Consider the following 72,089-nt stretch of genomic DNA (forward strand, 5'->3'; position numbering starts at 1 on the left):
CTGATCCCATTCTCATTCTTTCTCTGAGCGTGCTGTCCTACTGTGTGCTCTTGGTGCCACTGCTGCCTGTGACCAATACTGGTCACCCACCATGCATGGGGTGGGATGGCTCAATGCACTGAATGCTATGGATCTAGGAGTCTGTTGCCTGGCATTCTTCAGTCCCAGGGGGAGCCTTCTCTCTGCAACTCCTAGCTTGCAGTCTCTCTGGATCCACACAAGCAGCCTCAGATGGCATTCGTGTGTTATTTATGTGTGCACATGTCTGGTAAACCACAACTCTGGCCAAATCTAGCCTCTTCCAAACCAGGGCAACCTGTGGGGAATGTGGCAATAGTTCATCTCCTTCCTCCTGACCAAGCTGTTCCTGGCTGGGGTTGCCCAAAGGTGCTACACGTGTAGAAAAAAACACAAGCTTTTCCACTTACCACCCAGATGCTTCTAGATATTGTTGTGTTTGTGGATCGAAATCATCTAGATGTTGATTGACCCTGCAGAAACTTCTTGCCCAGATGCTTGTTGTCATATAAATTACTGACAGTCATCTTTCTTTTCACCTCCAATCTGCCAGGTCTTTCCCTCCACTGCCATTCCAGAAGGCGCATTCCAGGTGCGATTGTCATTCCGGAGCAAGGGTGGCCGACTCATCCCAGCAGTGTTCTGAGAGGATCTTCCCAGAGGATGGGCGGCAGGACTTGGCCCCCTGCCAGCCAGCAGAACCCTTGGTGCCAGCCAGAGGCTCCCTCACGTCCCCTCACACCCGGGCTTCCCTAGAAGTTCCCACATACTGATGCCTCTCACTGCCGCTCCCAGGGGGGCCAGAGCCTTTTTGGTAGAGAAAAGCTACTATAAATACAAAACAAAACACTGTTAGGATATGACCCTCTTATTCACTAACCAATGCACTTTTCCTGTGCCATCTGTGATTTGCAAGTCCTTTCATGATAAGGAACTTGTTACAAGTTCCTTAAGTTCAAATTTATCATATCAAGGGGCGCCTGGGTGGCTCAGTTAAGTGACCGACTTCAGCTCAGGTCATGATCTCACAGTTGGTAGGTTTGAGCTCCGCGTTGGGCTCTGTGCTGACAGCTCAGAGCCTGGAGCCTGATTCAGATCCTGTGTTTCCCTCTGTCTCTGCCCCTGCCCCACTCATGCTCTGTCTCTGTCTCTCAATAATAAAAATGTTTTTAAAAATTTACAAATTTATCACATCAAAATAACTCTCAAAATGGACTGCATTGATCAGTATCAAATTTGTCTTTCTGTTTATCAATTTATCAATAGACTGACTCCATAAATATTTACTTTGCCTTTACTGTAGGACGGGCTTTGAAGCATATGATAAGAACACCAAGAGAAAGAGACTTGAACTGGTCCTCAAATTGCCTACATTCTGTATTAGTCCACGACGGCTGCCATAACAAAATACCACAGAGTGGAAGGCTTAAACAACAGAAATTTATTTTCTCATAGTTCTGCAGGCTGGAAGTCCAAGATCAAGGTGTCAGCAAGTTTGACTTCTTCAGAAGCCTCTCTCCTTGGCTGGCAGATAGCACTCTTCTCCCTGTGTCCCCACTTGGTCTTTCCTCTGTGGGCACTCCTCCCTGTGTCTCCTCCTCTTTTCACAAGGACACGAGTCAAATTGGGAGCACCTGGGTGGCTCAGTTGGTTAAGCATCTATCTGACTCTTGATTTCGGCTCAGGTCGTGATCGTCTAGATCGTGGTTCTAGAGTTCGAGCCCCACATCCGGCTCTGTGCTGACAGTGTAGAACCTGCTTGGGATTCCCTCTCTCTTCACCTCTCTGCCCCTCTTCCCTGCTTTCTTTCTCTCAATCTCTCTCTCTCTCTCTCTCTCTCTCTCTCTCTCTCTCTCTCAAAGTCACTAAGGAAACTTAAAAAAAAACAAAAACAAAAAAAACAAAAACAAGGGCACAAGTCAATTTGGATTAGGGCCCCACCCTAACTGCTTCGCTTTTATTCAATCACTGCTTTGAAGAGCTTATCTCCAAATATGGTTACATTCTGAAGTACTGGGGTTTGGTTGGGCCTTGAACAGATGAATTTGGCGGGGAGGAGGATAGTGGGACACAATTCAGCCCCTAAAACCATTCAGTTGGAGAAGTGGAGAAATTAAAAGGTGATTACAATTAAGGATACTAAGGACTATGTTAGAGGAGATACAAAATGATTCTGAAGCATCAAGTAGGATACCTCACCCAGCGTGGGGGAGGATGGGGAGCAGTCAAGGAAGGCTTCCAGGAGGAGGAGACGCTGCCACACTGAACCAAAAGTGGCACACACAAAGACCCAGAAAGAGAGTGCAGCTTATATAAGTAATTCCATTTGACCAAATCATAAAGCACAAGAGTAGAAGCAAGAAGGGAGACAGGAGAGGATGGTAGGGCCAGGAGAGAGCCACCTAAAGGAGACTGGGCTCACTCCTATAGCAATGGTGTGTCAAAGAAGCACATTCTGGGGATGGGTGGGAGTGCTCACATAACCAGATGTGGGCTTTATAATAGATCACGGCATTAACTGGGGATAGATCAGGGCTCCTGCCAGACTAGGGGCTGGGCAAGCAGGTGGGAGGCTGACAAAATTATCCACTTGAAAGATGATAAAGACCTACGGTGACCCATTAGTGGGGTGGACAGAGAGGATGGGGTTCAGAGAGGATTAGCACTGAAACTGAAGCCACGAGGAAAAAGCAGTTTCCTCCAGGAGAATATGCAGAGTGAGTAGACTGGAGACCAAGGAGGAAACTGTGGGGTCATTAGCATTTAAGGAAAGCCTAACAGACAGGGATACCACCCAGGCTGGCAGCAACATGAACTGTGAACACAAAAGGAGAACGTGTCCAACTGTAGCACACACGTCCATCTAAATGGGGCGGCCACAGCCCAGCTCCAGCAGAGGCTACCAAAGGTGCATGTCGCCCAGGCGTGCCCATCTTTGGATTCTTCAAGAAAAGTGATACTGGTGAACCCAAGGGTGAAATCATCCCGCTTTTAAAGAGTAGAAAGCAGTTAGAAAACCCTAAGCAGGTCAAGCAACATGAACACGTGGGCTGTATCTAATATGCAAATCTGAATTTAGGGGATTAAGCACCACCAACGTGACAGGGAAGGGGGACAGCAGAGAGAAGGCAGTTTTGTAGTGGAGTGGATTGTCGCCCTGCCCTCCCTGGGAAGGAGCCCACATCACACCTCATTGACATCAGGCTGGGCCATGTCGCATGCTTTGGGCAATGGAACGTGAGCACAAGGGACCTGTGTCACTTCCTGGTGGAAGCTTTAAGAGCCAGTATGTGCTTCTCTGTGATCTCTTTTTTTTCCCTCTGCCTGAAGAGGGAACACATGCCACAGAGTTGTCTTCATCAGCCCAGGTCCCAGAATGAGGAGGACGCAGAGCAGACCTGTGGCCAACCTACAACGAACATGGAGCACGAGTGAGACATGAATCTCTGCCTCTGTGAGTACTGAGACTTGGGGATAATCACTGGGTTACTGCAGCGTAATCTGGCCTATCCTGACTGATGCAGTCACAGAAGCCCCAGGGGAAAGGGTTCTCGATGCATGTTGTCCAATGCTGCAGAGCCGGCTCAGAGAAAATCTGCAATCCCAGGCAGGATGGGAGACAGACAGTGGAACAGGATCCCTGAGGCAGCAAGAGGGACAGATGAGTCTCGAGGGAGGGGACTGGTCTAAGACATGAGGAGGGGCACTTCTATTTCCTCCATGAGACTTAAGGAAAGAAAGACAGCATGGGTGTGATGCAGGTACAATTTTAGGAGGCAGGTTGGTAGCAAGTTGGGTGGCTTGGAATACTATAAAATCAACAAAAAATTAAGAACCCTATGCTATAATAATGAGGCGCCTGGGTGACTCAGTCGGTTGAGCGTCCAACTTCAGCTCAGGTCATGATCCCGTGGGTTCGTCGGTCTGAGCCCTGCATCGGGCTCTGTGCTGACAGCTCAGAGCCTGGAACCTGCTTCAGATTCTGGGTCTCCCTCTCTCTGCCCCTCCCCCACTCATGCATGCACGCTCTCGCTCTCTCTCTCTCTCTCTCTCTCTCTCTCATAGAAATAAATAAGTAAATAACCATTGAAAAGAAAAACTCTGTACTATAATAATCACAAGGAAGGCGGTGTCACTTTCGCCTGGGGCAATAAAGGTAGATGTGAAAGAAAAGAATTTGAACCGGATCTGAGGACAGATACTGTATTAAGGTGCCCTGGCTACCCTAAGACATAAGTCCCAAATGTGGTAGCTTGGCCCAGTAGTAATTTTTTCAAACACATGAAAAGTTCAAAACCACGGGGGACAGACTGTGCTACTCCCTCTTTCAGGGACAACACAGATAAGGCTCTGCCGTCTTCCATATTTGACGTGCATAAGAGCTGTTCTGATATTTACATACAGTTTGCAGGCAGACAAAGACAGGAGGGGAGAAGTAAATTGGCAGGTTTGTATAAGCAAGGCCTGGAAGTGGTGCAAATCAATTACACCCACTCCTAACTGCAAGAGAGGCTGGGAAATGTAGTTTGGCTGTTAAATGAACAGACAGCCAGGGTCTGCCCAGTTGGAGGATTCTGCTTGTCAGAAACAGACCAAAGGAAAGCTCAAAGCAGAAAAAAACGGCATAAGCAGGGGCAGAAATTTTCAATATGTATTCAGAGACTAGAATTAATTTAAAATTGCCTACAATACAGAATTCATGCAGGGGCCTATTGGGGGAGAAAGCTACAAGGGAGGCTGGATGAAAATTGAACAAAGCTTTACATACCTAATGAGAGTATTAAGTTTATCGTAGCCATCAAGGACCTAACAAAGACTCTAAGATGACATTTCACTAAGCGAGATTTTTCAAGTAGGTAGAGGTGAAGCTATCCATTAATGGGGAGCAAAGAGATACATGGAGCAAATATGGTTAAATCTTGGTAATCCCTGAATCTGGATAAGGAATGTCTGTACCTTAGTAGGTTTTTTTTGAAAGTCCTAATGATAAAAATGTTTTTAAAAGATAGTAAGGGCCCTTCAAAAAATCTTTCATTATGTATGCCACAAGATAATAAAACCAGTAAGGAGGGAATAGGTTTTCCATCTGTTTGTTCACTAGCTTGTACTGTGAAAGCTACTAGTTGATGTGTACCCACTTTGGAAACTCTAGGACCATGAAACTGTTAGTCAAAGGTATTATTTGGGGGGAATCTACCTACTATTATCAGTACAGGAATGGTTCATCCCTGTGCTGAAAATCACAGGTACTTGATTCACTGGTTCTTCCCTGAATGTGTCAGAATTAACTTTGCAAGCAAAGCCAGCCTTCCATCAGCATTGTAAATCTGTTCCGTAGATAGGCTGTGATCAGAAATGAATTCTTTGAAAGAGTCACAAACTCTTCTGTAGCATCATGATTTGTTGTTTTTCATCACTTCTTCTTAGGCTGAGTCCTTCTGGAATCACCAACACTGTATTTGTTCATAAATCTCTTTTGTTTCAAGGCCACAGATGGCATCACCCTCACATCTTTTTGCTAAGAAACACTCAAGGAGGACACATTTCAGGTTATTTCCAATGCAGGCAGATGCATGGCTTTACCCCCAAACATTTAGGATACTTTAGATTTGTCAAGAATTTTTAACAACTGCTTTTTTCATAAAAGGATGGAATTTTTCTGGGCTTATACTTTCAAGTTCTGGAGAGATAACCATGTTATTCTTTGCAAGCTAGCAAGACGGTTTTTTTTTGCTTTTATGGAGACAGATGATGTCATGGAAAATACACACACACACACACACACACACACACGCACAGTGATCAGACTAATGTGAGCACCAACAGCATTTAGCAGCTGTTGACCTTGGGAAAGTTACATAACTTCTATGATCCTATGACATGAGAATAATAATACCTATTACTATAATCATTATGTGAGTGAAATAAGACAGCACGTATCAAGTACCTAACAGTGCCTAGCACACAGCGTTGTGTTATGGGGTTAATACACGTGTGTTTCCTCACATATAGGCCACTTCCCCCACACACATTATGTTCAGATCCTGGCCTTGCCTCTGATGAGCAGAGCACCGTAATCCAAATGTGAAAGCCTACCTTACGTCAGGTGGTGTGGCACGGCTGTGCTGCGTGTGTGTGCCCTCACGTACAGATACAGCACTTCCTGTGTTTTCTATTCTCTGCACCTTCTTTCTAGCACAGTCCCGTTGATGATGATTGGCCCCTTGAAACTTCACCTATGCTGGCTGCTATGCCTTGGTGGAGACACACAATTGCCTTCATGGGCTATTAAGCACCAAGCACAACGAAGAGATATGATGCTTCCAGGGGCCTCTGTAGAGGGACAGCTGAAGAAACTGCTTGTTTGACCTTACCCGGCTGCCTTCAATCTTGACTTTTCCGAAGATGGCAGAGTCCTTCCAGTCAGCGATTTTTCTGGCTCTTCCTATTCTGAGGTCAGCTGCAAAGTTTTTCTCCCATGTTTTCTTCTAGGTGTTTACAGTTTTAGGCTTTACATTTAGATCTGTGATCTATTTTAAGTTAATTTTATATACTGTTAACTAGGTTTTCAAGGATGCCTTTTATCAGAGGAAGTTCCATTCTACTCCTGGTCTACAGAGAGCTTTTTTCAACTATAGATGTAGGATTGTATCCAATGTTTTTTTTCCTGCATCTATTGAGATGATACTATGTTTTTTTCCTTTTTCGTTTGTTAATATGGTAAATTAAATTGATTGATTTTTGAATGTTAAGGCAGCATTCGTGGGATAAATTCCACTTGGCCATGATACATTATCTTTTTTTACACGTTGTCAGATTAGACTTGCTAAAATTTGCTTTAAATTTTTTGCATCTATATTTATGAGTGATATGGGTCTGTAGCCCTCTTTTCTTATAACGTCTTTACTGGTTCGGTATTTGGGTAGCACTGGTCCCTGACACTGTTGGTAGGCATTTCTTTCACTTCCATATTCTAGAAGAGTTTGTATTGTTGGTATCATTGCTTTTTTTAATGTCTGGAATAATTCCCCAACAAAATGATCTAAATCTGGAGTTTCCTTTATGGAAAGATTTTAAAACTACAAATTCAGTATTTTAATAAACATATGGCTATTCAGGCTATCTATTTATTTTTAAGTGAGTTTTGGTAGATTCTGCCTTCCAAAAAGTTTTCCCATTTCAATTAAGTTGTGAAACTGGTTGGCATAATGTTGTTCATAGCATTCCCTTCTCCCTTTTATTATCTATAGAATCTTGGGTGCCTGGGTGGCTCAGTTGTTAAGCATCTGACTTCGGCTCAGGTCATGATCTCGTGGTTTGTGAGTTCAAGTCTCACATCTGTGAGCTCGATCCCCACTTCAGGTGAACACAAGCCCTGCTTCAGATGAACCCCACTTCTCTCTCTCTTTCTCCATCTCTCTCTCTCTCTCTGTCCCTCCTGAGATTCTCTCTCTCTCTCTCTCTGCCCCTCACTCACTTGCACCCTGTCTCTCTTTCAAATTTATATATATATATATATATATATATATATATATATACACATATATATGTATATATACACACACACATATATACACACACATATATACACACACACACACACACATATATATATATATACATATATATATATACATATATAATCTCTAGTGATACCACCTTTCTCATTCCTGATATTGGTAATTTGAGTCTTCTTTTTTTCCTGATCAGTCTGACTATACTATATGTTTGTCCATTTTATTGGTTGTCTCAAAGAACCAGCTTTAGGTTTCATTGTTTTTCTTTTTCTTTTTTTCTACTTCATTGATTTCCAGTCTGATCCATATTATTTTCCCTCTTTTGCTATGTTGAGTTTAGTTTGCTGTCATGCATTTTAATTTTATATATGTAATAAACACACATTGTTATCATTTTTGTTTAAATAGCAAATATCCTTTAAAGAGACTTTAATAAGAAAACATCTCACTCATGAATTTCTGGTACGGGAAAATTCATTTTTATGTACAGTCAGACTTCTGACATTATTTTCCTCTCCTTGAAGAATTTATTTTAAAATTATTTATAATGTGAATACGCTGGTAATGAGTTGCTTCAACTCCTGAATGTCTGCAAAGTTCTTTATTTGCCTTCATTTCTTAAAAGATATTTCTGTGGAGTATAGATGCTAAATTGATGGATTTTTTTTTCTTTCAGTAAAGATACTGTTTCGCTAACTCCATCCCTGAATAATTCCAAGGAGAAATCTGTTATTGTTATTATCTTTCCCCTTCTTTATGCAATATGCCCCTTTTTCCTGGCCACTTTTAAGATTTACTCTTTATCATTGATGTTTTACTCTTTATCATTGATTTTGAGCAATTTGATTAGGATGCGATGATGTAGTTTTTATGCAGTTTTCTTGCTCTTGGGGTTCACTGAACTTTCTGAATCTGTGAATTGACAGTTTTCATGAGATCTTAAAAACTTCGAGCCATTGCTTCTTCAAAAATCTTTCTACTCCCCTCTACTTTGGAGGATTCTGAATATAGTCCAAATATACTGCTTGAACTTACTCCACAGTTCACTGGTGCTTTTTCTCCCCAGTTTATTTTCTTTAAAAAAAAAATCTGTTTAATGTTTATTTATTTCTGAGACAGAGCATGAGTGGGGGAGGGGCAGAGAGAGAGGGAGACACAGAATCAGAAGCAGGCTCCAGGCTCTGAGCTGTCAGCACAGAGCCTGACCCGGGGCTCAAACTCACAGACTGTGAGATCATGACCTGAGCCGAAGTCGGTCGCTCAACCGACTGAGCCACCCGGGCGCACCCCAGCCCCCGGCCAGTTTATTTTCTGTGTTTCACATTGGATAGTTGCTGTTTAATGCCTTCAAATTTAAACTCTTTACTTTTGCAATGTGTAATCTACCTTTATTCTATCCAGTGTATTTTTCATCTCAGACATTGTAGTTTTCATCCCTAGAACTCTGATTTGGGCATTTTATATTTATCATGTCTCTAGTTACCTTTTCTAACATATAGAATATAATTATAATAAGTGTTTTTAATGTCCTTGTCCAACAGTTTTAGCATTTTTCAGTTGTGGAGTAAGTGTGTCAGTTTCAACTGATCGGTTTTTATCTTCATTTTGTTTGTATTTTACTTCTTCTTTGCATGCTTGGTAATTTTTTATTGGATACCAGACATTATGAATTTTACCATGTTTCTGAATATTTTTATATTCCTAAATTCTTATATTTTGTTCTGTACATAGTTATATTAATTGGAAAAATTGTTGTTTGGGGGTCTTGCTTTTAAGATTTTTTTAGACAGGACCAGAGCAATACACAATATACAGCTAGTTAGTCCACTACTGAGGACTTTTCTGAGGACTCTACTTTATGTCCCACGTGTTATGAGTTTTTCTAGCCTGGTTGGTGTGGACAGACACTATTCCTGGCTCTGTGTGAACAATGGGCATTGCTTCTTCTAGTCTCTTTGGATAGTTCCTTCCCTCACTGCAAGTGGTTTCCTCATTTGTATATACTGACCAGTACTCATTTGAATGCTCAAGGGGACCCCCTGCAGATCTTTGGAGTTTCCTTTCTGTGCAGCAATCTCCTCCCTTGTGCTCTGCCCTCTGAACCTGGAGACCTTTCAGCTCTGACTTTTCAACTCAGGGAGACCAGCAGTCCCCTCCTAGGTTCTTCCTTTCTACACCACAGCCTAAAAACTCTCTTAAGACATAACTTGTAGAAATCATAGGCAGAGCCACTTTACAAGCTCAAAATTTTTTAACAGAAGGGACCCCTCTCACACTGTTTATGATACGATATCCAACAAGGAGTAGATTCTCAACTAATACTTGTTGAACTGAAAGGAAATTGTATGCACTCTCCAAAGTGAGATAAAGTAAGACCCCATGAGATGCATGACCTTCTCTAACTCATATTCCAAATCCCTTCTTCATCCCTTTACTCTACTTGCTTATCAGGAAAATTCCAGAAGCTAGTCAGGTCAACATGCATTTTATTTTGTTGTATTTTGAATTAAAAGTCAAATATGTGTTATTTTTTTTCCCCTCTCTTCTCTTTGACAGTTAGAAACAGATGTTCTAACATTCTGAGGAAGCCCTAATATGATAAGACCTTAAAAAGTGAACATTATAGTATCACTGAGAACAGATAAATGTAAAAACAAAATGTTTCAGCTCCCAAAAGGCCAAATTTGAGGAGATGGAAGTAACAAGAGGAACAGGAAATCGCATTACTATCACTCTTAGCCATTTCCCAGGATGTTTCAGAGGATGAGATGACTCTAATGACCAGCAGCGATTAATTACTAGCCAGCACTGCCCCTCAAAAGTTCTGAGTTTGGGGAAAAAATGCACCTTACTTCAGCAAGTCTCCTGTAAATGTGACAGTCATCACACTCAAGCAAGCAATCTGATAGAAGGAAAGGATGCTTTGGCTTGCTCTTATTTATTATTTATTTATTTATTTATTGGAGTTATCTCTACACCCTACATGGGGCTTGAACTCACAAGCCTGAGATTAAGAGTTGAATGTTCTTCCAACTGAGCCAGCCACGTGCCCTGTTGGGTGCCCAGAAATATTTCCTCCTGAGAGCAGCAGTGGGTCCATTGACATGGTGCTCTCCTTAGCTGCCTCACAGCACTATCAGGCTCTCCTGGAAAGATGAAAAACCAGGTGTGTTGGCGAGGCTATAAAATTTAAAGTCAGATGATGGATGTTCACATCCTGCTCAGCCCTGTAATATATATTTGATATTAAAAAAAAAAAAAACCTCAATTCTTATATTAGTCGGCTAGGGATGTCACAACAAAATACCACAGACTGGGCATCTTCTATGACAGAAATTTATTTTCTCACAATTCTGGAGGCTAGAGTTTAAGACCAAGGTGTCAGCAGGTTTGATCACACCTGAGGCTTCTCTCCTTGGCTTATACGTGGCCATCTTCTCACTGGGCCCTGACATGGGCCTCTCTCAGGCTATTTGTTTCTCTATGTGTCCTAATATCCTCTTCTTCTGAGCACACCAATCAGATTGGATTGTTTATGGCCTCATTTTAGCTGAATTGCCTTTTCAAAGCCCCTCTCTGCCAACAGTCGCATCCTGAGGTACTAGAGGTTAGGACTTCGACATAAGAATTTTGAGGCGGGGTTGGGGGGAAACACAATTCAGCCCACAACAGTTTTCAGAGTCACATTTTCCCCAGTCAAAAGAAGGAGGTAGCAAGAGTTGCCTTGAAAGTTTGTGGTGAGTTTTTGTCAATTTTCTTGAAGTACTCACACAGGAAAAATTACAGACCATAAATATACAGCTCAATGAGTTTTCATAAAGTGAAGAGCTTTATCACCAACCAAACCTAGAAACAAACCCAGAGACCCTTTTGCCCCTTCCACAAGGTAATCACTAGCTCAATTCCTAATAGGATAAACTAATTATGCTTGTGTTTCTATGTATTCTTTGTGTCGGGCTTTTCTCATTCCATATTGTTTGTGAGAGTCATCATGATGTTGGGTACCATTGCAATTCCTTCATTTTTTCTTGCTATATTGTATTCCCTTGCATGAATACTGCAGTCAATTTATGCATCTATTATTAAGGAATATTTGAGTTGTCTCCAGTCAGGGCCATAACTAGAAGTACAACTATGAATACTTTTGTACCTGTCTTTTGCTGAACACCGTACACATTCTTCTGGATACATACCTGGGAGAGTAACTGCTGAGTCATAGGGTATGCCCATATTCAACATTAGTAGATATTATCTGACATTTTCCAAAGTAGTGGTATGAATTTTTACCCTCACTAGAAGTATATGAGAGTTCCAGGTACTCCACATAAGGATACAGTTATTTTTAATACAGAAAACTTGGAAACAAGCTATCAAACAATAGGGAATTAGTTAAATAAATCATGTTTCCATGCAGTGTACTAGAAAATAGTCATTAAAAATGTTACTCTCAATAATGTATTGAGTGAAAAGATCAGGTCACAAAACTCTGGTACAGTTTGTGGCCAACGCTGTTAAAAAAAAAAATTAAGTGCATAATTTTATCTGTGTTAAAAGAAACCAAATGTTGACCCTGGTTTTCTCCGAGAGGCTGGATTACAGATGATTTTTTTTCTATTCATAGTTTTCCATATTTGTTTTCTAAAATATTTTTAAATGACTGTTTATTGCATTTATAATTAATTGGGAAAAAGACAATAAGGATTACAAATTATATCATTCTCTCTTACCCACTTCTCAGGTTATTTATGAGACACAATGAGAAAATGCTCATGGAAATTCTTTGAAAAAAGGCCAAGCACTATTTGAATGTTTATTATTATTATTATTATTATTATTATTATTATCATCATCATCATAATTGCTTCTGCCTATTTTCTAACACTGAACAGAAAGTTAGAGATGCACAGAATGAGCTGGAAATGACACAGTCACAGGGGTGCAGCAAGTGATGGTACAGGGTCAAGGCTCCACTTGAGTGCTTCTCAATTCTAATTGCACGTTAGAATCACCCAGAATCACCTGGGGAGTTTTAAGACTATAGAGCAAGTAAATAAGGATCTCCAGGTACAAAGTCAGGCATCAACATTTCCCAAAAGTTTCTCTGTAATTCTGCTGTACAGCCGGGTCCAGAACTCCTAAATGCAGGCAAGCCCCTGCTTGCCACCATTTTATTGTTCATTGGGAGTGAGAGACAGAGATGAGGGGGCTGGGATATAGTCAAGCCTGAGAGAAATCCCTGGAGGGTCTGAATGTCCTAGGGTGCAATCGTTTGTCCAGTCATATGTGTTCTAATATCAACTTGACATTTTCCACTGGGTGGGGTTGGGAAAACTAGATTCTGAGGGCCCCCAGAAACTGGTCTACTTCCCTTACTGGAAAATTTCCTAGTCTATGTGGCACAGACAAATGATGACAATAAGCATTCCTACACCAGATTAAGGCTATCAATGCAGTTTCCTGGGCATTATCTCACTGGGGACTTGTGATCTCCCCACTTTTGTCACATTGGTGGATACTTATTCCAATATTTCCCCATTTAATAACTTTAGTAAGATAATCGATATACAATAAACTGCATATTTTTAACCATATGTATGTTCTGTGGAACCATCACCACATTCAAGGTGGTGAATGTACCCACAACCCCCACAAACCTTCCTCATGCCCCTTCATGATCACTCCACATCGACCCCGCCCCCAACTCCAGGCAAACCCCAATCTGCTTTCTGATTAGTTTATATTTTCTAAAATTTTATTTGGATGAACTTGCACAATATTTGTCTGTCTCTTTTTATTCACCCATAATTATTTTGAAATTCAGCCAGGCTGTTGCTCACTAGTATTCCATTTTATAGACATACCACAATTTATTTATCCATTCTCTTACGAATTGGACATTTGAGTTGTTTCCGGTTTGGGGCAATCACAAATAGAACAGCTGTAGATACTCATGTGTAAGTCTTACAGGGATATATGCTTTCAGTTCTGTTGGGTAAATACCTATACAGCTAGTTTAAGTGTATGTTTAACTTTTTGAGGCAACTATCAAGCTGTTTACCACAGTGGTTGTGGCATTTTCATTCCCAACAGGATTGTATAAGGTTTCAACTCTTCCAAATCATCTTTAACATTTGGTATGGTCAGTCTTTCATTTTATCTAGTCTTATGGTTATGTAGTGATAGCAAATGGTGGTTATTTTACTAATGATTAATGATGACCTTCAACCCTGACCTCACATGGTACATGTACACACACACACACACACACACGTGCACACACCCATGCACGCAAGATGAATGATAGACCTGAGTATAAAAACAAAAATTATAAAACTTCTAGGAAAAAAACACAGTTGCAATACACAATTGGGTGGGCAAAGATTTCTTAAATAGGACACAAAAGGAAAAATAATATTTATAAGATAACGTATTAAACTTTTTCAAAACTAAAATCTTTTGCTCTAACGATCCTATTAAGAGAATGAAGAGGGAAGCACAGTCTGGGAGAGATTTTTGCAAAGCCTTTATCTGGTAAAAGACTTCTATCTAGAATATGTAAAGAATTCTAAAAACTCAATAAAAGAAGGCAATCCAGTTGTTTTTTTTTTTTAAATGGGTGAAAGATTTGAAAGGTTCCTTCCCCAGAGAAAGTATATGGCTAGCAAATAAAAATCCAAAAACATGCCCGGCATCAGTTCTAGTAATCACTTTTAAGGTAAGCAGAGTAGGTACCATTATTGTTGTCATTATTCCCATTTTGCAGATGAAGAAACACAATGAATGAGGTCACATGACCTAAGTTTACACAACTAGTAAGTAGAAAGCCTGGATTAAAGTCTGACTCCAGCCCAGGGTTCTTCCGTGACACAGCCAGTAATCTGGAGAGCCAGCAGAGAATCTAAGGCAGCATCTTGTGAAAACAATTAGGGGTGAAAGGGATCGGTCTGTGGGGTCATCACACAGAGACAGTGACACATAAAGGAGATGAGGTGAGAAGGCAGGGACCAGAAAGTGTCTGGGCAAACCAGGGCCAGGAGCACACCGAACCCAAGGAGCACGGATGCCAACAGACAGGGGCATAGCCGAGTGTGGAGGCAGGTCAGCAGTCAGAAGTCAGAAAGGGACATGTGTGCAAAGGCCAGTGCAAGCTGAGAGCCAACCCCCAGGCAGGCAACCCACATTGCAGATTGGACTTCATGCTGTCTGTGGTGGACAGTTCCAACCCAGAAAGGAGCCTGGAAGCCATACTGCAGCAATGAATAGATCACCGTGACCGGAACAAAACCTGAGCCACGCACAAGCCCAGGTACGTCAGAGGTGGCAGAGATAACACGGAAGACGTCCTGCTTGACCACTGAACACATGTAGGGGCAGGAATTGGAGGGTGTGGCATCAGTGTAAGCAGGCCGCCCCGGAGACGTGACATGCAGTTGATCTTGGAGCCTGACGCATAAAAAGTCACTGGTAGGAGTTGAGGGTCAAACGTGATTTATTTTGGCTTCTTTAATTTCAGTTCCCAACTTCTGTTTTCATTGTACCTTGATTAAATGGGCTTAAAATGAATAACTGAATGTTTTAAGATATTACTCATCTATATGCCTTCAATCATATCACTGATCTCACTAATCAGCAGTCTTGCCCTGTGCCTGATGATGTTGTCTTACAGATGCTGTTCTAACTCCAGAGCCAACAGAGACGCTCCAAAACCCGAAAAGATAAACGAACATTGGTACTGCTTACTGAGAAGGAAATGCGAGGGAGGGGTGAGACAAGGCAGAGAGGGTTTTAAAATGCAATGTCCCAGTTAAATATACCAGCTATGGTGCTTATTCTAAACTGCACTGGCTCTCATTTCCTAAAAGTCAGGGCGTGTGATACAACAGAGTTAAGGCCAAACATCACAGTAAAACGCAAGAGCCCCATAATAGACAGTTTCTGTGCATTGGGTTTCAGAGTGCGCCATTACAATCACTCATTTCTTCTGCTAGGCGGCCTCCCAAGTCCAGCCACACCAGTCCACACACGAAGCTACCTTTCGCCGTCCTGCCCCAGAGGCGCCGTGCTAAGCTGAGTCACAGGCTGGAGAGAGTTACAAAGGTTTCCAGTGATGTTCCCGTAGGATCAGAGTCCAGGCCAGGGCACCCAGGACAATCACTCACACAAGTCAAAGACAGTCTTCTGTAAGCACATCCAGCTAAGAGCCTCGGGCTAGTGGACTTTGGACCCAGAGCTAGGCTGTGAGCAAGGCCAGGCACAGCCCCGAGCAAGCACCTCTTCCCCATCAGTGCCCAGCTATGACCTTATATCCTTTCCAATCATTTCAGATTTACTAAAGGAACCATTTTCCTCAGGCAGTGCATTTCTAATAGGTTAATAGCCCCAAGTCTTTAGCCTCTAGCAAGGGGGTATCACAGAATACTTCCCTGGCTTCCCCCACCTCCCAGAAAAATACAAGTGTAATTGCAGAACAAGAGGGATGTTTAATAAAAAGTCTCCATTATGTCAGTAAATGTATCATAACTCAAAAATAGCATTTACCATTATCACAGGCTTGAAGCTTTCGTATGATCTTTGGCCTCATTCTCCAAACTCCAGCCAACTAAACTTCCTGGAGGTCATCTGCCACTGCATTTTCCACAACGCCATAAAAGTTGCAGCTGTTTAGAGCTGGCTGGAACCACACAGATCATCTACGAGATGATCTACACAGGTGAACAAGGACAATAAACTTTTAGTGACCATGTACTACATCCCAGGAACCATGTCATGCATTTATGTACTACCTCTTTGGGGGCGCCTGGGTGGCTCAGCCAGTTAAATGTCCCACTTCAGCTCAGGTCATGATCTCATAGTTCATGAGTTCGAGCCCCATGTCGGACTCTGTGCTGACAGCTCAGAGCCTGGAGCCTGCATCTGATTCTATGTCTCCCTTTCTCTCTCTCTGCCTCTCCCCCACTCACACTCCATCTCTCAAAATGAATAAACGTTAAAAAAATAAATAAAACACATAATAAATAAATAGTGCCTCTTTTAATCTCCCATCAGCCGCTCAGAGTTGGTACTTTTATCATCCACACTTGACACAGGAGATTTTAAGGAGGAAGTTCAATGTCACACACTGAGGAAGAGACGGCATTTGTCTGTATGTCCACCGTGGTCCAGTGAGCTCCAAACCACTGCCATATATTGGCTGTTTCTCCAACCAATGAGGCTACGTGAACTTGCAGACTCCAGAATCTTAGTGAGACCCTCTTCGGACTGGAGCCGGCCATTCCCATACACAGTAGGCCACGTACAACCGCAGAAAACGTTGCATCCACCTGCACTACAAGCCCAACACAATACTCACTTCTTAATGTTTGTGTTACGTCATAAGATGTAAGAACTGCAGAGGGGCTTTAAAGGCCATTCAGTCAAAATCAGTTTAGAAATGAGAGTGCAAATCCTGGAGAAGTGAAGAGGCTTTCCTAGAATCCCACAACTACCTCTAAGGCAGAGCAAGAATAATGTTTTAGGAGTTAAAAATAGCACGCTGACAACGGATATTCCCAACACAGTAACATAGGTTGTTCCTGACTTTGCTCCTCACACAAGAACTATCAACTATTCAAGAATAAGACACCACTGACATAATCTTAGAACATGGAGATGAGGCTGAAGCCCCACCCTGCACCTCACAGACCAGGCCAGATTGCAGTAGAGGATAAGACAAGCAGCTACACATTGACCACACCGCCCCTCCCCCAGAATAGCACAACACTATGTGGAGAGGTCTTCCGTGAGCCTCCGATTCCTTCAGTGGGAAAAGAAAATCCAGGGGGGAATGTCAGCTCCCGCAGCATTCTGGGTCAGTCTGTGGGAGCCCCTACTCTGATCTCACACCACAGGGATTACAGGGGAATCATTGGGACCCATGACAGAGAAGGGGGAAAGGGCTTGCAATAACCAGCACTCAGTGATCTTGGCAGACTGAGTTTCTATCTGCAGTGCCCAAGTAGTAACCCCAAACAGCGACTTTGCTCATCTACAGAACCAAGTTGAAGGCACACTCTGACCAGGAAACTCAGTGTGATACAGATCTGCCTGATTTGGATACTCAAATGAGGAATTTTGCTTGCCCTAGAGCCTAGTTTGCCCCCATCCAGGCAAGGTGCCGAGTCACAGCCCCACCCACCACGAAAGTGCCTTCCAGCTCCATAAAACCAGAAGGGCTGGTGAAAACACCTGAAAGTTGTGTGGCCCAGTGGCACTCGAGCTGAGAGAATGGCAGACAGACCCAGTAGTTTGTACAGCAAAGTCAATGGCCCTGTTCATCCAGGAAACTTCAGATGTGGGTCAGCTTGCGTTAAGACAACAAAGAACTTTACCAGTTTTAGAGCTGCTTCCCCTGTTGCACCTGAGCAGGGAATCTACTTTGTAGCCCAGGTCATGACTGAATATAGCCTTCAGCCTATCTGACCAGGGTATCTAACGAGAGAACACAGCCCATGGCTTCCCCTGGCTGCAGAGCAAAACTAATGACCTCACCTGACCAAAGAATTCAAGGCAAGAATTTCACACCCAGCAAAGCTGTCCTTCAGAAATGAAAGAGGGATACAGACTCCCCTTCTCTCTGCAAAAAAGCTGAGGGAGCTCATTGCCACCAGAACTCCCTTACAAAAAATGCTAAGTGAGTTCTTTGAGTAGAAGTAAAAGAACACCAATTAACATCATAAAAACACAAAAAGGTAGCAAAATCTCAGTGGTAATGGTAAATATATAGTCATAGTTAGATTCTGCAATGTGGTAATAGTGGTACATAACTCACAACTCTAATTTAAAAGTTAAAAAAATTAGTGTAGCAAAAATAACCATAAATACAACAATCTATTATTAGTTACACAATATAAAATATACGTAAGTTGTAACAGCAATAACCTAAAATGTGAAGGGGAGAAGTAAAAGTGTGAAGTGGAACTTCTATTGAAGTTATATAGTTACCAGTTTAAAATAGGGTGTTATAAGTTTAAGATTTTATATAAGCTTCATGGCAAACACAAGGGAAAAACCTGTAGCAATTACACAAATAACGTGATAAAGAAGTCAAAGCATAAAGATACCAAAAAACATTAAAATACACAAATAGATAGCAGGATAAGAAACAAGGAAAAATGGGGCGCCTGGATGGCTCAGTAGGTTAAGCATCCAACTCTTGGTTTCAGATCAGGTCATGAGATCTGACCTGATCTTGGTTTCAGATCATGGTCATGAGATCAAGCCCTGTGTCAGGCTCCATGCTTTGCATGGAGCCTGCTTGGGATCCTCCCCCTCTCTCTGCCCTTTACCCACTCCCTGTCTAAAAATAAATAAACTTGAAAAGAAAAGAAAAGAAAAGAAAAGAAAAGAAAAGAAAAGAAAAGAAGAAAGGAAAACAAGGAACAAAGGATCTATAAAACAACCAGAAAACAATTAACAAAATGGAAATAGTAAGTCCTTACCTATCAATAATCACTTTAAATGTAGATGGATTAAATTATCCAAAAGACATAGAACAACTGAATGGATTAAAAACAAAAAACAAAAGAAAACCAAGATCTTGCAATATGCTGCCTAGAAGAGATTCACGTTAGCCTTAAAGACACACATAGGCTAAGAATGAAGGGATGGAAAAAGGCATTTCAAGCAAATACTCATCAAAACAAAAACAAAAACAGAAAACAGCAAAAGCAGGGGTAGCTTTACTTACATCAGGTCTCAAACTAAAAATGGTAAGAAAAAAAAGAAAGTCATTACATAATGATAAAGGAGTCAATACATCAAAAAGATAACAATTGTAAATTTTCATACACCCTATATTGGAGCAGCTAAATATATAAAGCAAAAACTAATAGAGCTAAAAAGAGGAATGAACAATAATATAATGATAATTGGGGACTTTAATACCGTACTCTCAACAATTGATAAACCAGCCAGAGAACCAATAGGGAAACAGCAGATTTGAACAACACTATGGACCAAATGGACCTAACAGACATATACAGAACAGTCTACCCAACAATAGCGGAATACACATTCTTCTAAAGCACAAGTAAAACATTTTCTAGAATAGATCATATGTTAGGCCACAAAACAAGTCTTAGAAGGGATGCTTGGGTAGCTCAATCGGTTAAGCGTCCGACTTTGGCTCAGGTCACGATCTCACAGTTTGTGGGTTTGAACCCCGCATCAGGCTCTGTGCTGACAGCTCGGAGCCTGGAGCCTGCTTCAGATTCTGTGTCTCCCTCGCTCTCTGCCCCTCCCCTGTTTGTACTCGGTCTGTCTTTCAAAAATAAATAAAACATTAAAAAAAAATTTAAAAAATAAACAAGTCTTAGAAAACTCAAGAAGGTTGAAATCACACCGAGTATCTTTTCTTACCATAATAGCATGAAACTAGAAATCAAGAAGAAGAAAACTGAAAAATGTATGAACTCATGGAAATTAAACAACACTCTTTTGAAGAACCAAGGGATCAAAGAAGAAATTAAAGGGAAATAAAAAAGTTTCTTGACACAAATAAAAAATGGAAACACATATACCAGAACTTACAGAATGCAGCAAAAGCAGTTCTGAGAGTGAAGTGCATAGCAATAAATACCTACATTAATAAGAAAGGCCCCAAGGCACCTGGGTGGCTCAGTCGGTTAAGCACATGACTCTTGATCTTCACTCAAGTCATGATCTCACAATTCATGGGCTTAAGCCCCATGTCCAGCTCTGCGCTGATGGTGTGGAGCCTGCTTGGGCTTCTCTCTCTCCCTCTTTCTCTGTCTCTCTGTGCCCCTTCTCCACACTTGTTTTCTCTCTCAAAATAAATAAATAAACTTTAAAAAAATAAAAAAAAAGAAGAAGAAAGGTCCCAAATAAACATCTTAACTCTGTTCCTTAAAGAACTAGAAAAAGAACAAACTGAACTCAAAGTTATCAGAAGAAAGGAAATAATAAATATTAGAGCCGAAATAAATGAAATAGAAAACAGAAAAATGAAAAAGATGAACCAAACTGCTATTTCTTTGAAAAGATAAGCAAAATGGACAAAACCTTAGCTAGACTAACCAAGGCAAAAAGAGAAAGAATCCAAATCAGCAAAGTTATTAATGAAAAAATAGACATATAATTGATCCCACAGAAATTCAAAGGATCATCAGAGGCTACTATATGACAATAAACTGGACAACCTAGAAAAAAATGGAATAATTCTTAGAGACATACAACCTAATGAAGACTGAATCAAGAAGAAATAAAAAAATGTGAATAGACCAATTACTAGTAAGGAAATTGAACCAGTAATCAAAGATCTTTCAATAAAGGAAAGTCCAGGCCCACATGGCTTGTGGCAAATTTTACCAAATATTTTTTAAGAAATGAACACCAATCCTTCTTTAAACTCCCATATTTCAAAGAGGAGAGAACATTCACAAACCCATTTTGTAAGGCCAGAATTATCCTGATACCAAAACCAGAAAAGGAGACTACTAGAAAAGAAAACTTCAGGTCAATATCTCTGATGAATATAGATGCAAAAATTCTCAACAAAATACCAGCAAAGTGAACTCAGCAACACATTAAAAAATCATTCACCATGATCATGTGGGATTTATCCCTGGAATGCAAGGATGGTTCAACATATGCAAATCAATGTGATATAGCACATTAATAGAATGAAAGAAAAGGATCATATGCATTCAACAAAATTCAACATCCACGCATGATAAAAACTTTTAACAGATTAGGCATAGGTAGAACATATCTCAACATAATAAATGCCAATAGGACAAGCCCACAGCTAACATCTTGCTCAATGGCAAAAGAATGAAAGCTTTCCCTCAAAAATCAGGAGAAAAAGAGAAGAGTGCCCACTCTCATCATTTCTATTCAATATAGTACTGAAAATCCTGACTAGAGCAATCAGGCAAGAACAATAAAAGGCAACAGAACTGGAAAGGAAGAAGTAAAATAGTTCTTATTTACAGATGACATGATTTTATATACAGAAAATCCTAAATACTCAACCTAAAAAAGGCTAGATCTAACCAATGAACTTAGCAAAGTTTCAAGATACACAGTTAATAGACAAAATCTGTAAAATTTATATACACCAACAATGAAATTTCTGAAAAAGAAATAAATTGATCCCATTTACAAGAGCATCAAAAACAATAAAATGCTTAGGAATAAACAGAAGGAAGTAGAAGATCTCTACACTGAAAACTACAAGACATTGATTAAAGAAATTGAATAAAACACACAAGTAAAGGGAAATATTACTGTGTTTGCTGATAGAAAATTAATATTGTTAAAATGTCTAAACTACCAAAAGTAATCTATAGAATCCTACAGTAATCTAAGTGATCCTTATTGATATTTCAAAGGCATTTTTTTTTCCACAGAAGCAGGAAAACACACCTAAAATTTATATGGAACCACCAAAGAAATCCTGAATAAAAACAAAACAGGAAGCATCACATTTCCTGATTTCAAGCTACAATATAAAGCTATGGTCATCAAACAGCATGGTGTTGGCATTAAAAAAAGACAAACAAGCAATGAATAGAAGTGACAGCCCCAAAACAGACCCAAGCATATAAAGTCACCTAATATCTGACAAGGAAAGCAAGAGTACTCAATGATGAAAAGACAGTCTTCTCAATAAATGGTGCTGGGATAACTGGATATTCACATGTAAAAGAATGAAACTCGACCCATATCTTACATCATTCACAAACATTGACTTGAAATGGATTAAAGACTTAAAATATAAGACCTGAAACCATGAGACTCCTAGAAAAAAATATAGCAATAAAGCTCCTTGACATGGGTAATGATGTTATGGATAGGACACTTAAAGCACAAGCAACAAAAAATTAACAGATGGGACTACATCAAACTAAAATGCTTCTGCATAGCAAAAGAAACCATCAATAAAGTGAAAAGATAGCCTACAGAATGGGAAAAAAAAATATTTGCAACTCATATATCTGATAAGGGGTTATTATCCTACAACTCAGTAGCAAAAAAACCAAGTAGTCCAATTTAAAAATGGGCAAAGGATCTGAACACTTTTCTCCAAAAAATATATACAAAAAGCCAACAGGTATGTTTTTAAAAAATGCTCAACACCACTAGTCTTTAGGGAAACGCAAGTTAAAACCACAATGAGATATTACCTCACATCTGTTAGAATGGCACCATAAAAAAGACAAGAGGTAACAATGCTGGCGAGGACGAAGAGAATAGGAACCCATGTGGACTGTTGGTGAGGTTGTACACTGGGACAGCTGCTATAGAAAACAGTATGGAGGATCCTCCAAAAGTTAAAAATAAAACTGTATGATCCAGATATTCTACTTCTTGGTATTTATCCAAAGATAACAAAAACACTATCTTGAAGAGATATCTGCACCTCCATGTTCATAACATTATTTCCAACAGCGAAGCTGTGAAAACAACCTAAGTATTCCCCAGGGATGAAGTTGTGGCAGATACATACAATGGAATATTATTCAGCCATTATAAAAGATAAGAAAAAAAAATTAAAAACAATAAATAAATAAAAGATAAGGAAATCCTACCATTTGTGCCAACATGGATAGACTTAGAGGGCATTCTGCTAAGTGAAATAAGTCAGAGAAGGACAAATACTGTATGATTTCACTTATATGTGGAATCTTTAAAAAAGAACAGAAAAACTCATAAAAAGATCAGACTTGTGACTACCAGAGGCAGAGGGTTGGAGGAGAAGGAATTGGAGAAGGCGGTCAAAAGGCACAAACTTCCAGTTATAAGATAAACAAGTACTACGAAGGGAATGTACATGATGACTATAGCTATCACCGCTGTGTAACATATAGGAGAGTTAAGAGAGTAAATCGTAAGAGTTCTCACCACAAGGAGAAATTTTTTCTTCTTTCTTTTCTTTTTATTGTATCTATACGAGAAATGGGTGTTAGCTGAACCTATCGTGGTGCTCATTTCACAATACATGTAATCAAACCATCATGCCATACGTCTTAAATGTATACAGTGAAGGATGTCAATTATTTCCCAATAAGACTAGAAAAAAAGAGAAAATAGTATACTGTTTTATTTCCTCCATCTTTTCCTCCCCTAAAAAGGCAGTTGAACCTACTAACCTAGTGTTAGAAACTTATGAGAAAGGTCATCATCCCCTCCTGGAAAAAAAAAAAATAATTCCCTCTCCAGTTGAGATTATTAACCTTTTTATTCCAGAATTTATGGAACATGCAGCTCAAGGGTATAGTGTGACTTAACTTGAAAAAGGTCAGTTCCTTCTTCGGGGCTTTCTAGCAATTTTACAATAATGTTGTACATTCATATAGCGCATTTTCTGCTAGGGAAATGGGAGCATCAAAATTTAGTATCTGTCAGTTATTTTTTGAAGTGATCGGTTAGTTTACCGGTAGATGGTCAAGGTCCCAGCACTGGGGGATAGGTGGGAAGGAGGATGCAGACAGAGGGAGCAGAAGACTCAGACTCTGTAAGCCGTTTAGGACCCTTGCGAATTCCCCGCCCCCTTCCCTGCCATAAAAACAGACAGCAACCAAAAAACTGACAGCTATCTGCATTCTTGGAGAAAATTAATTATAGCTACAGAAAAGAAAATGAGAAGGGAGGAAATAGGAAAACAACGAGAAGAAACGAGAGGAAACAGGGAAGAAGAAGATAAAAGACCATCAAAAAGATGAAAAAAAACGGGGCACTTGGGTGACTCAGTAGGTTAAGGATCCGACTCTTGGTTTCGGCTCAGGTCACGATCTCACAGTTCATGAGATCGAGCCCAACATTGGGCTGTGCACTGACAGCACGGAGCCTGTTTAGGATTCTCTCATTCCTCCTCTCTCCCCCTATCCCTCTCAAAGTAAATAAATAAACTTAAAAAAAAAGACAAAAAAACGAGGCAACAGCACCACATCCTAGCACAGCTCAGGTGTGGACAGGTGTGGAAGGTATGGGGAAGACCCCCGAGTTGGCAGGCAGAACCCTCAATCCAGACTTAATGGCAAGGAGCTAAGCCCCAGTCTTTCAGGCAGGCAGTGACAGTTTGTTATCTGAGATAACAAACACTTGAGGGATTGGACATCTTCCCAGCAGGCCCTTAAGGGCTAAGTCCTCATCCTTGGGACAAGAGAGGGGCAGATGAGAACAAGATGAGCCCTCTGCCAGCGACCAATACAAGCACTCAAGCCAAGAAACCAGGCCTCTGTCCTGGTTACCAGAACTGGGGCCACAGGGAGCTGCACTTTGGAGCGAGGCCCAAGCACATTGATGAGAATCAGGTCACTAGGTCAGGGCTGACAACGCTTACACGAGGTTAAGCTGCAGAACGTTGGCTCAGACTCTCTAAATCCCTCTCGTCTGTGATCGCAACTGGTCCTAGAGACCCCGCCAAGGCTGAGTGGGCAGGGAAAATATAGAAGTCAAAGGCCTTGAGGTGGGAGGGGGTCCGGTACAGGAGGATAGAACTGTGGGGCTCCTGGGGGCCAAGGGCTACAACACCCAAACTGACCTTGTCAAATGGAAGTCCGTGCAGAACGAGAGAATCCCAAAGGTAGTAAGGATAACCTCCAGGCCAAGCAGAATGGTTAAAGAAAGGTCTACCCTAGGGAAGCAGTAGATGAATTCAGATATTTCAATTCCATGTGAAAGAAAGTCTAGATGCATTCTGCACACAAAACTGAGCCCACAGGGTGCAATTCCCAGGGAGCAGTTTTTAACCTCAGCCTAAGGACAGCATTCCTACAGCCTGCCTCTCCTGGCTCCAGAAACTCATTCCCTCTGTATTCATTCAGCAAGCACTTACTGATTAGGGTAACTACTCATCCTGGTTTGCCCAGCACGGTGGCATCTTATGCTGTAGTATCCTTTCCCATCAGGTCAGCCCCCCCATTCACTCTTTTTTTTTTTTCCAATGTTTATTTATTTTTGAGAGAGACTGAGACAGAGTGTGAGCGGGGGTGGGGCAGAGAGAGAGGGAGACACAGAATCTGAAGCGGTTCTCCAGGCTCTGAGGTACCAGCACAGAGCTGGATGCAGGGCTTGAACTCCCAAACTGTGAGATCGTGACCTGAGCCGAAGTCGGACATTTAACCGATTGAGCCACCCAGGTGTCCCATCCCCCTTCACTCTTAAAGAGTCTTGCTTTGATAATAAATGATACGGCCCCCTACTCAAGTGAGCACTTGCTACATGCCGGGACTGGACTGAGAGAGTTGAAGACACGACGAAAATACAACCCCTCACTTTGGTGAGCTCATAGTCCAGGTAGAAAAGGAGACATTGAAAGAACAAATTAGGGGTGCCTATGTGGCTCAGTCACTTGAGCATCCAACTTTGATTTCAGCTCAGTTCATGATCCCAGGGTCATGGAATGGAGTGCTGCATTGATCTCTGCACTGAGTGTGGGAAGCCTGCTTGAGATTCTCTCTCTCTTTCCCTCTGCCCCTCTCCCCCACTCACGCTCTCTCTCTAAAATAAAATAGATGTAGATAGATAGATACATAGATAGATAGGGAAATAAAGAAAGGAGAAAAGAAAAGAAAAAAGAAAAGAACAAATTAGAGTATAATGTGGTGGGGTGCCCGGGTGGCTCAGCCAGTTAAGTGTCCAACTCTTGATCTCAGTTCAGGTCATGATCTCATAGTTCATGGGTTCAAGACCACATCAGGCTCCAAACTGATAATGAGAAGCCTGCTGGTCTCTCTCTCTCTCCCTCTCTCTGCCCTTCCCCCACTTTGGCATGCTCTTTCTCAAATAAATAAATGAACATTAAAAAATAGAATATAGTGTGGTAAGGGGTGTATAAATAAAAGTGCTAGAGATTGAGACATTAATTTTAATATCAGAGATGAAAAACAGTTCACAGCTCATTCAACACACTTGCTCATTTAATAAATACACACTATGTAGGTACCACTGATAAAATACTAAAGAAAACAGAACTCCTTCTTTCTCTCCTAAAAAGGTTATGGCAAATGAGCCAAACGTATACAAATTTTCTCTCATTTTTGAAAAACCTACTTCGTGGATAGCCTTTTTTACATATATTTGACCTAATCATGCATTCAGAAACTTCCAATTATTGGTTCTAAACCTGATTGCTGATGTCCAATAAAATCAAACCCCTTTTCTACTTGGAAATTTTTTAAATTTTATTTTAGAGCGAGAGTGTGGGTGAAGGGGAGGGGCAGAGGGAGAGAGACAAAAGCAGGCTCCGCGCTCAGTGTGGGTTCGCTTCAACACAGGGTTCGACTGCATGATTCTGGGATCATGACCGGAACCGAAATCAAGAGTCAGATGCTCAACCAACTGAGCTACCCAGGCGCCCCTGGAAATTTTTTACATACATAAAGACATCGAATCCATTTTCCTCAAGTGTTCTATTTTCCAGGCTAAATATTCCCAGTTCTTCCATTCAGTTTTCCTATGATCTGGACATTGGACTTTTTACAGTTCTGGCCACTGTCATTCTCAATTGTCCTTATCCCTCTGAAAAAGCAAAGCCCAGAACAATCTCCAAGTTCGGGTGTGCCCTGGCTCATGCCCAAAGAGTGCTGCCTCTGTGTTTCTCCACTCTCCACCCTTCCCTCTGGGCCAGTCCCCCTCTCACGGCGTGGGGCAAGCTGACTTGCTGCTAAGCCAGTATTTGTGTTGATTTCTTTCTAATCTGTGTTCCCATAACACTGTTAGTACCAGCAATATAGCACCTGTTCCTACTTTACTTCATCTTATTAGTTTAGGAACCCGTGGAGTTATAGAATGTTAGTGTTCAGGGATACGGCAGATCTTCCAGTCAAGTCCCACAGTCCACAGGTGCAGTTACCGAGGTACAAAGAGCTCATAGGAGAGTCTTAAATCACAGCTCATTGCATTCCAGCCTGTCAGGACACAGATTCCATCCCTCTACATAGAAACATCGGTGCCCTATGTAACTATTTCCTTTCCCTTACTCCTTGAATGCTACAACAAGGACCTGCCCTCTAGGAAATATCCCTACTTCCAGGATCTCCCGATTTTCAACCCATTCTCCATACTTACCAATTACGCTACGTTTTTGAAAAAAAGTTAAAATGATGTAAAAGTTCCCCATCATATAGCCGCTCCTACCATGCCTTAGAAGACCGTATGCCTTCCTAGCCTGTTATTTATTCTTCCCTGATGCTTTTTTTTTTATGTTTTTATTTATTTTTGAGAGAGAAAGAGAGCACGAGTGGGGGAGGGGGGGAGAAAGAGAGAGACAGACAGACAGAATCTGAAGCCGGCTCCAGGCTCTGAGCTGTCGGCACAGCGCCCGGCATGGGGCTCGAACCCATGAACTGCAAGATCATGACCTGAGCTGAAGTCGGATGCTCAACCACCACAGCCACCACGTGCCCCTCTTCCCTGATGCTTCTGTTGTCAATTTGAAGAAGGGCCATTTCCAAATATGCCACATCTGTTCAGCACCCTCTGAACTTCTGCCTGCAGCTCTCTCTTCTTGGACCGCATTCCACACTCGGCCCGCTCTGAGTCCCCACTTCGAGGCTTGCCCTCGTGAGAAAGACTTCCCCCAGTTCTCCCCAGGTATACCATGCCCCACCACCCCACCCCCCAAGCCCCGAGCAGCAAGGTCACTGCTCCCTTCACTGCGCTTCACGTAACACTCCGCATAGGTGCCATTTGTGCCCATAACACGTGGTGGTGTTTTCACTGCCTCCTCTAAAGAATAACCCCCTTGAGGACAGGTATCATCTCTGCCATCTAATGAATATTCTACACCTATTTCATTTCATTTGTTCTACAGATATTAACTGAACCTATTTGATGCTGGGCTCTGGCACATGGGGTGAACAAGATCCATGAGGGCCTCTCCCTTATGCCCCTTAGAGCAGGACAGACGTTCACCAAACACAAATAAGAAAGATGGAGTCTAACGAGCATATTAACCGGGGACGTACTGTGGGCTATGGGTCCATGCAGGAAGGGGCCTAATCTAAAATAGGATTCATGGAAGCTCTCTCTAGAAAAGTCACATTTAAGCCAAGCCCCAAGAAATTATCCAAGCGAAAGGCTTGAGATTGGGTCCAATTTATCAAGCTTATCTCCTCTCCAAATAGCATTTTCTGCCATTTCTTTAAAGTCATTGGCTAGGAAGAGGGACAAGGATAGAGGTCTGTGGAAACCGGCTGGAGATTTTCCATCAACCAGTATTATGGAGGATATGCCTATGACCAGGGGTGATATTCCAAATATTTAACAACAGGTACAACACAGACATCAACCAGACAGAATGGATACTGACCACAGGCAACCAGGCTGCCTACCCCCACGCACGTAGGCTAAACGCCAGCCCCGGGCAGAAAAATACAGCCTTCGGTGGATCTCTCTACCTGGAGGAAGGCACCGACAGCAGCTCTGGTCCACCCCCTTCAGTAGAAGGCTTTAATTCTGCCTATCGAGGACACCAGGCACATAAGTGGGACTTCGTACAGCTTGTCTGGAAAATCTCTCCTAAATACACACACGGCAAACCTGGCTGTGTACCCACCGTCTCCTACGAGGACTATCTCTTGAGTCAGCTAAAATCTCTGGCTGCTGTCTTCACATACTCTTTCCTGTTTAATGCTCCTTTAATACCCAGAGTTAAGTTCAAAAGTGCCCAGTGTCTGCCTTTCTTGCTTGGGGCTTTCTTTGCCCGCCTCGCAGTTGACTGAGGAATTCTAAACATGTGTCTGTGGCTCAGTGAGGCCACTGGTACATCAGGCCCCAGGGTTGATTGGGGTCTATATCCTGAGAGGGATACCAGAGGGAAACTCCACCTCAGATGTCTGCCAAGAAAAAAATGGGAAGGAAGAAGGTATTTGTACCACGGGTATTACTCCAGCCCCTTTCTTTGTTGGCTTTATAGCAACAAACCTACCTCGGACAGGCAAAACGTACCCAGCAAGAAGCGATAAGAAAATCACCTCAAGTTTTCTGCAACTTTATAGAAGCAAATGTTTTTGGTTCATAGTAAAGCTCCCTTCTGAGGGGTAGAGGCTTCTGCATTTATCCCAGCCTGGAAAGAATGCCTTACGTAACTTTGTTTTTGTTCCTTTTCCATATATTCATGCAGGGAGTGTTTTTGGAGTGCCTTCTGCATACAGTACACTCTCTTCGTTTCAGAGAGCAAAATTGTCATCCCTAAACTTTGCAGGATCACGAACCAACCTATATTCCGGGAAAACAAGGAGCTATTTCCATCACCCTTTATAAATTTGGGGAATTCAACTATTTATCGCTTCATATTCCCAATGGCATTGCTCGGTGTTTATGACCCTGGTTTTGTTGCTAGAGGGGTTTTCATTTAGCTCTTGCAGCAGGTGTGGCCGACCTGAGATTACACGGAGTCCTTCCTAGCCGTCTCCTCCCGGACTGATCCCACAGCACCATAGTGCTTGGGGGCTGAGGCAGGTGAAACTGTTGCAGATTTGTGCCATCACCCTCCAAAGACCAGAAGGCCAACTCCCGCCCTTCCCTCCTTCTCAGAGCCCCTGGCCAGGCCAGCCTCCAGGCCAGGCTCTTGGTTTCCACGGTACCAGAGGAGGTTCTGGTTGCTTCCAGGCCTAGGCTATTTGGAGTGTACTTAGGGTCATCTCCAGGAGGTGGCTTTTTTGTGTTTTTTTACCTTTTGTTTTTTTCTTTTTAAAATATAATCTATTGTCAAGTTAGCTAACATACAATGCATATACACTGTGCTCTTGGCTGCGGGAATAAATTCCCATGATTCACTGCTTACATACAACACCCAGTGCTCATCCCAACAAGTGCCCTCATCAATGCCCATCACCCGTTTTCCCTCTCTTCCCCACACCCCCCATCCACCCTCAGTTTGTTCTCTGTATTTAAGAGTCTCTTATGGTTTGTCTCCCTCTCTGTTTGAAACTATTTTTCCCCTTCCCTTCCCCCGCGGTTCTTATTAAGTTTCTTAAATTCCACCCGTGAGGGAGAACATATGATATCCGTCTTTCTCTGACTGACTTATTTCACCTAACATAATACCTTCCAGTTCCATTCACGTTTTGCAAATGGCAAGATTTCATTCTTTCTCATTGCCAAGTAATATTGCAGTGTACATACAAACTACATCTTCTTTATCCATTCATCAGTTGATGGACATTTGGGCTCCAGGAGGTGACTTCTGAACACACACCTTAATGTCTCCCCAGCACTGCCCTTTGGCTCTATGATCTCAGGTGAGATCCTTGAATTTTTTGAGCCTCAGTTTCCTCCTGTAAACATTGTGAAGAATAAAGGTTAGCCCAGGGGGCTGTTGTGAGGATTAGATGGGTTTGCCCCATGTGGACTCTACCCTCCGTCCACACTCCACCCCTAGAAGACGGGAGAGTGATGGGACGTCAGCGAAGGTATGGAGTGACAAATGTACTATCTGCCCAGTTCTCTGTACCAGGACATCTGGTCACATTATCCAGCAAACTCATCCCAAACACTATCATTCACTGCCCCAGCCAAACTGGACATACTGAGCACTTCGTCTCTGCCCAACTTGGCTTTGCCAAATAGGTGACTAATGCCACCAAAGTAGCTCGTGAGTTCTGCCAACTGGCTAATTGTCCCAACATCTCATGTAGAGCTTCAACATATACAGCAGGTAGGAGTAAATTGTTCTGATTTAAGGAGATATTGCTGGTGATACCATGCACCCCCCCCCATCTCCCCTCACCCCCCTCCACCTTCAGCACTTTCTGTGAAACTCTGAAAGCCATTTGAAAAGCCCCACCCCAGAGCACTGCACTGCGTGCCCTGCGGTGAGCTGTGACTTTCACTGCTCATAACACCCAGAATCTAAGCTCCCGAAGGCAGCCGAGAGATAATATATTCGACACTTTCCCAAACCTTCAGCAACAAGAACATTCAAGAGACATAGCTCACACCAGTTCCTTCTGTAGAACACACAACTTCTTTTTTATTTTTTCCTGCTTCCTATCTGGATGAATATAGGGGGCTCCAGCTGTTGCTGTCAGTCAAATCGCCAGTATTTCCTTTCTGGGAATACATTTTTTCCTGAAGCAGCGTTTTAGCACCAGATTAGCACCCGATGCATTAGGGCTTTTTATCACCTAGCAATGTTTGCCATCCAACGGGCTGAGCAACGCAGTTACCATCAGTTACCATCGCTCAGGTTATATTTGTTTGCTGCTCTCCGTCCATTGTCTCACCGTAACCTGCACTTGACTCACACGCAAAAAATGGCCCCTAAGCAAGAAAGTGAAGCAGCATTAACGGTCAGAAATCCTTAGTCACCGAGCTCGTCTATTTCTCTTCACTAGCATCCGTCCCCTTCTGCACCCCTTTTCTCACCACAGACCCAGTTCTTCAAAGAATTTCAGTTCCTGGGCACGTAGCAAGAGTTCAGTAAATATTTGATAATCTGCTTGAAAACCCTGGACATAAAAGGTGTGCAGAGGTTCTCATCACAGAATTGTAGACCCAGCAGGGAACTTGGGACTGACACAGAAGGAGCTCTTCATTTTGTAGGTGGGGAAACCGAGGTAAAGAAAGGTGAAGGGATTCACCCATGTTCCTACCCAGCTGTTACTATTATTGAGACCTCCTACTTTCAATCCAAATGGCATCGTGAGTATGAAAATGCTTCTTCTCTCATTCTGTTCAAGGTCCTCGTGTTCCAAGTTTCCAACGGACATACGATGCTGTTTTGCTATCACCTTGACTCTAGAAGTTTGGTTAAGGTTACCTTTTCATTTCAAAGACGGGAGATTTAAAAAGCTGGAAAATTAAAAACTAGAATTCCTTTGTTTGCCCAAGACAGTTCATTCGAGATTTCGCAAACCTGGCTATGTGTCAGAACTGTCACCTGGCTGGGTTTCAGAATCATCATTTCTCTACGAAATCAATCTCTGGGCTTGGCAAGACTTGGGACTCTGCCTGTTCGTTGCTCATTTGGGGTTTGTTTGTTTCTGTTTGTTCGTTCTCCCAGAGCTTCTGCTACACATCAGGTTTGGAGACTGTAGATCTAATCAGCGTCCACTCCTTAATCACACGCACACGCGGATGGCGGAGAGTGCGTACTTTATGATATCTGAGGAGGAGGATGCTACGGGTGTCCTCCGAGAATCACAGCTAACGTCACCCATCAAAACACGAGTCAAAAATAGCCCATGGTAATAACAACGTCGACTATAAATCCCACTCGCTAGATCACTGAAGGTAAGTATGTTCGCTGTGGTCCCGGGTGCCCTGTCCCCTGGCGAGCACCCCCAGATGCTGCCCTTCCTGGCACACAAACAGCCGGGGCTGCTGGTGCTGGAGTCTTGGATGGCGGCAGCAGCAGCCGCGGAATCACGAGGCAAGTGTAATTTAAAACCTGCGTATTTAATTAGACAAATTCTTGTCAACATATAGTTCCAGCACTTTATCTCTCTTTTGGCTCCGATTCCCTCTTACCGCCCCCTTTCCAAGTAATTCCATGAGTTCTGGGAATGTCCAGAACTGCACATGCCCAGGACTAGCACCAATTTATCCTGAGTAATCTGTCAAGCGGCAGCTCATGCTTTTCCACTGGTGTAGGTTACCAAGCAACCTCCCTGTCACCCAGGATAATGACCTGACTCTAATTCCAGGGGACACAACACAACGTGGGATCCTGGGTGCAGGAACACCACCGGTGTGGGACCCATGCCAACCTGTGGGTGAAGCCCAGCTGTGCAGTTGCCCGGGTCAACTTTTAGCCTTTGTCTGTAAAATGGGGACGGGGGAACAGCTCCCCAGATGGCTAGGATTTGAGATAAGGTACCTAAAGCACGAGGCAGCTTTTGTTTAGCATCAGCCTGAGAACAGGAATGAAATGGCAGCAGGGAGTGAGGTGTGGGAGGGTCATTGTCAAAGGGAACAGAGAGCAGATGATTCTGCAGCCCTCCAGGCCCCCTGCTCTCCCAAGTCCCTCTGGAGAAGTGCAGAGATGGCTGGCCCTATGCTTTTGTTGCCACAGTGGGACTGGGGAATTTGATGGGTCATTTCTGCAAAGCCTTGAGCATCCAGGAAGCTTAAAGCTGGCCATGGGAACTGGCCGCAACAAGACCTGGTGTCAGCCCCAGGCTCGGCATCAACAGCTCTCTAAGGCCATGGCCTTCACAGTTGCCTCGGCACTTAGTTTACAAGCTCTGTCCATGACTCGGGGCCAATGCAGCTGGTCCTTTCTCGGCTCCAATGTGGCCACTTAACATGGGGTATTGCTCCCCCCACTGAAAAGCACTGGTCGGGAGGGTGCAGAGGGAGAATCCAGCCAATTGCATAAATTTGCTCTCAAATATTTCTGCCCGGGAAAGCCAAAAAGTCAAAAAGAGGTTCTGGCTCCTTGAGCACTCAAAGCTTTTGTATTTGAACAGGAGGAGAGGCTGATTTAGAGGATTTACGAATAAACTGGAAACCAGAGCAGGAACTCCTAAGACAGGATTTACTGACAGTTTTCTGTGATCAGAGGCCTACCAACCTCCATTAATGTCTTCAGGATCCTCTTGGAGAAGAAGGGGCAGGGGGGGTGGTGGGGGGTGGCGGGCAGGGTCTCTCTGTGAGCCTGGTGATCATGAGATCTGGCCCGGCAGTTTAGGAAACTAGCCAGAGGGGGCAGTTTAGGAAACTGGCTACCAAAAGGCAGGGGCCCCTCATCCAGGAGGTGGAGACAATTTCTCGCAGCCATAGGAACCAGGAAGGACACGGGCAGACAGGAGGGCACCCCCACGGCCCGGAATAAAACGCCTGGTGAGGCTCCTTGAGGACTTTGTGCTCTTTTGCAAAAAGCTCTCCCCGGAAAGGATGCCTGGTTCACCTTTGTGAAAATGTGTGCTGTTAGAGCCACAAGGACTCAGATTCCAGGACCTGGACGTTTGCAAGCGTTCTTTACTCTTAGTCCGTAGAGCAGTCAGGAGGAGGGAGGCTCGGCAGAGCAGAAGCGGCACCAGAATGGCAGCGCTGATGGAGGTGTCCCGGTCATGCACGCTGGCTGACGGCACAGTCCCCTCACAGAGTCGGAGCCTGCGAGGACACACGGGCTGCTCAGACCAGACCCGTAAGCCCAGCAGCCAGGGGCTTGGTTGGGCTTTCATTCGGGACTGTGTGGATGGTGTCCGAATAAGGCAGGAAGATCCCGGGCTCAGAGTCCAGAAGCCGTCCTGGGGTTTGGCTCCAGCTCCACTGACCGATTTGCACCCAATCCTAAGAAAGTCCCAGACCTCCCTCTATAGTCTCTGCCTCTGTTAACTCTTGATTCATTTTGGAGATACCACGAGAAGCTTTCTGAGCTCCCAGTGACCTAGTCCAAACCGTGACCTGGACCACTCATATCAGAGCCATTAAACATTCAGATTCCTGGGCCCGGGCAAGACCAACTGAAACAGAATTTCTGAGGAACTAAGAAGTCTGCATTTTAACAAAATCTGAGGTGATCCTTACGCATGATCGGGACTGAGAGTCACTGATTTGGATGATGAGTCCAAACTGCTGAATATGGTTCCCGGGCCTTTACGCTCTGCCTTTTGAGTACCATTCCCAGCATCCTCTCTGCTTCTCTACACCACTGGCTGACATTCAGGTCCCCATACCAAGGCCAGGTAGTGGGCTAATTAAATGCATCCACTGAATCCCCACAGCACCTCTGCAAGCAAGTTCTATTATCATCCCCAGTTTACAGAGGGGGAGACTGAGGCTTACAGAGGCTCAGTAATGTGACCAAGATCCCACAGCAAGTATGATGCTGAGGTCAGAGTCATATTTCTATCTGTGGGACTGTAGAGTTCTCGCTTTTAACCACCACCAGTTTACTACATTCTGCGTTCCCTCGACGTGCCCAAGTGCCCGTGCCTGTGTGCTCCAGCTCAGGTTGGCCCTGGCCTCACATGCCTCCCAAGACTCTTCTCCTCTGCAAATACATAGAACTTGAATGGTTTCCCAAATCCCCCCAAGTTTCTGTGCGTTAGCTTCTCCCTCCTTCGTGCCCTGCCATTCTTTTTTCATACCTCTACTTCACTGTCAGGACTGTACTATGATTATTTATGTTCCAGCCTCCTCTGAGACACGGGATTTTTCAGGCACTTGCACTGTTCTGAATGATACTGTAACGGGGGACACGTGTCATAGTACATTTGTCAAAACCCACAGCATGTACAACACCAAGAGTGAGCCCGAATGTAGACTGTGGACTTGGGTGATTAGGACGTGTCCATCTAGGTTCATCAATTATAACAAATGCGCTACTCTGAGGAGGGGTATGGATGGAGGGGAAGCTGTGATAAGTGAGGTCAGGCGTACACGGAAGCTGTACTTTCCACTCAGTTTTGCTGTGAACCTAAAACTGCTCTAAAAATAAAAGTCTACCTATATTATTTTAAATTTCTAGGATGCCGTTATCCATCCCTGTAACCATACCGCCCAGCGTAAAGAAGAGGTTAAACAAATGTACGCTGAATGAAAGCCTGAATGGCAGGACAGCCCTTTCCCACGGGACTGAGAAAAACAAATCTGAGGAACTGCCTCCGCCGTGACAAGAGGCCAGGAAGGGACTACGAGAAGGTATCAAGCAATGGAAATTTCGGAGGAAGTAGCGAAAGAAAGGAAGAGAGATCGGGTGCTGTGTCGCTGGTCCAGAGGAGAAGCTGAAGAATGGGGGCTGTGAGGGGGCAGAAGGCCACGGTGCTGAAAGGAAGAGCCAGAATGAAGAAAACAAGAAGGCAGGGCAATGGGATAGAGGCAGACCAAAATGTCCCAAGGTGCTTTGCATGCAAATACTTTTGAGCCCCAACCACTCCAGAAGGCAAGCAGGGCCATTAGAAGGTTAAAAGAAGACCCACGCAGTCAGTCTCTGAGGGCAAGAAGGCAGATCCTAACAGCATCAGGGGACCATTCATCGTCCAAACGCAATGCAAGGGAAAATATCAGCAAGTGGAATTATGCTGCAAGAACCTCGACTATAATGTCACGGGGAATGAGTCCAAGAGACGTTTTAATGACAACTCCAATGCCAGGGATCAAAGAGCATGACATAAGCTTTAAGAGCAGGGCAATTAACGATGTGTTTTGGAAGGAAAATCTGGAAGAAAAAAACGCGTACTACCAGCTGCGGTAATGCCATCGAGTAGACCAAGGAGGAAAATAAACACATACAGTTAGAAACAAAATGGCTGCAAAAGAGACCTCGCACTTATAAATGTTGGCTAAACGAGAGGTTAGAAAGATCACTCTATCGTTCTACCAAAGCATGCCCGCAACTGAGACCAGATTTGGCATTCGACACCCTTGGGTTGAAAACCCAGCTCTTTTACTTACCACCTCTGTGAACGTGGGTGACTTTCTCAAGCCATTGAGAGACTGTTTGAGACTCTGCTTCTTTATCTGTGAAAAGAACATAGTAGTACCTACTTTATGAGGGTTGTTGCTACGATTAAAGGGCCTAAAGTATACCTAGTGCTTCAGAACAGTGGCTTTACAAAGATTCTATAAATGATGGCGGTGGTAGTGGGGTCACAGTTAGTACCATTCAGTGTCACGAAGATACCCTTTTCAGGTACCCATGCCCTGTTCCCCCAGGTAGGTTTTACCCTCCAAAGGAGCCGTGCAAGTCTGTCAGATTAGCCCGACCGAAACAACGCCAGAATCTGGTCTCTTATTCTGAGCTGTCTGTGTGCAAGACAGCGTGAAGAGCCCGATTAAGGTGCTCAAGCCAGGATTCCCATTCCATGGTCCCTTCCATTCTAGTGCCAGAAATGAAGTGGCGGACCTCCTGTGGCCCAAGGCAGACTTGCAGGAGCGCCATGGGAGCATCACAACCAGTGGGCCCGGGGTTAGCGGAGGGCACAGTCATTCACGGCTAGCACCGTGGAAGAAGAGGCCATTTACCAGACAGTCCTGACAAAATGACTGAATGGATCCCAGAGACACTGAGCCCGGGTACATCCCTCATAAATCACAGTTGAAGGACAAGTGCAGATGACCATGGTTTGTACAAGTATCTCTGGTCTGGGACAAGGGGTCCAGAGGAAACAACCCGCTGCCCAGCCAGGGGAGAAGAGAAGGGCCGAGGCAATCAGATGTCGTACAGGCAGATAGGAGTCAGGGTCTGTGGCAAGACTGAGCCAGAGGCATGAAGACAGACTCTGAAAGGCAGGCCGGATGCAGTGTTGGGCCAAGGCTGACTTTTGTTAGGAGAGCGCCAAACCTGGAAACGAAGCCAGGAGAGAAGTAAACATGTGAAGAGAACAACTGCATTCTTTCAGAGTGAGAGAGAAGGATTGAGAAAGAAGGACAGACAGGAAGACAAATGGAAGGAGAGACTGACCAACAGAAAGAGAGGGACTAACGGGCAGACTGGTCGACAGAGACGGAGACTGACAGAGACAGAACAGACTAGCCTGGCTGACTTTCCCTTCCTGGCTCCCACGCGTGGTGGACGCATGGCTGCGGCGTTGGGGAACGGCTCCCCGAGAAGGTGGGGCAGGGGCTGGGCATGCCGCAGCGGGGAGACCAGATGTCAGGAGAGGGGGGCCACGAGAGTCAGAGCTTTCCTTCAAACTTCCCAACAGTTTCTTTAACATAATTATAGAAGCAACGCAGACTCCAGCCCAGCATCTTTGTTTTCCTTGTGCCATGCTGTTCTCAGGGCATCTGCGTCCTCAGCAAGGAACTGTCACATTCATTTCATTCTATAAGAAGACAGAAAGCTTTGATGGCATTCTGCTAAGAAAGCTGGAATCAGGATACAGATCTCTCAAATAGGATGAGTATTTTTTTAGGGTAGTTGTTCAGCAGAGGCAGGACCGTGGCTGATGTCACCACCCCAGTGTGAACAGCGCATAAGCAGCCCTGCTCTCTGCTCCTGCCTTGGCCACAAACTAGCTCTGTGATCTTGGACAGCTGACTTGACCTATCTGGAGATCTGTCTGTAAATTCACAAAACGAGGAGATCGAACTGGCTGTCTTTCAGGCTTGCTTGCGGTGCTGCTGCCATTCTAGATTCTGTGGTTCCACAAACCCCTAGTTATTTATACATCAGGCTTTTTCGCAACACCTGAATAGTATTGCCAACTATGTCAATAATATTTTATTTATTATATTACTATGAAGTGAATAGGTTATTTATCTTCTCCCAGGACAACTTGTACTTGAATACAATTTCAACATGCATAGTAAATCTCTCCTCCTGTGAACTCCAAAAGCATTTAAATCTAGACACCTCTCGGTACTCACCACATTCTGCTTCAGGCTATGCTTATTCAGGAACATGCCTTATTGTCCATTACTAGATGTTAAGCTCCCCAAACGCTACCTGGAAACCCAGCTGCAAAGAGAAAGAACGGAGCTACCAAGGCCGCTTTCACCTTTGCAGGTCCAAGAGCATACGTGGCGCGTTCAGTGCGTGTTTGTGGAGCAAACATCTATTTGGAAAGGATGCAAAACTTAAAAGGAATTCATCAAATGAACCTAATGAAATCCCATCCTTGGCTGCCCCCACCGCAACACAGCTAACCTAACACCTTTGCCTAGAACTAATAAACATTGACCAACTTGAACGCACGTGGCCTCTAGCCTCAATGCTGCCGAAAAGTTTGGGAAGCCCACAGAATACGGACAAGAGATGACGCTGCGGTGGGTCAGTGGGGAAAGAGGCGGTGGGACGCTTTGAATTCCCAGTCATTGAACGTGTTTGCAAGATGCCTGAAGTTACACAAAAGCTAACGTTATAGGGACCTGACGGAACCAGATAGTGTCAGGTTGGCTGCCGAAGCATGTTTTCAGCCGAGAAGGTGAAAATGAGAGGAAAAACATAGGGGGAAGGGACAGAGAACAAAACTGTCTAGGGTCTTCTTAAGGCAAAGGTCCCTCCAACCATAGTTTCTAACCATCCTGCAAGAAAGTTTAGACAGGGACCCAGTGGTTCTATTTCAACAAGATCTCCACCGTCCTTTTAACATCCAGCAGGCTTCCTGACCCCGTGTCCTCTGCCTCTTGCCTAATTCCCAAGGAAAGCGCAGCCCTCCCCCGACTCGCCAACCCAAGCTCTGGGTCCCTGTTAATAACCTGCTTCCAAACGGTGCCTCTGTGTCCTAACTACCACACCTCCGCTTCCCGCCTCCCCCACCTCTGCCCCACCTCCAGTCCTCACTCCCCTACCCAGCCTGGCCTGGGGACACTGGCCTCCCTTGTCACCCACAGGCCCCTGCACTTGCTGGGGTCAAAGGCCATCGGGGCACACTTCCTGTTTCTCCCCTTCCACCTCAGCAGCCCTCGGCCATGCTGTCTCACATTCCAGACACCCTTTCTTTCCCTCCCTCTTTGCCTTCTTCTTCCATTACTAATGCCTATTCTAGAAACTTGCTCAGTCGGGACTGTACTAGCGAGTGACCGAGGGTGTCCTGCACCACCCAAGTGTCCGCAAGTCTCGATCGTGTTACAGCCCAATTTCTGTTTGTGTTAGCTTGCTCGCTCTTTTACTTCCGTGTTCATTCACATTTACCGAGTTCACATTCTGCAGGAGGGAGGGAGGTTTACTCGACTGAGGCTGGACGCGGCCGTAAGGATGGCCGGAGAGAGCCTTGAACCTGCCATTGCCGGACAGGATGCACTTAATCTCCAGCCTGCGGAGGGCACGGGGCTGAAGCGGGCCTCTTTCCCAGCAACTGCCCTCCAAGACAGGCCGCTTCACAGACTGCAAGGCTGCTCACTTCTGGCTGAAAAACTCCCGTGGCTGACTCTCTTGGAGGAGCAGGAAATGAGAAGCTGTTAACGAGTGGAACCGCTGTGAACCGTGCCAAGAATTCTATGCCACACGGTCGCAGCATGCTGAAACAGGCTGAAGACGCCGGTCTCACCAAAGAGTTAAACCAAGGCCGCATCGCCAGGCCGTTAATGCCTCCTGCTTTCCGAGCTGACAGGAACAGGACGTTCTAAAATGGCTACACCCTTGAACCACAACTCATCAATCACAGCGCGGAACATCGAGCTTGGGGCTCCGACCGGCTCCTGCAAACTCCCTCTCTCGCCTCTCTGCCAGGCTCCTGCTTTGTTACCAGGCTCCTCACTTGCTCTCTGGAAGCCAGAACCACTCTCGGGTCTCGTGTCCCGCATACCCGTGTGCCCCCCCCGCCGCTGGTCCCCCCCATTGGCCCCTGCGGCCCAGAGCACCCACGAGCTCACGGACGCCAGCGTGATCGCCCAGGTTGGCCACTGCTTATTCATCAGTCCTGCTAAGTGGCACGTGTTCGGGCTGCCACACAGGTCGCCTCAAAAACATCTGGCCGGCTGTGTACCTCCCCAGCGGCATAGCAGTGTGCCCCTCTCTGCCCCTGTCTCCCTTCAGCCTCCGAGGAAAAGAAGTCCAGCCTCCTGCCTGGCATTTCTTCCTTAGCTGCGTGGAAATCAATTTGCACCAGCCTTGCTTTGGCTGCTCTAAGCCGCCCCTCCCGGCGGCCCACTCGGCTCCTCGATTAGCTCGTCCCCATGTGTGCAGCCACAGCCCTTTCCGTCCTGACCCTGTCCCTTTCCCCGGCCTGCCACCTCTTCTCCTCATTTACCTCTCCGGGGCTCCTCCCGGACCTCGGCGCACAAAGGTCCCGCCCCCTCTTTACCTTTTAAACGCGCTCTTTTGCCCACAGGTGCCTTCGGCCCCCACTTCCCGCCCACGTGCAATCACCTGGCTTCTTGCTCACCTGGTGCCTTTCCCACCCTCTGGCTTTCCTGCCACGCCTTTCTTCCCGAGAGCTGCCTTCCGTCCAGGGACACATCCGCCCCACCCAGGCTGTCTCTGACAGATACAGGGCGAGTCTTCTAATCAGATAGTTTATATTTCGGTAAGATGAACCCGGATTCCAAATTACCTCCCTGGCCGACGGTGAGCGCTCACCACGTGACTATCGCGGATCCACATTTTTCTCCAGCAGATACCCCCTCCTATCCTCTCTCCCCGACCCTGAACCCCCCACCTTGCCTTCTTCAGTGAGGTCATATTTACCTTCCGAGTGAGAACCCAGCATTTTCAGGAAATTGCCAGGACTAATACGATCTGCTCTTTGCCATGTATTTTCTTTGATTCAGACACTGCTGCTGGTGCCCACCCAATTCCCACCCTCACCCGCCCTGCTCACACGGTGATGAGGACAGCTAACGTTTACTGAGCCATGCCTGTGTGTCAGGCACTGCTCCAAGCGCTTTGCATATAAAATTCCCCGGGTCTGCCCTCTGCATCTTATTTTAGCTTCTTTAAACTCTTAACTCACAGGAGGAAAGCCACCAAACTGGGCAGAGGGGAAGAAGCCTTAAAATAACCAACGGGAACAATGTAAACATCTCTAGATGTCCCGATTAGATGTTTTAGGATCTTTACTCCTTTAGGTTTAATTCCCACTCATTCAAGCTGGTACGTTCCTGGTTCTGAACATAGAAACTTGCTTTTAAATTAAGAAGTATTATTGCATTTTTTCAAGCTGCACATTTTGAGAGATCTCTGCATTTCCAATGGTAAATCTAGAGAACACAGATTTGGAATAAGTGATACGTATGTTTAAGTCATGTCTCTGCCCATCACTAGCTTTGTGATTCTGGGTATGTTTCTTCATGCTGCTGAACCTGTTTGCTCATTTATAAAATGAAAATAGTACAGACCTTGCAGATTTTTTTTTCCAATCATAATAAGCGATGTGTGCAAAGTACTTATCACTGTGCCCAGCACCTAGTAGATGCTATGCAAATATCCCCTCATGTTCTAAAAATACTTATACTGTCTCGGTGCGGTGGGTGGATATGAAAGGCACAGATTTCTTTGCTGTCATATCTTCTTTTCTTGGTGCAAGGTCTCTCCCAGAAACCAAGAGGAATCTCTCCACATGACATACGAAAAAGAAATCACCTTGTCACAGCATACCAGGGGCAGCTTTAATAAGAAGCTAACAAATGTTATATATTATGCCCCAGGCAAATTGTAGGTCTGAAGTCTTACCCTCTGTCCCTCTTCCCCAACATCCTTCAGTGAGTTTACCTTGGGATCTTTAATAGGATTTGTCTTCTGGGTTGCTCATCAGGTTCAATGTCTTTTCGACCCCAGACAATGCAAGAATGCTCCCTGGGCACTTGAGAAAACCAGTTCTAAAGCAGTGATCCTCTAAATGGACGACTGGTGGTCCATCCAAATGGTGGACCAAATGGTGGACCAATGGTGGATTGGTCACCTCCAAATGGTGATTGATGGACGAAATCATCTGGGAGCTTGTTAGAAATGCAAATTATCAGGCCCTATGCTGGACTCACTAAATCAGAAAGTCCAGGGGCAGGGCCCAGCAAACTGTGTTTTAACACTCCCTCAGGGTGATGTTGATGATGATACAAGTTTGAGAAGCAGTGGGTGAGATATTAACATGGAAATTTCCTCCTAACAGAATGAGTGGTGAAAGTTCCAGCAATATGGCAGCAGATTAAAGACCACAACCTGGCGAGGTACACCTTTGGCTGCTTCCGCATGCAAGGTCACTCAGCAGGGAAGGTGTCACCGTGCCTCATCACAGAGAAGCATCACCCCTGCCCGCCCCCACCCCCAGCCTCACTAGCATCTCTCCCTGCTGCTCCAGTCTAGAAGAGACCAGCACAACTGCAAACACCTGAGAGCCCAACCCAGGTGCACCTGCTATCGCTCAAACATAAGGTTTGGTATCAACTCCCCCAAGGACCACCTGACTCATCCTGAGACTGGCAAAACACCTCCCACCTCCCCGCTTACTCTCATTCAGCACTGAGTGGAAGAGATAAATTTAAGGTGCTATCCGTCATCACACTGGCCACCCACTCTCTCAGGGGGACCTGTATCTTCCACAGCCCCGTGAGCCTCATTGACCAGAGAGCTGTGCTACAATTCTTTCAAATCAGCACCAGACCTCAGAACTCTGACTGTGATTAACAGCCCAATGGATGCATCTCTCGCTCCCTCATTCCTCCATAGAAAAATGTTCCTTATCAAGATTGGGGATGACCTTTCACCCAAAATCCAACGGACTCAACTGTCAGTAGCCCATTGCTTTCCGCCTCAAACCTAAACTACTAAGGACCTCTTCTTCCTCCGACGTACATGCCCTGTCCCCCCCCCCCCCCCGGCTCTCGACATCACTGCCCGCCGTTTCACCTGATACTTCAGGTAGGAGAAAGTCACAGTCCAGGTTTAAAATTAGCCAGTAGCTATCCCAGCAGACCACAAGTTTCAGTGGAAATGAAGTTATAAGGCTGGCCTAAGACGACATGAGGAAATTGTTAGAATGATTCTGTTATCAGAGTTGTTTTTTTTTTTTTAAGCAGGAAATTTAAAAACTAAAAATTATGGAATTGACAATACAGCTGAAAGGGAGTCATGGCCACCTTCTATTCCCTAATTTCTTCATTTCCCACTAAGACTCTCTGCTGAGCCCTCTCTCCTCAGCTTTTGCTTCAGTTCCATGAGCTTCCAGTATCCTTCCAATTAATTAAGGGAGCCCGAGCAGGTTTCTCTCACCTGCAAAGAGCCTGATGGCCGCCCCATTATCAGAGCCCCACTCGGCTCCCAGCTCCTCCTCAGACCTCCTCACAGAGCTCCTTCGTCCCTCGGTTGGATACCGCCTAGAATCCTTCACTCAGCGTAGCTCCATGTACTTATATGTGCACGACCATGTGGTGTCAGGAAAACCAGGCAGCATCAGAGGGACCTGCCTTTGAACCATCTGAACGTCGCCTTTGCCGCTATTTAACTCTGTCACTGGGGGAAGTTATTAACTTACTCTCTGAACCCCAATGTTGTGGGGATAATATATCATTATAAAGAATAAGCAAACAGCAAACGTAAGGAGCTCAGTATATCCTCTGCCAACTACTGGGTACATACCCAGTGCTCCCAGCTTCCCTGTCCACTCGATATCTCCAGTTTGATTGTTCTCCTTGACTTATCCCTCGGTATCTAATCACTTAGTAGGCGTCCTTCGTCCTCTGCTGATGCTAGATCGTGATCCCAGCCGTTCCCTGTGGAACCTTTAGAATCTCGTTTAAACTGCAGGAGTACTTTTAAGTTCTCTAATTACAGTATTATTGACTATAATTTTATTTGCTATGAGTCGTATTTGGAGCAAATGTCTCTAACTATATTTTTAAAAGCTTTGTTTTGGTTGCTATTCTATTAATATGCAGCTCCAGAAAAGCTAAGAACTAGAAAAGAGAAAACTATAAGAAATCGGAAGCAGGATAAAATTCTATCCAAGTGTTTAATCACCCTTAGAGTCACGTTATTCTTAATGATGATCTAAATTTGCCTTGCTACAATTTATTCTTATTTTCTGTCACACTCTACATTTTGCATAACATACGTGGAGATCGTCTTTGAGCCACTTTTAAGCTTTTACCTACAGCATTTTTGCACTTTTCTCATATTGGCTCACATTTATCAAAGGCTAGCTACATACTCAGCACAAGGCTAAGCACTTCGCACAATTTTTTCCAGTAAATTCTTAGAATCATTGTGTGAGTATCCCCTATATGTACTATGTAAACATTATCATTACGTCCACATTATGAATGAGAAAATGTTGAAGTTGGCCAGGGTCGCCCAGCAAGTTAACAGATGGTGCCACCATTTGTACCTGGGTGGCCTGATGCCAGTATCCATACCGCCTCAGAGATTCTAGTTTTTGAGGATTTCATGATTTTCCTGGGCTTTCTCCCACCTCTCTTCATCCATCTTAACTATTCACCGCTACTTATGAGAACTCTCCGGATGCTACCAATGGGCAAAAGGTCTTCGTGTCCGAGGGGACCCTGTTCAAAGCACAGAAGCGCTCATGGCGAGGCATTAAAAGAGTTTGACTTCATGTAACTAAAGACTTGCCAGAGTTACTAGACAAAGATTGTGGCAGCAAAAACCCAAAGCTAAAGCTCATCACCGAAGAAACCGCTGCTAGTAATGGATAGTCACTCTGATCCGCTGAGTACCTGCAACATGCAAGGTGCCTTCTAACACCAGGTGTCCTGAAGCATGGTGCTTGCAGATGAAGGAATGGGAATTCAGAGAGATTAAATGACCTGCCCACAGCCACACAGGGCAGATCTGGTGTCTATTTTGCTCCTAGTTTAGCCCACTGCCTGTGCTGTTTCCTGTTCTCATCTCAGTAGCTGAAGGGTTCTGGCCACATATTCTCCAGAACCCAACGCAAAGGATGGTCATTGACAACGGTCCTTGTCCACCCCGGGGGGCTGGTGGGACTGTGGGGGTGCACAGTCTCTTCCTGTGGCAAAAGGAATTCGTTCGTGCCACATCGGCCCACCCACATATCAGCCTTGTACCGTTTCCACACACTTATTTGGTGAGTCGAAACCATATGTTTAACACCTTATATTTATAGAAGGCTTTGCAGGTCATGGAGGCATTTTCAATATGAAGCTCGGCTGAGGTTGGTAAGTTAGCGAAAGCCTTCTAACTCCTAATCTAGTACTCTCTTCCCATTTGGCTTTGCTATCTCTGGCAAAACATTGTGCTGTCTGAAGAAAAACAGTCAAATAAAATGAAATTTATTGCAGTGGGTATTAGTAGAAACAAATTAAGATTTAACTTCTCCTGTACCACCTGGGATCCTTTTTAGTCTTTTTACACCATGGTGAGGGGACAATCTACAAAGTATTTACTTAGAGTTACGTCCCCAAATCCAATTTGTGAAAACACAACTGCCATTGTGCCCCGTACGGCTTCCATCAAATATTGGACATTGAAAAAGTATGTATCGGGGCGCCTGGGTGGCACAGTCGGTTGAGCGTCCGACTTCAGCCAGGTCACGATCTCGCGGTCCGTGAGTTCGAGCCCCGCGTCAGGCTCTGGGCTGATGGCTCGGAGCCTGGAGCCTGCTTCCGATTCTGTGTCTCCCTCTCTCTCTGCCCCTCCCCCGTTCATGCTCTGTCTCTCTCTCTCCCAAAAATAAATAAAAAACGTTGAAAAAAAAAAAAGAAAAAGTATGTATCCGCATGACTACAACGCACATGATCACCCTTCCATTTGTCTTTCGTCCCGTGGGAGACCATGCTGAAAGGCTCATGGTGTCAGCTTGCACGTCGGTCTCCATGAGTAGAAGCAAGTAGCTAACTAGCAGAGAAAAACAGAAACATTTCCAAGGGCTTACAAACATGGGATTCAAGTTACTCTCCTGGGGGCCTTTGAAATCAAGGCCTCTCATCAAGCAGAAGAGAGTCATTGGCTTTCTCACTGGGGTCTATCGGCCGGGTCACGTGTTGGGTGTTCCTTCTGCTGAGATTGAGGAAAGAACACTGCTTCAATGACATAAAAGGGAGTTTATCCATAGGAGGCATCCAAAATAGAAATGTTGCTGTAAAAGTAATTAGACTTGAGTTTAAAAGGATCAGTTTCTCATTAAGGGTTTCCCTCTAAGGCTTTTTACAAGCTTAAAGCTTGAATCTAATCTCCAGTGTCAGCTGTGGAAGGAAGGGAGGCACAGATGCATATTCACATACTAACAAGTATGTGCCCTGGTTTCGCTGATAAAGCACAATAATGATTTCACTGTACATAGACATAAATATATGCTCGCCACCGCCGTCTCCTCCCCACCCCTGCCACCACCCACTGGAGATGGAGACCCTGGAGATCAAAGGCAAACTTGGCACTCATAAAAGCTGGAAGAAAACTCTTTAACCATGATTAGAATTAGAATTGGTTATTCCCAGCAGCCCCAAATGTCAACGGAAACCCTTCCCTTTCCTCATTCCTTGTAATTCAATTCCCTCTCAGCTTGTAGTGGATATGTATCTGGTCCTGTTCCGGGTTCGAGAATACAAAGATAGATAAGACCCATTCCTGCCCCATAGGAATGCAGAGCTCAAGCAGGGTTTCTCAAAGTATGTACCAATCAGCACCCACATGGACCTAAGGGTTCCTGCAAAACAGTAGGAGTCAAGTCTAGTTTTCAGATCATGTGCAGAACCACTGAGTTAGAACTTAATCAGAAGCTCTAAGCGTGGGCTCAGGAATCTTTATACAAGTTCCCCCCCCCCTTGATTTCTATGTACACAAAAGTAACAGACACCCTAATTTCAAAGCATTTGTAAATAATTTGTGGTTTTCTTCTGATAAGTCTTGAAATTCCAGGCCATGGGTCACAAACCCATCTCTTAAGAGAGCAGAGACAACCATCTCCACGCTCTGAGATCTCTGCGGGGTGCTGTGAAACTGGACTCTTCCGGCTGATTACGGGAGGCCTTCTAGAGCCTCCCTCTTCTCAGTAAGTCTCTACACCAGCCATCCTCCACAAGGCCCCCACCTTGTTCACCGGTGGGAAGCATTCTGGGTGAGCAAAGGTTGAACACGTGCTAGAGTCGGACCTGGGTTTGGATCTCAGCACTTTCACTTCCTGCTTGTGAAACCACAGGCAGAGTACCAGGCCTTTGGTGTCCTTGTCAGTAAAATGAAGAAGGCAACAGTATCTAGCTCTCAGGATGACCAGGATTGGATGAAACAATGCATCCAGGAAGCACACATACGGATTGGCATACATTAAGCATCGAATAAATGTTGTTACTGTCGTTACCAAAGTCCCTGGTGGAACTCATTTGGGTTAATGACCCAGAGCTCAAAAAATCACCCCAAATTCACAACAGACTAGCTTTCTCCCTGAAAGAGACCTCAAAATCCATGACATGTAAACACACAACTCAGTGGACAATGATCTACTTCTAAACTGTGACTTAGAGTCTGCAAATGATAAGATAGTATAATTTGTGGCTAATTTCCCTCATTAAGCCTTTGAGGGAAACCCTTAATGAGGAACTGATCCTTTTATATTCAAGTCTAATTACTTTTATAGCACCATTTCTACATTGGATGCTTCCCATGAATAAAGCCCATTTTGTGCCATAGATGAAGTGCTCACATGTAAGTGAGAGGAAAATGATATAACTTCTTTTTTTTAATTTCTTTTAAGTTATTTTTTGAATGGTTATTTGTTTATATTGAGAGAGAGAGAAAGAGCGAGCACAAGCAGGGGAAGGGCAGAGAGAAAGAGAGAGAGAATCCCAAGCAGGCTCCACACTGTCAGCGTAAAGCCCAATGTGGGGGCTCGAACTCATGAACCGTGAGATCATGACCTGAGCCAAGATCAAGAGTCAGACACTTAACCGACTGCACCACCCAGGCACCCCAATGACATAACTTCTAAACTGTGCCTTAGAGTCTGCAAATTAGGATAGTATAATAATTTAGGGAGGGTGAAAAGTGGGTCATATATAAAATGAACATTTTTTCAAACTGAATTTACAAAATACACAGGTGTACCACACCTAAAGCAAGCCAGATGTATAAAAATCTAGATTTATTATGCATGCCTTTATCCAAAGATAGACAGCTCCCTAAAATATTTAATGTATCATTTTGTTTAAAAAAAAATCTTTATCCAAACACAAAATCTCAGGAGGGCATCTATTCCATCTATTCCATAGTCCAAATAGGGTTACAAGGTTTGGCAAGTTAAAATAGACCCAGTTAAATTTGAATTTCAGATCAATAAGAAATAATTTGTCAGTATAAATATATCCCATGCAATATTTGGCAACCCTAACTACAGAGCATGACTGTTTTTCACAGAAGTTCATGACTTTCATCCAATGTCAAAGTACGTTTTATGTCAGGAGGAAGAAAAACTGATTAGAAATGAACTTATGGGGTGGCACCTGGGTGGCTCAGTCGGTTAAGCATCCAACTTCGGCTCAGGTCATGATCTCGCGGTTTGTGAGTTCGAGCCCCGCGTCGGGCTCTGTGCTGACAGCTCAGAGTCTGGAACCTGCTTCAGATTCTGTGTCTCCCTCGCTCTCTGCCCCTCCCACACTCATGCTCTGTCTCTCTGTCTCTCAAAAATAAATACACGTTAAAAATTAATTAATTAATTAATTAAAGAAATGAACTTGTCAGGGTGCCTGGGTGACCCAGTCAGCTAAGCGTTGGACTCTTGATTTTGGCTCAGGTCATGATCTCACAGTTCCTAAGTTCAAGCCCCACAATGGACTCTGCACTGAGAGCTTGGGATTCTCTCTCTCCCTCTCTCTCTCTCTCTCTCTGCCCTTCCCCCACTTGTGCTCTCTCTCCAATAAATAAACATTAAAAAAAAAAAAATAAGAAATGAGCTTGTCACTGGTCAGGTGAATGAATGAAGTTTTAAGTTCTATGAGAAATGAATAAAATCAGACCAATCGCAGGGACCAAATGAAACCTGAGCTTTTCTTCAAATGTTAGAATGTCCCTACAGGCCTGGAGAAATTCCTGCTGTAATCTGTATGTTATAAAGTGCTATGCTAGTACTGGAGAAGTCAATGGAGGAAAAAAACTTGGAAATGAATTAGCGAGATCAGGAGCCAAGGTTCACCCTGTAATCTGGGCTCAAGGTTCAAGCGTACTCTTTCCTCATGAAGAGACGCTGACCCCGAGTTTCTTGCTGCGATTGTATGATAACCAACCCCCCCACACACACATTTTCATTCCTTCCTTTCATTTCCTCTCACATGAGAACAGGTAAACTGCCTTTTCTTTGATTTATAATAAAAGAAAAAAAATCTCATTCTGGAACTGCCAAATAGTTTCCACAGTGAAAAGTTGTGGTTCTTTGACATTTTTTAGACTTCAGTAAGCTTTGCGAAACAGTAGGATGGGAAGTGAAAATGAAAAAAAAAAAAATATCCCAGGACACTTCGTGAGGCTTTATATTTTTAAAAATGCTTCTGCCATGGATGTTAAGGCTGGTGCATTTTTCATTCTGCCCCAACTGGTAGGCCATAATAATTAAGAAATGATTCCACTGGAAATGGAAGTTCTGCAGTGGTCAAAGGGAACGGAGATCAGGCGGTAGCAGAAAGAACAGTAAACTCGGAATCTGAACGCCTGGCTTGCATCCCCGTCTCAAGCCGTGCACGGGTCAGTTTCTCTCTCTGGACCTCCGTGTCCTCCTCGGGAAAAAAGTTTCCTAAGTACTTTTTGTAATTTGAAAGTCTATGACTCTCAGTCTAGTAATTTGAATTTAGATCTTTTCTCTCTCACCGACTGCAGTATTTTGAGAAAATGTCTCGCTTCCCTGTTTCCGGAAGCCCACTCACTTCCCTCAGCCCATTCCGAGGATGCACCCAGGTGACCTTTAGAGGCCACTTTGGAAATAGCTGTCATGCAGCACAAGGGACTATTAGCAACATGTACAAAGACAGACGGTGGCCTTCGACGTCAAGTAAGGAACAGTAACACTTGTCATAATGAGGAAGAAGCACGTCAGAGAGCCATTGTTAGAACTCGGGCTTGAGCCATTGAAGACCGCTCGAGGTTGAAAACCCAGAGTTGGCAAATGATCAGAAAACAAGGCCTATGAGGACCTGTGGGGGAAAACGAATTGACCAGTAGGACAGGAAAGATGTGATGGCCACCTTCTCAAGTCACGGGGTCGCTGCGGCTCCGCCACCACCCTAGCCCTCACTCCCGGCTCAGAAACTAAGGCGAACCTGAGACCACCTCTAGGTGCCCAACGCCAGGTGGATGAAGGGTGAGGGCCAATGCTTGGCTCGGGAAGCCCTCCCCCGCTGCACAAGGGACGACTTCCCCCTCTGTAATAATCTGAGGGACTGAAGATAGTTAAGAACATAAAACAAATAAAGGGTGCTTTTTTTTTCCCCCTTTCTCAAATTCCTGAACAAAAAGAAGTGCTGGCCCTCATAAACTATGTGTCCTTTGCGGTATTTCATCAAGGGTCATTATGAGTTGCCTGATTCACACTGGGTGTCAAATCAGTTGAAGGACAACCTCTAACCCTGATTTCATCATTCCGCCTCCCCTCCTTCTATCCTCCTGAACCTTTCTCACAGCAACGGAGAAGAAAGGTAAGATATTCCTCCTTTTAGGAAAATTTGACAGCAGTAGAATAAGAAAAAAGGAAGAAAGAGAGAGAGAGAAAGCGAGAAAGAAAGAAAGAAAGAAAGACGAAGGAAGGAAGGAGAGAAAGAAAGAAAGAAAGAAAGGGAAAGAACAGAGGGAGAGAGGAAGGAAAAAAATGAAAAGAGAAAAAGACTGACAAGCTGGGGCTTTTTAGGGTGATTCTGGAAGGTATCCCTGTACTATAAATAATTTCTGTTCATAAGGAACAGAGACATAAGGCAAAGTAGTAGTGTGGTCTCTTTTAGAAAGATTTCCATCCAATATGACTGAGAGAGAATTCCAGTTTCTGTGCTTAAAGAGATAAGCAGCAGCTCTTTGACAGTGCTTGTCTGGGACGACCATCGTGGAGCACGCGTGTCCTGGCTAAGTGGATGGTGACAGAACTCTTGTTCCCCTCCACGTGCCTCACAGATGCGATGTGCCGAATCTACGATCATGTAATTTTGTCCTTCTGTCTATTATTCTTTATTGGCTTTATGAGAAGCAACAGACACTGACCAGTATTTCTGAATTCTCGAGGCTCACCTCAGAGAAGGGCTAAAGGAAAAGCAGGTCATGGGAGATGCCAGCCAAGGGGAAGGGTTTCTGGGGGAACCCAGAATAGAGGCACATTTCTCTCTCCTCCCACTAAAAAAACGTACATATGTCTCCATCCTCCTGGCTCGGCTCAGCAGAGCTCTTACCCCTTTTTGGAAGACTTTTCTCCCAAGGAGTCCTTCAAGCTTTTATGCAGCCTACAATCTTTGAAAGATTTGAGTCAGTTTCATGATTATTTTTCATTTTTAATGTCTGGACAATATGCTGGTCATGTTCCTTCATCGAGCCGAGCTTATCGTTTTGACTTTCATTGTCATTTTTTGAGAAGTAAATCTTTGCAGGGGAAACATCACAAAAAAATCTCTTGATCACTTTAAAAAGTGAACAAAACCCCTCTGATAATGTTTTTTTTGTTTTTTTGTCCCTAGGTAAGGAGACCTCTTGCGCTTTAGGAATAGTTTCATCTTTTCGTGTACACAATGGTACTCAGTCACAGAGAAGTTTACCCACCTCCCGTCCTCATGGTCAATGCTATGTTACAAGTGGCACAACGCTAGTGTGACAACCCTTGCTTAAGAAATGGAAGACGACGCAGCTGATGAGGCACGTGTCCATGGGTTCCAAAGCCGCTCAAAAAGACAGATATGTATTGTGATGTTAAAAAAGAATCCACTCTCCTTCTCTCTCGCTGCCGGCCCATTTGGTTCGGGCTGTAGATTCCCAGCTGTCCGGCAGCTGTCATTCTGCTTGCTTATAAAGTCAGCAGCTTTTAAGCAAGCTTCCACCGTGGCAGAGCCTCCTATGAGGCCACTCTGGAGGCCCCTCGGAAGCAGGGGCTGTGCACTCACTCTGTGCCACGCGGAGAGACGGCTGCGGGAGCACAGAAGCAACAGGGAAGTCTGCTGTGCTGTGGGCCATGGCAAAACGAAGTCCTGATCACTCTGCACATAGATTAAAGTAGGCCTTGGGACCTCCCCCACAGGCGGAAATGAGAATCTCAAGCCCCGGCTCTGTCAGGCATTTGATTTGCGGTCCTGGATTGTACCTGCTTGTGATACCACTAATTCTCACTAGCTTGTCACTCTGAGAGAAATAGAAGTCGCGGTGGGCTACCTGAGGACCAGGTCCTTTATATGTCCGGGATTGTTGTTTTGTGGTTTGTTAGTGCAAAGTTCCCAGGGCAGGTAAATGTGATGGAAAGATCGAGGAGCTACGGGAAAGAAGACAGGCTCCGGAATGAGCCCAGGAGTGTCTGGAATCCCCACTCGGAGGCTACTAGCAATGTAACCTTGAATTAGGTGGTTCACCTTCACATGTTCCCGTTCTTATGAGGGTAGAATAAGAACACACACAAGGCAGTGGTCCTCAATGTGGGGTCTCTGGACCAGCAGCAGCAGCCTCACCTGGGAACTTGTTGGAAATGCACACTCTTGGGCCCCACCACAGAATTATTGAATCAGAAACTCCAGGGATGCAGCCCAGCGTCTATGTTTTAACAGGCCCTCCAGGCGACTCGGATGCGGCTGAGAACCACCAATTTAAGATCTCTAACACAGTGCTTGGCACACGATAAATATTGGTTTATCCTTGTAGAAATTCTGAATTTCTGAGGAAGTATTGATTTGGAGCCTAAAATACATAAACTACACATATTGCTAAAGCTCGATAGAATCTCCACTCTCAGGAGTAGAATTTCTCTGGCTACACATCCCTCCTTGTCAGTCTGCCCTTGGGACAAATTAGCTGAGGCACAAGTCTGAGTGATCAGTAAGCATCTATCAGTGGAGACGGAAGTGACCTAAAGCAGCAGCATTTCAGACCCTGCCGCTCTCCCTCTCCCACCCCACCCCCACCCAACGATTCTCTGCGCCAAGTGCCGGGAGCCCCGGGGAAGCACGGGGAATATGGCCCGCTTCTCTGATGCAGCAAACGTGGGAATTCCAAGGTTCTGTGGGAAGCTGTGCGTCCACCTGGCTTTCTCCCTCGGCCGTGGAAGCCCGAAAGACCCTCACCCGAAAGGTGAGGCCGCCAACGCTTGCCATTTTTTTGTTAGTTTTCTCTGTGGCTGGTTTTAACTACACGTTGCCCAAGAATTCTTTTCATCCCTTGATGAAAACGATACCCACATTGCTGTCATGGATGCCTAAAGTCCAGAGAATGTGACATGACCAATCTGTGACTCCACTATATCACTCTCCGGGCTTCAGACTCATCCCGTCATTTCTGGGAGATGATGGATCACTGGCCGTGAGTGGAAGGCTTCCTGACAGTGTGAAGAGTGTCTGTCTTGAAGAAAAGATTATTGGCTTCTCCGGACGAGGGGTGTTCAGGATTTATTTTTTAAGGAGAAAAAAATGGTCTGCTTTGGAGATGACAGAGGTGAAACATCTCATGTGGCAAATATGAAAAAGTCAAGTGCCAGGCAGGAAGGAAGATGTTGCTCATCGTAGGCCCCGGCTATAAACATCGAGTCCAGATGTGGCCCGGAACCATGAGCCAGGAATCTCCACCAAATAATAAGAGTCAGCAAACAACCCGTTTCATATGAATTGAAGAAATAAACATCAAGCATCCATTCATGAAACAAATATTTGCTGAGCACATGCTACATCTTCGGCCTGTGCTGTGCCCTGGGGACACGAGGGGACCTGGAGAGACACAGCAGACGAGCAACGACAAGGGAAACGAGGGGGTCTGTGTCCAGGGGGAGCTTCCCAGAGGAAGCAGGCCGAAGCTGAAACGGATGTGCAGGAGCAATGCCATTAACCGGGCAGCCAGACAGGAGCAGGGACAGAGAGTGTCCTCCCGCAGGGCTGGCACCCCAGAGGAAAGGTGAGGGATGTGAACGGGCACGGCGTGGACGGGACGAAGTCAGTGCGGGGCAAGAGCTGGGGACCGTGGCGGAGGACGTCCCGGGCATGCTCGCAGCCAGAATGTATGCAGGGACCCGGGTGAGCTACCTGCAGCTGATAATCTGTGATCCAACCACACGGGCACAGCGTGGCAAGGGACGGCACACACAGGCCGAGGGTTCAGAACTGGTTCTGAACCCCAGTTCTATCACTTCTCCGCTTGTGTCCTTGGGTGAGTTTCTCAGCGTCTCTCTGCTTCGACTGTCTTGTCTATAAAATGAGGGTTGTGTTACCTTACAGGGTCGCAATAAGGAATAAAGGAAACAAATGTGCATATAACACTTAGCACAGTGTTTGGGATTTAGGAAACTCTCAAATATTAACTGCTCTATTATTATTATCATCATCATTAATGTAGCAGGACAAATATTAGTAACTTGGGCGTGTCGCAGCCTTTGCTCCACCCCTGCCCATCAAAGAGAATTCTAACAGAGGGGAAGGGAAGCAAACGTGAGATAAAAGCAGAGAGGCAGGCAAACCATAAGAGAGTCTTAAATACAGAGAACAAACTGAAGGTTGCTGGAGGGAGGGAGGTGGGGGGGGGGATGGGCTAAAGGGGTGATGGGCATTCAAGGAAGGCACTTGTTGGGATGAGCGCTGGGTGTTATATGCAGGTGATGAATCACCAAATTCTGCTCCTGAAATCATGATCACACTATGTGTTAACTAATTTGGATTTAATAAATAAATAAATTAGGGAATTCTGTCAAATACTCCCCTTTTTCTCCTTTGAGCAAGAAAGGACTCTCACTCTCTGGAGTTGGCGTGAAACGAGTCGCCCAGTCTCTCTTAGATGACAGGGCTGGACCCTGGGTCATTGCGTGTGTCATCTCCAGGGTGCATGAAAGTGTCTCTCCTAAAAAAGAACTGATAGGGAGTGCTCCAGACAAGGCCCTTCCAAGATCAGTTTGGGTGGGAAGAAAACTGGTCAGCTTTAGCGGGCAGGCAGGGAAAGAGAAGAGAGAAGGAGAGGGAGCCATGAGGAGTCGTGAGGAGCCCAGGAGGGGAGAGGGGTCTGGGGGAGTCTGTGACACGCCAGGGAGCAGCTGTGGGTGAGAGGAAAGTAGGTAGTAGAGGAGAGGAAATTCAGTTAAGAGCTTCATTTGGACGCCCTGCAAGTTTTCTTCTCAAGACATGAGAATAAAATTCCCTTTTAATTACTTTGGCTCTTGTCCCGTGTTTCTTTAAAGTTGATGCTCCGAGGAGACAGAGCCGTACAGACTCCTTCACCAGGATTTAGCAGGGCTACAGTATTAATGCTACAAATAGGTATATAAGTACCTACCCCCCCCCCGCCAGGGCTAGTCTTAGGATTAAATGTGGTAATGGGTGTTCTATCTACCACCTTTTCCTGGATTATACTGCAAGAAGCTCCCAAATCTCGGTGGCTTATAACAACAAAGGTTTTGTGTCTCACCCTTGTTACATGTTCTTTGTGGTTTGGCCACACGTCTTTATTCTGGGAAGGAGACGGCTGGATCCGCCCCTCTCTGGGCCTGGCAGGGCCGGCCAGTGGGGAAGAAAGGCAGAACCCGAACCCACCATGGCTCTCAGAGCTTCTACGCAGAAGTCTGTCACTTCCAATCCCATACCATCGGCCAAACTAGTCATACGTGTCGTCATCAGGGTGGGGAGTGTGACTGTCCCAATGGGGCGGGGCAGCAAGCACTCGGGAACGAGAACAGAGCCTGCCACAATCACGAAGTGCTTAGGACATTGCCTGGCATGCGAAAAGACCTGAATAAACTATGAAAATCATTCGTAACAATCTGTAAAATGGGGGAAGTAATAGTGCCAGCCTCATAAGGGAGTCTGAGGATTAAGACAGATAATGCACACAGGGCCTGACTCACTGGCTCCATAAGCGGCAGCTCTCGGTGACTCCCCCAGGGCCAGGAAAGGCAGACGATCCGGCAGTTACAGAAAGCCACGGCCAGGGAACATGTGGTGACCGGAAGCTATAGAGGACCTTTGGGGCCCCGATGGGAAAGGATGTTCCTGTCTCAGGGGGTCAGAGACCAGAGCAGGACCCCAGAGAGCCAAGGGCTGCATGGGGGCAGGAAATGCCAATTACTGTCCTGCCAAAGGGGACACCTGCAGACCACATGCAGAGCAACAGAGAGCCTGCTGTTCTCCGGCCTTTCCTGGGCCTTGGGGCCAAGCCATGGGCTCGGACAGGAAGCCCAGGGCCGCCTGTGTCAAAGTGGACCTGGAGCCATGCCCGTTCCCTGCTCTGGGGCACCACGGCTCACACGCCAGTTCCCCATCCCTTTCCCACACCAGAGAGGGAACTCTGAGCTTCCCAGACACCCAGTGACTGTCCATTCAGGCCAGCAAGGCTGCTCACCTGGCCAACAAGGCAGGGCCAGGTCGGAAGCAGGGTCCAGGGGCCGTAGGCCTCCAGTAAAAATATTTCTAGAGCAAGTTGGTGTGGAGGGATCCCTCCTATTCCTTTTAAGCCCTGTCTCTTCTCTCGCCCACCACCTGGCTCTCGTCGGGAGAGAGAGAGCTGCCCCTCCCCAAGCTGCCCTATCCGCCTGTCTTCTCACTCATTCAGTCAACAGTGTTTCCTGGGGGCTCTCCAGGTGGCAGGGTCAGCACGGTGCTGGGAACAGAGCAGCGCTGCCTCTGTTCCAGCGAGTGCTCCAGGGTGTAATCCAGTGAGCGCTTCAGTGCGTGCTCCCGTGCGTGCTCCCGTGCGTGATCCAGCGAATGCTCCAGTGTGTGCTTGAGTGTGTGCTCCAGTGCGTAGTCTAGTGAGTGCTCCCGTGAATGTTCCGGTGCAGGAGAAAGACGAGAGCCAAGAAGAGAAAGGAAAGCTTTTCCTCTTGGTCGATGGTGAGTGGTAAAGAGCATAGGGATGGATGCGGCACAGAAAAAGAACTGGGGTCAGGGTAGCTGCAGCCAAGTCAGCTGAGGTGGGGGCGTGTATTCAAGGCTTCCTTCCGCCCCAGCTGACTGTCCCCTGATCTCACGGCTACAGGTTAGGAAAGCAGCCATGAGCATTCTGCGTGGTTCTGTTTCACACCGGAGCTCAGCTTCTGGAGCCATGTGACCACACGCCTCCAGATGTCTGTGGATGGCCAAACCGAAACAAGAGTCCTCTGCTGGAGCCTGTGTTTCTGGCTGTGGACTGGGAAATCTGGGAGCCTGGGAATCAGACAGGCTTGAGTTCGAATCCCGATTCTGCTGCACTCATCGACTTTGGCGGAGCTGTGGGTGGCCTGCCCATAGCTGTCCAGCCCACCTAGAGGTCATCGGCAAGCCAAGAGCTTCCTGTCCCTCTGCCTGAGAGGATGTTTGGCCCCAAGAGTGCACCTGGTCCTCATCAGGGCAGACTGGAGGCGCTGGGGAGCAACCTCACACAGCTCTTGGGCACTCCCCCATACTCGGTGGTCTGGTTTTCAGCCTCGGAGGGCCCTCGGCAGGACAAAGGCCAGGTCCCTGCAGTGAGTGTCATGAACGCACCTGACTCACTTCCTTCCCTTCCCCAGCTTGTGTCCCCATCTTCTCCCAAATAAACAACCCACAATCAAATCTTCGTCTTGGGGTCAGCTCTGAGGGAAACTCAAACGAAGATGCCGGACACGTGAATCTGGGAAAACGATGTAAGCTTCTGCGTCTGTTTCTTCATCTGCACAGTGGAGACGGCGAGAGCATGGGCAAGGAGGAGCAAATGAGTAAGGAGGCGTAAACAGGCACAGAGCACGCACGCAGTAGCAAAGGACTCTGAGGAACAAATGATATCATGTACGTGCAATTGCCTGCATCCTGCAGGTGCCGCTCCAAATGCACGCAGGCAGCGTTGTGATGCCTTAAGCGCGTGCCCTGCAGAATCAGAACCAGCCCTGAGGCCCGAGGCAACTCATCTCACCTCTCCGAGCCCTGGTTTCCTTGTCTATTAAACAGAAACAGTGATAGCATCAATCGCATAGGGCTGCAGCAAGGATTAAATAAGTAAGCATACGTAGCGCGTCTAGAACTGTCCTGCTTCCTAACAAAACTACGGGTTTGTCATGTGATTTTCATGAGTGACTGTCGGTTTATTATTTATAGGTTTATTATTATTATCACGTTATTTTTATGCTATACCAAAAATGCGAGTCTTTTAGCTACCACCGCTGACACACCACTTTAGCCGCCCGCGCCAAATGGTTTAGTTTGTCCTCGTGAGATTTTTTTAATTGCATAAATAATTCATGAATATGCTCCCGTTGAAAAAGTTAAAGTGTACGGGACAAAACTTAAAGTCCCTTCAACACTTACGCCCCCCACCCTCCTCCCATGCCCACGGCATGGGGCCCTCTCCCCATTCCTTTTATATATAGGTGTCATACACTTTTCTCCCTACAGAAGTGGTAACGTACTAGGCTTGCATTCAAATCTGTTCTACAAGTTGCTTATTGCTTTTCAAATATATTTGGGGGATTTTCCTATGATGATACAATAAGTCTACTTCATTTTTGAAAATTCTTCAGAATAAGTATACCTTAATTTGGCTTAACAAATCCCCTATTGATACCCGTCCACGAGGTTTCCAATTTCCCCCCTTTGAAGGCCGCGACAGTCAACATCTTTGTGCATACATCTTCACTCAGGCACATGAATATTCCTTAGGATGGATTCCAGGAAGTGGATTTGCCGGGTCAAATGATGTGTGAATTTTTTGTTTTGCGAAATACTGCCAAATTGCCTTCTAATTTACACTCCTACCAGCCTTGGGGGGAGGTTTGTTTTTGTTTTATTTATTTGTTTTTGTTTTAAAGACTTACAGGAGGGGTTTTGTTAGGCAGTTGGTCTCAGCAGAGGAGGGCATCATGTTTTTTCCCGACAACTAAAAACAGCAGTGTGTTCCTTTCCTTTCTGGAGATCCAACTTCCCAGCTGCATAACCCCTCTTCCTCCAACCCTTCCTCCCCACATCGCACACACACAACACACACACACACACACACAGAACAACCATAATGGAGGAGAATTATCTCCGCCTAAAATGTTGCTGCCTTGATGGAACCTCCTCCACTGTGGCCACCATAGAGTTTGTTTTTTCTGAGTAGGGTTGCCTACCCAACACTCCTGCTTCTGTAGAAAGAGAACTTCATTACTGCTGGAAGGATGACCTCTTGGTGGCCGCAGAACTACACTTCCCAGCCTGCATTGCAGTAGGAGCAGCCGATGAGCTGTAAGTGGACATTGATGGGGGCAGGAGGGCTTGTGGGTCAGGTTCTATAAAGGAGGCCAGCTTACCGGAAGTGAGCTCCTTTGCCTGCACTCCTTTCTCCCTACTTGGAACTGGGGATGACTTTGAACATGTTCAACCATTCACATGGACATCAGCCTAAGGTGCTGGGCAGAGTCCTAGAGGATCCTGCTGTGGCTTGTGTTAACTCTTTAGCTGATGGATCTTGGAGAAGATCCAGGGATGCCAAAAGGCATTGGCACTCATTCTGAAATATGTTGACATTTTAACAGCTAATTGGCTATCTGTTTGCCTTCTGACTGAATTTCAGCCCTGTCTGAAATGATAATGTGATGGTTGGAGCTCCAATTGTCCTGTGGGACCATGAGGTAATCTTCAAGATGGAAGCCAGGCACTAAGGATGATGGACAAGACAGAATCTAGGCATCTAAAGAACGTGGAGCCAACATACCTGCCATCTAGACTTCTTTTCTAGAAAGTACTAGGCTTAAACCCAATCCTTTCCTGGCATTCCTTCTGCCATGTTTTGATCCATTAGGACTGAAAAAAAACTCAAGTCCCCACTTCCTATGGCCAAAAAAGCAGCCTTCTTTCCATAAAGATAGAACTGCTTTGAGGGCTCCCTTGAAGAACCCCACACCCTGTGGCATTCTCTAAACAAACCACAATTTGCCACTCCCCACTACACTTAACATTAGATGTTTGTACAATTCTGTAGATATGGCCTGACACTTTTTGTTCTGGACGCTATTCATCCAGATTAAAACTGGGTTAATTTGGGACACACCCACACCAATCTGTGAGCTCCAGGATCCCACCCCTGCTTCCCATCAGGCAGCTAAGCCCAAATGCACATTATAATTCCTGCTCAAATATTGTCCAGAAATTCGACAGTACAAGACCGAAGTTCACACATGGCATAAAACAGGACATGGAAAAGTTTCTACGGGGATGTTCAGTTAAGTCTAGTGAAAAAAAAAAAGTCCCACAATAGAAAATTAAAGAAATTGTGGTAAATCTATGCAATGTACTACTAAACAACTATTTAAATTATGACATAGAAACTTGTCAGCAATACTCAAAATACATTAAGTGAAAAGTATGTACTGAATGATCCCTTTGGTAAAAATAATTTTGTATAGATATATGTTTATGCATTTATATGTATCTGTACAAATGCAAATAATAATAATGCCAAAAATCTTTATACTGGTTATTCATAGGTGAGTTTAAATTTTCTCCTCTGTGACTCTCTCTCTCTCTCTCTCTCTCTCTCTATATATATATATATATATATTTCAAATTTCTTACATTGTGTATTTTTTATAATCAGGAAAACACAACCCAAATGTCTATCTATTGCTATCATTATCTATCTGTATCTATATATCTATATCTGTATCTATATGTATATATCTATATCTATATCTATATCTATCTATATATCCATATCCATATCTATATCTATATCTATATCTATATCTATATCTATCTATGTGTTCTTAGAAATAAGCGAAGGTTTAGCTTATAAGAAAACTCTAGTCCGGAACTTTAAGTTCTTGGGCAATTCTTAAATCCATTGTTCAAAACCAAGGCTGTCTCAATTTTGGAAACCAAACCTTGTTGAACTTTCCTGGCATTTCCTAAGTTGTGTCACATGCCCCAATGATATGCCCCATATGACAAGTGTCCAGTTCTTGACAAAGGCTAGAAAAGGCCATTTGATGGCCTTCCTCGTCTCTGGTGATCGGTGGCCAGGCCGAATGCCTCCTGTGCCTCCTCCCCTCTCCCTTATTCCTTCAGCTCATGCTTCCCTCCCACTGACTTGGCACCTCTCTCCACCTCTGCCCCAGATCCTCCCCTCCCCTCCCCAGGGAGAATGTGTCCTGCCAGCTCTTGCCCCATCAAATGAGGAAAGGGAACTTTCCCTGCTGCTGCCCCATCCTGGGAGTTTTGCTCACGAAACCAACGATCCCCTCGGACCTCAGACAAAGGCTGCTTTGACGCAGCCCCGGATGGGCTTCTGCTCAGAGACAGGACTGGCACACCATCTCAGCACCTACCTCGGGTCCCACGCCCTCAGCCCTCAGAACCAGCCCCATCTCCTCCTGTCCCACTTGGCTTTGCTGAAGGATGAATTCAGGCAGAATCTTACGGTGCACATCAGAAGAGCCAAGGACAATTAAGGTCTGCCCATCAGTTCTGAAGCCTGACCTGAACAGCTTGTCTCCGGATGACCTGTAGCCGGGGCAGGTGAGGAGGTTACCCTGGACCTCTCAGCTGGCAGTCAGCCATGTTGACTGCCTGTCCCTTTCCCCCACCTCATTTTCTTTCTTTTTTTTTTTTAAATTTTTAAAATGTTTATTTCTGAGAGAGGGAGTGAGCGCACACGAGTGGGGGAAGGGGCAGAGAGAGAGGGAGACACAGAATCCGAAGCGGGCTCCAGGCTCCCAACTGTCAGCACAGAGCCCCACATGGGGTTTGAACCCATGAACCACGAGATCATGACCTGAGCCACCAGGGCGCCCCTCCCACCTCATTTCCATTAGGACTTGGAGAAACCAAAACCACTCCTCACCAGGGAATGCTGCTTTACAGGATGACTTATGTCCCCCTCAAAATTCATGTGTTGATGCTCTAAGCCCCGGTCCCTCACAACGCGACTGTACTTGGAGAGTGGGTCTTCGAAGAGGTAATTAAGCAAGTTTTTTTAAAAAAAGAGGAAGAGCTACAGTAACAGAGAACTTAGAGAACAGAGGGGGAAATTGTACTCACGATACTGACACCAGAACACGAGAAAATGTAGTCTTGTTTAAAAAAAAAAAATACAAAGCAGAAATGAAGCCAAAATGAGGTCTTTGGGGGCAGGCCCTCATCCAACAACCCTGGTGTCCCTTTAAGAAGGGGAAATCTGGGCACAGGCACGCACAGAAGGAAGACCACGTAAAGACGTGGGGAGAAGACGGCCATCCACACATCGAGGAGAGAGGCATCAGAAGAAATCAACCTTGCCAGCACCTTGATAGGGGACTCCCAGCCTCCAGAATGGCGAGAAAACACATTTCTGGTGTTTAAGGCACTCTTTCTGCAGTGCTCTGCTATGGGAGCACAAGCAAACTACCACGGATGTGGAGCAGGCCATCGCTCAGCTGGCACATCAACCCTACAGCCTAAGGTCCGATAAACTTGAAAACATTAAGCCTGCCGTCTTACCCTCGGATACGTAAGCCCTCTGCATCTCCCTTTGCCTTTTTCGCCGACCCCCCGAGTTACGTCTACCTTCGAGGGAATAAAACCGGAAAGACGGCGTAATTGTGGAGCCAGAAGTAAAGTGAATTACTCACTCAGAGACAGACACAGTCACTCCCTCCGCCGTATGACCACCTGCCCTCCCTTGCCCCTCCCCCAGCCAGGGGGTGCCTTTCTGAGAGCATCACTCAGCAGTTGTTCTTCCAGACAGGCTTTCTTCGAACCCCTGAACAGTCTCGGCCCAGGGTCACCTGGAGCAGGCAGGGGCTCTGGGCACAGCATGCAGTCCTGCGGAGGCCCTTTGGGACTGAACGGCGATGACAGAGCGAAGCGTGCAGAAGGATGCTCTTGTTGGACCAGGCAGTTCAGACTAAATCGGCCTTCCCGGGGACGCGGGAAAGGCTGATATCCATCAGGTACCCTCGCTTTGCCACTTATCAGCAGAGTAACTGTGCCCGTGGTTTGGGCTCTGTAAGCCTCAGTTTACTCCCCTATAAAATGGGCATAGGGGCGCCTGGGTGGCTCAGTCGGTTGAGCGTCCGACTTCGGCTCAGGTCACGATCTTGCGGTCCGTGAGTTCGAGCCCCGCGTCAGGCTCTGGGCTGATAGCCCAGAGCCTGGAGCCTGCTTCCAATTCTGTGTCTCCCTCTCTCTCTGCCCCTCCCCCGTTCATGTTCTGTCTCTCTCTGTCTCAAAAATAAATAAATGTTAAAAAAAAAATTAAAAAAAAAATAAAATGGGCATAATGTCAATAGTTACCGAAGGAGAATGCTGGGAGGATTCAAAGAATTAATGTTTGTCAACTGCTTTGCAGAGACTAAGTGCTTTAAAAAATGTCAGGAGTGGGGTGCCTGGGTGGCTCCGTTGGTTAGGCGTCTGACTCTTGACCTCATCTCGGGTCTTGATTTCAGGGTCGTGAGTTCAAGCCCGGCACTGGGCTCCACGCTGGACACGAAGCCTGCTTAATATTCCCTCTCTCTCCCTCTCTTTCTACCCTACCCACGCACTGTCTCTCAAAATAAATAAACACGCTTTAAAAGAAATTAACAAGGCTTCCTGAACATGACAAATAAAAATGATTACGTTTCCTACCTTTAAAAAATAATAATAATAATAAAGTTTATTGAAAAGCGCTAATCGTGTGGCAATGGTAGTGATGGTGACCGTGACCACCACCGGCACCTTCTGAAACACCTACAAAAGCAACAGGCCAAGAGCAACTGAACCACCCCCAGACCGTACCCCTCTCCCCCCGTGTCGGCCCTCTCACAGCTGGAAAAGGACCACTTCCGTGGACAGGCAGAAAGTGTGCCCAGAACGCGGTGTGATCTCATTAAATGTTCGAATAACGGGATTTTGGACAGATCCTCCCCAGAGGAAACTCAAGCAAGTGCCCTGCTCACAGAGGGCGGTGGGATCCCCTCTGCAGCTGGGAGGACAGTGGGCCATGAGCAAGGGATCGGCCAGGCTGGCTGGGCATATGGTGCTGGCTCCGTCTCTCACTTCTCCTAAGCTGCCCTTCTGTGTTTGCTCATGTGCGGACTGCATACTGTAAAAATAGCACCTACTTCATAGGGTTGTTTTCAGAATTAGATGCAATCCTGTCCACATTAAGCAACGGAGTCGGCACCTCCACATAGAGTTAATGTGCAGTAACATTAGTTGTCGTCATAACGGTTTGTTTTCAGAAGGCATGCCTTTGATTCCTGTCACCTATCCGTGAGGTTTTGAGCAAATTGTGGTCTTCTCCCTAAGCTTTGGTCACCATACGCACAGGGTCGGAGCAAGTCCGTGAGAGCGTCGTGTGCCGCCCTCATCCTTAAATTACTTGCATCTCTTACAGAGCCAGGCACAAAAAATGCTTGTGGAATAAATGAATACAAAACCCCATGGTATGACTCTTATCTAACTGCCTGATGAACATTTCAGTTAACATTGAAGTACTCCTGAGTGGTTCGGGACCTGTGGCCCATCAGATGCAGTGGGTTTGGTTGAGCTCACAGAGAAGCAACCACCTTGCTTCTGGTTTTCAGGATGATTGGCTGGTGCCATCAAGCTAAACGCATCGCGGCAACACCGAGCCTCGATCTTGCCTCCCCAGCATCTTCCTGAATAAAGGTCGCCTTTGTCCATCTAAGAGATTGAGTAGAAGATACGCTGTGGCAACCTGATGGCTGTGTCGTCTGTGGCTAGGGTCAGTGTCAAAACAAATAGCGAGCTATTTTCTCTTCATATAGGAGCGCACAAAGTCTACTCCTTCAGATGTGGCTCAGCTTTCCTCCAACTGTGCTCTAGCTTTGTGCCTGCAAGTTCCTCTTCTTAACCTAACTCGTCCCCAAAAGTTGTTCATTTTAATGGCCCTGGGTCAACAGTGCCAGAAGGAAGGAAGGAAGGAAGGTAAGTAGGAAGGAAGGAAGGAAGGAAAAAGGAAAGAAGGAAAGGAAAGGAAAGGAAAGGAAAGGAAAGGAAAGGAAAGGAAAGGAAAGGAAAAGAAAGGAAAGAAGGAGGAGCAGAGAGAAATTATGGTTCAGGGGAATTTTGATTCCATGGATTAGTCAGAAACCATTAATACTGACTAATCATGTCTCAACTTGCCCCCTCAGAACTCTGGAATGAAGCAAATCCCCTTGTGGGCTCTACCGGAGCATGTTAATTCTAATAAGATGAAGTGGCCATTCCAGTAATTCACCTCAAGAAAACTTTCCTGGAAAGCTCTAGTTTCTCCCACAAGAAAATATGGTGAAAATGTATTAAGATGCTTAAGATTAGGGGGACTTTTCGACACGCAGGCACCCTGAAGGCACACTGACTTTGCAGCCAGCCCTTGCTTGCCGTGTGGGCTCACGAGACAGGGCTGAACAGGGACCTGACGGGTCTCTGGCCCTTCTCGGGTCTCTTTCCTCTCTTGAAAATGAAGCCCAGGGATTCTGCCAGGGTCGAGAAGATCAAGTGCGTAGAGTGCTTTGAACTCCTTAGAGATACAGCCTTCTTTAAATGCTGTTTTATCATCAGATACCACTTTTCAATGTGTGCTTGTCTAACCAAGGGGCCCTCCTTGAGGACCGCCTATAGCCCTAATGGTCAGTGTTTACTGGGAGGCATTCCACTTCCCAGCTATCGCCTCCACCTTTTCCTACTGCCCTACTGCCCAGCCGACAAAGAACTAGGGAAAGCCACCACAACAAAGAGTAAAGGACATAAAACATCCGTGGGCTACCTCGCCCTGTGAGAAAGGGATTAGTATCATCATACCCTAAAGAAACGGGCTCAGGAAGGTGAAGTAATAGGCAGAAGTGTAACCAGGTTTTCTGGGGCACCCAACGGTTGATTGCTCTTCATATTCAACAATACCGCTGTCCCCGAAAGAGCTCCAAAGATTGCCCAGACCGCCCCGTCAGAGGTGAGAGGTGTTGGCCAGGACCTGGTTAATGAGCTGGAGTCATAAACAAGTGTAGGTTTGTTTGTTATTACAAAAGACGACATTGCTCATCAGACTGAAATCTCATTTTCCAGGGGAGATAGTGACTCGTCCCCCAGCCATTCTTAACCTAGCTCTGGCCTCCTCTCTGGTGACTGGCGGTGAGCCCATCTCATCCCCCCAAGACTTTGTGCCCTGCGGACAGGCAGTGAGGAAACAACAGGGGTGAAGGGAAATTGTTCTGCAACCTTGCCTCTCTCCTCTCACACCTCACACGTTACCTCCTTGGTTTTCCATGACTTCCAGTCTCTCCCCTCTCCAGCACATTCTACAAACAAGGACCCTCACTAGGGCTCAGACAGATCTACATGGAAATCCATGGCCCTCATGCTTGGACGTGCTCTTTCACTATGTTTCACTTTCTTCAGCTGTAAAATGTTGGGGAAGAGGGTTGCCGGGAAGATTCAATAAGAAAATACATCTATTATATCGTATGTTTTCACTCATATGTGGAACTTGAGAAACTTAACAGAAGACCATGGGGAAAGGGAAGGGGAAAAAAAAATAAGTTACAAACAGAGAGGGAAGCAAACCATAAGAGACTCTTAAATACAGAGAACAAACTGAGGGTTGATGGTTGTGGGGGGTTGGGGGGTCGGGGAAAACGGGTAATGGGCATTGAGGAGGGCACTTGTTGGGATGAGCACTGGGTGTTGTATGGAAGCGATGAATCATGGGAATCTACCCCAAAAACCAAGAGCACACTGTATACACTGTATGTTAGCCAACTTGACAATAAATTGTATTAAGAAAGAAAGAAAGAAAGAAAGAAAGAAAGAAAGAAAACGACAGACAGAAAGAAAATGTATCCATTAAAAGTACTTAGCCTAGAGGGGCGCCTGGGTGGCTCAGTTGGTTAAGCGTCCAGCTTTGGCTCAGGTCATGATCTCACGGTTCATGGGTTTGAGCGGTGCGTTGGGCTCTGTGCTGACAGTGCAGAGTCCGCTTGGGATTCTTTCTCTCCCTCTCTCTGACCCTTCCCCACTCTCTGAAAATAAATAAACTTTAAAAAATAAAATAAAGGTACTTAGCATAGTGCCTGCACGTATAAAATAGTAACTGTGTATGGTGATTTCTTTTTCGGGAGCCTACAATGGTTATTACCCCTCAGTTAAAACTCATTATGGCTTTTAGGCTCTTCCACAGGTGGACCTTTTCCTCATATTCGTTTATTCTTTCACTCATCAACTGGTGAGTATCTGCCACATGCCTGGCGACAGCAGCTAAAACACCTGCCCTCGTGAGATCTAGACCAGAGTGGACAGGACTAGAACAAAGAATAATAAATAAATAAAAGAGCAGAGATTTAAAGGAAGATGGAGACAGAGTCATCCAGGTATGTGGGGGAAGGGGGAGCCAGGAAAGGAGAACGGCATGAGCAAAGGCCCTGCGGCTGGAGAGTACTTGCCATGTTTAGAGCGCAGAGTGAAGGTGGTGGACTGTCCAGCTGGAGGAGCACAAGGGCGCAGTGGGAGGACCCGAGGGCAGGGCCGGGACTAGACTAGCGTAAGGAGAGTGAGGCATTCACCTCAGGGGGAACAACGAGGGGCACCCAAAAGCTCGGTACTCAAGATAAATTACATTTTAATGCAATATTTATAAAAATCAAAATTCATGCAAAAATCCACGATAGGCAAAATATACGTATTTTTCATAAAGACAGGATCAGTACGAGCAATTCTCCCTTTTGCCTCAGGCTCTAATACTGGTCTTGGCCCAGGCACTGGTGTCACTGTTCCTGTTTATTTAAATTTTGCACTGATTTAGAGTTTTAAAAACAGTTTATTAAAACTTGGCTCATCTTGATAACGGAGCTTTTTGGCAAAAGCGCTACCCTCGTCCCAGTCGGGTGTCCGAGAGGAGCAGAGGCCAGGCAGGGTAGAGCCTTTTAGGCCCCCGCATGTGTGAGATGCGAGCTCACGTGGACCTCACCTGCTTTAGGGGCCTCTAGTCGCTGTCCCCTACATGTGAGCCATCCTCAGTGCCCCGTCACTGCACATGCTATGGCCCCTGTCCTCCTTCCCCAAACTCCCCATCCCAGGTCCAGAGGCGGCTTCGTCTGCGAGGCAGTAGAATTTATAACACAATGTGATTATTGGCCCCGTTCGGATATGTGAAGGAAGCCTGGAACTTCCGGCGCCTTCGTTCAACAGGAGCTGCCGGTAAGCACCTCCTACACGCCAGGCACCGGCCAAATCAAGGGGGTACGACAATGAGCAAGACATCCGTGGAGTCCGGGCCACCGGCCCCTCATAACCCCAGCTGGCCTCACAGAAGAAACTGGACGCCGGAGACCCCGAGTCCAGATGGCAGCCTCGGGCTCCCGGAGGCAGGGGAGCCAGCAGCCACAAGACGTGGCTTCGGGAACCTGGCCGCCCTGCCCCGCCGAGAAGGCGCGGGTCCCGGGTGCGCCCTCATCCGGAAAGTGGAGATGACCAGACCCACCTCACAGGGCTCTTGTGAGGTGTGGGGTGCGGGACATCCATGAGGATTCTTAAGGCAGCGCTGAAGAGCTTTCTCTCTCTCTCCGGACCTACAGTGATGCCTCTTTGGATCACCGAGCGTAAATACGAGCTGGGGAGCGGACGCCAGGCTTCTCCAGCGGCGCCCGGCTCCCGCAGGGAGGCAGACGGCAGATGTAAGGAAGCCGGGCGGCCAGGACTGATCAGAGGGCTGAGATGCTGCCAGCTTCACTCTCGGGGCTTGTGCATGAACTGTCACATCTCAGCTCTCACCAGCTCTCGGTTGTGACAGACGGGTTCTTGCAGGCGCAACACCCTCTTCCCTGCCACCCCCGACGTTAACACCTCCAGCTGAAAAATCTCATGCTGCGCAGGAGAGCGGCTTTCCAGACGCTGGAAGAAATCCGCGAGCACCGGGTCTCCCGGCAGGGTAGGGAGGAAAGCTGGCGCCCACATCTGTAACTGGTCATCTGCTGAATCACAGAGTTTGCAGCAAGATTCCCTTTGGGGAGCAGAGAGGACCTACGGATCTCCAACCTGAGTGATTCGGATTGGCAAGGAGCCCGAGCCGCCTGTCCATTTTATGATCTTCAATTTTGTGTGTCTCCACCTCAGAATTTCAGGCCAGTGAGAGGCCAGAGCCCCTCTCTGGGGTATGTTTGGGGAGAGCCAGAAACAAGGATGCACGGGGTGCTGGGCCTTTAGAATTAGAGGCCCCGCAAAGGACAACTAGCCCAGTCACTTTCAAATATTCTTTTGAGCGGGGTAAACCTCTTTAGCCCAAATATAATCATATGTATAAACTTCATGTGTATGTTTTTATTTATTTATTTTTAATATTTTTAAATATTTATTTATTTTTGAGAAAGAAAGAGAGAGCGCATGGGCAGAGGGAAGCAGAGAGAGGGAGACACAGAATCTGAAGCAGCCTCCAGGCTCTGAGCTGTCAGCACCGAGCCTGACATGGGGCTCGAACCTTGAGATCATGACCTCAGCAGAAGTCAGACGCTTAATGACTGAGCCATCCAGGTGCCTTTCCATATATATTTTTTTAAAAAGAAGGAAAAAAAAAAAAGGAAGAAGGAAAAGATGCTCTCTTCTGTGTTTCTGGACAGTGATGCTGTTGAAAATTTGGACACAAGTCTTCATTTGGTGGGGCAGTCCTTTAAATATTAGGATATTTAATATCCCTGGTCCCCATCTCTACATATCAATGGCTCCTTGCACCCCAAATGACTGAAGCTCTAAAGCTCCCACACATTTCCAAATGCCCTCCACAGGTACCGCTCCCACTTGAGAATTCATCTAATTGTGGGTGCGCAACTGGGTTTGTGGGGCAGGGGTGACTTTTGACCTGAGATGATGCCCCTGAACCTGGGCTCTGCAGAACACCCTCTGAAAACCACACCCACCCTTTGACAATGCCTGATGTAGCCACATTCTCTCTGTGCCGCCAGGAGTAAGCCATTTAGCCTCTCTGCGCCTCAATTTCTTCTTCTGCAAAATGGGGATGATGATAATGGGCTTTTGTGAGGACCAGATGAGATGCTGTATACCAGCTTGCTTTGTAGACTCTCCAGCCCTCTGCTGATGCCCGGCATCGCCCCTCATACTACCCTGGGCATGTAAAGGACACTGTAATCCTAGTCTTTTGAAAAGACTTACCATGGAAACCAAATAATAAAAGCAAAAAGCTCAATCGTGAGGCTTCCACTGAAACCTGCTTCTATTCATGTTCCTTGTACACACAGCCCCGGGAAGACCACGGTTGTATTCGGCTCCCACTGAGACACCTACTTTCTCTTTTGTAAGCGGCCACGACAATCCACCAGCATCAGCCTGCAGCAAAGGCTCAGCCAGCACGTCTCCAATGCCCACAACTTAGAGAACACTGCTTAGCAGACCTCAAGGGCTTTCTTTATTACCCCAACGGGTGTGGAGGACTTGAAAATACACCAGGAAAAAAGTTAGGAACAGATGCCCTCTCCCAACTTCATACCTGTAACCAGGTGGTGATGTCACCAATTTGTTATCAGACTTTTGATAGATTGGAATCTACTTCGCGAAAAAAGGTTGAGATTCTCATTGAAAGGGGAATCGCAATGACATCACATCATTGAGGCTTTTCTCCCCCCACCCACTCCCCATATAACCTGAAAGGCACTCTTTGAAAGAGAAGATTGTACAAGTATATTTTTCAGGATGAACTGAACAAAGAAATCCATTGGGACTTCATCCCAAACTGGAGCCGACCTTTTTGAGTTCCAGATCTTATTAGGTGATATAGTTAGGTTTATTTATTTCTCTTTTCCTCTATTTCTCATTCTTGTGTTCAGGGTCTGCCCTGAAAGGAGTGTCCTTCACACATTCCCAAGTAAGCACGAGGAGGAGGGCTTAGGACCAGCTTTGCAGAATAAAATCTCACAATACCACCCCATATGCCTTTCCTTCGGCCTGCTCCACCCTCGGCAACGGTTCCAACTAGTTCGGGCTAAATACAGCTTCTGGGTTTGAAGAGAAAACGCTTGAAATGGCTTCGCTGGCTTCCTCAAGACACCCAAGAGAGTCTACAAGGGTAAATCCAACAGAAATACGGAGCACATGATCTGATTCCTATAGAAACATACCTGCGCTTAAGAGAAATAGAAACGGGGCGCCTGGGTGGCTCAGTCGGTTGGGTATCTGACTTCGCCTCAGGTCATCATCTCAGAGTTCATGGGTTCAAGCCCC

The sequence above is a fragment of the Panthera tigris genome, chromosome A1, assembly GCF_018350195.1.
Source record: "Panthera tigris isolate Pti1 chromosome A1, P.tigris_Pti1_mat1.1, whole genome shotgun sequence".
In the NCBI taxonomy this organism is placed as follows: domain Eukaryota; kingdom Metazoa; phylum Chordata; class Mammalia; order Carnivora; family Felidae; genus Panthera; species Panthera tigris.